The 72,089-nt window shown below is 46.2% G+C and overlaps 1 long non-coding RNA gene across 1 annotated transcript; it reads right to left on the reverse strand.

Annotated features, from left to right (window-relative positions):
• Positions 1-32,365: 32,365 nt before the first annotated feature.
• Positions 32,366-36,699, reverse strand: LOC115096965. The gene is made up of 3 exons (XR_003858178.1): positions 36,566-36,699; positions 35,897-36,002; positions 32,366-32,529 (listed from the first exon to the last, which is right to left on the reverse strand). It is a non-coding gene; the product is annotated as an uncharacterized LOC115096965 (long non-coding RNA).
• Positions 36,700-72,089: the final 35,390 nt, after the last annotated feature.

Below are 72,089 nucleotides of genomic sequence, written 5' to 3' on the forward strand. Positions count from 1 at the left end.
TTTTTCCCTTCCAGTCCTTCCAGCCTGTCTTATCTCCAGGCTGAGAAAGACAGGGAGGGCACTGGATATGATTCATTCCGATTACTGGGAGCTGCAGCACTACAGGAACTCTGGCAGCCGCATGCAGCAGCCAAGGTAACTTAAACCGAGCTGGCTGCCTGTGTCCTGCACTGTCTGTACAAGGGAACTGGACCATCGTGACAGGGTCGTGTATGTCTCCTCTCCCTTTGTTTTAAAATTTGAGAGGTTGGTGGGGCTTCCAGTGCTTCCCTGGCTCTTCTTTTGGCCACACGAGTCCCCTCCATGTCCATCCTGCCTGCTCCATGAAGGCTGGCATGCCACACATTTTTGTAAATGCAAGTGTGCCTTGGGCATGAAAAGGTTGGAAAACACTGCTGTGCTCCTGTTCATTTCCCTTCCGGTTCTGCACTGCACAGGCTTCCTCCTATGCTCTATCTTCTCCCCCAGCTAAGGGGGAGAAGATAGCCCTAGTCCAGGCTCTCTTCAGCTCTAATTACTGTTTTTACCACCACCTTTTTATGCGCCCAGGATGTGACATCACTCGGCATTTATGTAAAGAAAGGTGAACAAAAACAAGGAGAAAAAAAAGGGCCTGTGATATGAACTTCAAATCAAAAAAGTCAAATTAAACTTCTAAAGCTATTTCCAAAACATATATTTAAAGAGACAAGAAAACAAGCATTCCTTATGTGTAAAACAAGTGAAAAGTTATGTTCATAGGCGATTCGCTTCCCAAGGTTACAACAGGGTGCAAGTACAAATAACCTAATCATAACAGACCATAAAAACACGTATTAGATCAAACTCACACAATAAGTATTTTAAAATGATAGAAAACCACTAACCTGCTGTCCTTACATCGCTCAGCAGTTACCTATGCCCAATGGATGGTGTCAGATTAGGAAAGAAAAAAATGCACTGGAAACGTTTCAGTCTCTTCTCTCCGCAGCACCCTCCAAGCTGGCCTGGTCCCTGCCCACCTGCCTTGGTGCACCCAGCTTATTCTTCTGTACTCACACTGCATTTCTTCGTGCAGTGCTGGGAGGATTTGCAAGACAGAAAGCAGTAAACATCTGACAGAGGAATTACATGGAAACAGGAAACCAAGAAATGGCATGTCCATTCCACACTAATGGTGCTCCCACTGCTTGGTGGGGCTGCTACTGCTGTAGTAAGCGGCTTACTGTGACCTTAAGGACTGATAAGGCAGGATGCAAATGTGAGAATAGAATTTTACAGGCCTGTACAACAGGCAGATTTTCTTACTCTCTGGCTGCAGGACTGCATCACTCCATTCATCCTGTCGTCCGCAATACAGAACCTCACAGGCAGGTAGAATGTAATTTTCAAGTTACTGTGATTTGTTAAATTTCCATATCTAACCAAATATACAATGAAAGTTCCTGTTTGAAGCCCAAGGATTTATGGACTGGATTAAAGGTGCCACTCAAAATGAGGGCACAGCTGAAGCGGGGTGGGGGTGGCAGTGAAGTTGACTTGCCAGTTTCCAGGCCCACTAGCTCGCCAGAGAAAGGATCAGAGTGTCCGCTCCTCATAACATGCCACAGCAAAGTGGGACAAACCTCAAAGACAGACGTCGGCAGTTCCTCTAGAGTGCCAAATTGGTCAGTGCTCCCTACTTTTCACTGTTTGGGAGGGGTCATAAGGTTGTGCTTACCCTACATGAAAATTAACATGCATGTTTTTGGTTTTTTTAACCCATTTGTATGATGGTATTTTCTGTGTCTTCATTCCAAAGTTATTGCTTTGCAGTCTGCTTGTTAGAAAGAGGAATACCTGTCTCTTTGTTCCATTATGTCAGAACCTGGATACAGTCACAAGGGTTGTGCAAGAATTATTGTGGGGACAAGAATCCCATTTGTTATAGCCAAGGCCTGCTATAAAGAAGGAGCACCATGTTATAACTGATTTATAAGGTGGCATTGTTCTCGGAGCCACATTTGGTCCTAGAGATAAAAAAAAAAAAAAAAGATTATCTGCAGGTTATGTTTGGAGCCAACTTGAAAATTATGCAAAGATGCTGAATGTGGGCTTTCACGACTGCATGAGTCCATTCTTCATCCTTCTTTAGATATTTATACTTTCTTTCTGGGTTTTTTTGGGGGTTTGTTTTTTTTTGGCAATAAAGATCTCCCAATACACGATGTACCTAGAACCCAGCACAGTCACTGCAAGGACAGGCAAATTTCTATAGCATATATTGTGTGGCGTGTTATCGGTTCTCTGTTATTCACATTCCTGCTGTCATTAAGGAATGCCACCCCTCTATATCTGGCGAAAGTGAACAGACAAAACACTTCATCTTCTATATAACTTCCAATAAAAGATCATAAAAAGGAGAGAGGCTGCTTGGCAGGCTGACAAGGATGTTGTCCTTCATCTCTTGTCTCACAGGATAGCAGAATTATAAGTGTCAAATTTAAAATTACTACGGGTGGGGGGAGCGCAAGATGAACTCCATTTATACCCACTCTGACCTTACGTTTTCCTTTCATATAAATAAACATTCTTCTTGCTACCATTCCTGATGCTGAACCAGAGCAAGCCTGGCTTTCCCCAGCCGTGGATGTGTGGGGAGTCTGTGGCAGGACCCACGAATGCCATCATGATTTTAGGCGGCGGTGGGAGGGAGGGGGGAAGGGGGAGAACGGAGGAGAGAGCTCACCATGACATATGGAGGCCACTCCGGTACAGGAAGGTAGCGGATCCAGCGCCTGACTCACCAGATCCTGAGGCCTCGCCTCCTTCCAGAGTTCCACGTGCTGGGTCACCGGTCTCGTTTCCGGGGGAACTTGTGGGAGCTGGGATCTCTGCACCTGCAGTGTTATCCTGCTGGATTTTCAGCCTTTCGCTTTGCCTACTCTCGCCACAGTGGGGTTGGAGTCTGGGGGGGGGGGGGGGGGGGGGGGGGGCAGCTGGAGGGATTCCAGGTGTCAGAAAATCCTAAAGAGGGCAAGTCTGATAAGAATCGGATTCTTTACCCTCTTGGGTTTACGCAGATTTATGAAGTAGCTCAGAAAGTTGCTTAAAACCGTATTCATAGTAGCTCCAAGGTAATCAGTTTTAGATTTGTAAACTAAAATTGATTTCTGCGAGGTCCATATTGAGTTATGAGGGTAAAGTAACCTGGGATATTCAGAAGACGCGGGCAACTTTTGCACATGTACTTATCAACCAGATTTAACCAGGAATGAGCCTCTTTGTACCTGGGTAGATCTGGTGCTGGTAAAAGCAAGTTTGCTTACCATAAACGGTGTTTCCGTAGATAGCAGGATGAATTAGCCATGCTGTCATGGGATCTGTCAATCAGGTCCGGGAGGCGGAGCTTGTCAAAGCAGAGATCAGAGCTTTGCTCTCTGCGGCTGCGCGCGTGTTCCCGCGCAGGAAAGTAACGGAATCTCCTCAGTCTGTGATTAAGCCTTAGTGCAGTCGAAGACTTGGTGACTGCCAGGGAGGAGGGTGGGTCAGCATGGCTAATTCATCCTGCTATCTACGGAAACATCGTTTACGGTAAGCAAACTTGCTTTTTCCCGTCGATAGCAGGGTTGAATTAGCCATGCTGTCATGGGAGTCCCAAGTTCCCGATCACGTTATTTCTGATATATATGTTTGTAAGTGATCATTAACAGTGTGGCGGCACCTTGGACAGGAGGATAGAGATTGCAGGATTGCTTGTCCTATCTTCGCATCAGTGGCTACCTGTTGATCAAGGCAGTAGTGAGATGTGAATGTATGAAGCGATGACCATGTAGCTGCTTTGTAAATGTCTATGGGTTGCACATTCTTTAGGTGTGCCAATGAGGCTGCTACTGCTCTGACTTGGTGAGCTTTCGGCTCTGAATGTAGTTGTAGTTTCTGTTTTTCGTAACAGAATTTGATGCACTGCACTATCCAGCTGGAGATGGTGCGTTTAGCCACTGGTAATCCAGGTGCCTTTGGGTCAAAGGAGACAAAGAGTTGAGAAACACGGGAGTCCGATTTTGTCCTTTCTTTATAGTATGCTAATGCTCTTTTGCAATCTAGTGTGTACAGTAGTTTTTCCCCCTATCATTTGCATGAGGTTTAGGGAAAAAGGTGGGTAATTCCATGGTCTGATTGAGATGGAATTGAGAAACCACTTTTGGTAGGAAGGATGGGTGAGTTCGGAGAACCACTTTTTGATGATGAAACTGCAGAAATGGTGAATAATGGACCAAAGCCTGTAATTCACTCACTCTTCGTGCCGATGTTACTGCCACGAGGAATACCACTTTCCATGTGAGATATTTAATATGTGCTGAGTCCATGGGTTCGAACGGGAAAAGCATAAGCTGTTCCAGAACTATATTGAGGTTCCATGGAATCGGAGGCTTAGAGATCGGAGGACGAAGGTGCGTTAACCCCTTGATGAAACGGGATAGTAAGGGGTGATTGGATATAGAAATATTGTTAACTGGTCTATGATAGGCACCTATGGTGCTGAGATGAACTCTGATGGATGATGTTGCTAGACCAGCTACATATAGTGTATGTAGATAATCAATGAGCAATTCAGGTGAGCAGTCTAATGGTGGTACCCCTTTGGAATTGCACCAGGTAGAATAGCGTTTCCATTTATAGCTATAATTTTTCCTGGTTGAGAGTTTCCTGGATTCTAACAAAATTGAATTGTGCCGAAGTAGAAACTCTCTGTTCTGTTAAAAGGAGCCTCTCAATCTCCACGCTGTCAAGTGGAGAGATGAGTGTAACAGGTGTAGAAGCATCCCCTAATCTTGGCAGAGAAGATCTTGGCGATTCGGTAATCGAATTGGATCCATGATGGATAGTTGGAGAAGAAAACTGTACCACGGTTGCCTCGGCCAGGCCGAGGCAATGAGTATCAGTTGAACTTTGTCTGCTATGCACTTTTGAATTGTCCTTGTTATGAGTGGTATGGGAGGAAAGGCGTACAGGAGGCCTGTCGTCACGGAATGAGGAAGGCATCTTGGGCGATCCTGAATTGGCTTGGTCTTATCGAGCAGAATTTGGGAACTTGAGCATTGCTCTCCATTGCAAAGAGATCTATCGCAGGTGTCCCCCAGTGCATGAATATGTCTTGGGCTATTTCTGTATTGAGTGCCCATTCGTGAGGATGAAAGATGCGGCTTAGCCTGTCCGCTCTTGTGTTTGCTACTCCTGGTAAGTAAGTTGCTTGTAGATGTATGCAATTTTTGTGAGCATATTCGAATATTTGCAGGGTCTCCTTGCAAAGGGACCATGAACCAGAACCTCCTTGTTTGTTGATGTAAATATTGCTACTTGATTGTCCGTGTAGATCATGACCCTGCGGCCTTTCAGATGGTCTTGGAACACTTGTAAGGCCTTCCGAATTGCTCTGAGTTCTAATAAATTTATTTGCAGGTTCTGTTCCGAGATTGTCCATAACCCTTGTATCTCGTAAATCTCGAGGTGTGCTCCCCAGCCCTTGCGAGACGCATCTGTGGTTAAGACTGCGTTGTGGGGAGGGGAGCTGAACAATGCTCCTTTGGACAGGGTGGAGTCTAGGAACCACCATGTTATGTATTTCCTCATCTCGGAGATCAACGATACTTTCTGTGTCAATGGTTGAGAGTGTTGTTTCCATTGACGTTTCAAACCCCATTGCAGGCGTTTCATGTGTAACCTAGTGTTGGGAACCGGGAAAATAGCCGCTGCCATGTGGCCTAAGACTACTAGAACTTGTCTCGCTGAAGGTTTCTGAGTAAGGTTCAATTCGTATAGAAGGTGACGGAATTGTGATATTCTGTCGTTTGGTAGGAATGCCCGGTTGCAAGTGGTGTCCAGGCATGCTCCTATGAATTGTAGTTTTGTGGGCTGTAGGTGGGATTTCTGAAAATTAATCACCAATCCTAACTCTTGTAAGCATTGTATCACCCGATGGAGGTGATCGAGTAAGATATTTGGAGCTGGGGCGATTATGAGCCAATCGTCCAGATATGGGAAGATGGTTATACCTTGTTGTCTGAGATAAGCCACCACCAACACCATGCATTTGGTGAAAACCCTGGGTGCAGCCGATAGTCCAAAGGGAAGAACTTTGTACTGGTAGTGTTGATGCTTGTAGCGAAAGCATAGGTAACGCCACGAGGATGGATGGATTGGAATGTGTGTGTATGCATCCTTGAGATCGATGGAACACATCCAATCGTTGGTTTGAATCAGAGGTAGGCTCGATTTCAATGATACCATTTTGAATTTCTTTTTGGTGAGAAATTTGTTCAATTCCCTTACGTCTAGTATGGGATGAAGGCCACCCGATTTCTTGGGTATGAGGAAATATGGGGAATAAAATCCTACTGATTGGTTTCCCGGGAAAATTCGTCGAATTGCTTGTTGTTTGCGAACCAAAGCAATTTCCTCCTCCAATTGTGATTGGAAGTCGTGAGTCTTGAGAGTGAAGAGATGAGGTAATGTGGGTTTTGTGACAAACTGGAGTTGATAACCGTGTCATACTATCTCCAAAACCCACTGATCGGATGTTATCCTTTCCCAGGCTGCCAGGCAAGAATGAATTCTGCCAGGTGGTGCTTGATGCTGTGATGGTGGCTGGGTAATTAAAAAGATGGAGTCGATTTTACTGTAGTAGCCGGCTGTTGAGCCTGCTGTCTCTGGTTAGGTGTTTTACCCCTGCATTGGTTAGAGGTATTTTGTTGTGGAGCAGGATGCTGGTAAGAAGGGTATAACTGTGTGCGAAAGGACTGGTAAGATCTGTAAGGTCTCCTGGCATATGATTGCCGACGAATAGATCCCATATAACGACGTGTAGTCGAATAATGAGGTTGTGATGTTAATGATTGTACTGCTAAAACTTCCTCCTTCAGTTTACCTACTGTGTCCTGAAATCGTTCCCCAAACAGGTTATCTCCTGTACATGGGAGGTTTGTTAATTTCTCGTGCAAATCTTCACGTATCGAACTTGAGCGTAACCATGCTAGTCTTCGGGCTGCAATAGCTGTTGCAGACGCTCTGGAAGATGTTTCATATGCTTCATAGATTGACCTCAAAAGGTGTCTTGAGCATTCTTCCATGTCATGAAGCGGTGGTATCTGATCCACCGTCGAAGATAACGTTCCTTTTATAGCTTGTATGCACTCATATAGGTACTGTACCATGTAAAATTGATGGTGCATAATTCGGGCACTCAACATGGAGTTATGGTATATTTTTCTGCCAAACTCATCCAAATATTTGTTGTCTTTCGCTGGTGGGTATGAGGAATGCGACTTCGTTTTCTTAAATCTTTGCATCGCCGATTCTACCATAATTGAAGCATGGGGTAATTGTGGTATAGAATACGGTGATGTTTTCCTCATACGGAATTTTATGTCCGTCTTCCTGGATACCGCTGAGATTGCGTAAGGTGTTTCCCAGGACTTCTGTAAGACGGAGTGCAGGATTTCTTGTGGTGGAAGAGATGTTGGTTCTCCTGGAGTATGAAAAATATTTAGGAGACCAAGGGTTTCTGATCTAGGGTGTGTCTCTTTTTGGACCTCTAGATGCAGTATTGTACAATTTTTCCAGATATTTTGGGTATGTAAGGTCTTCCAGAGGGGAATATGGGTCCTGAGGTTGTTCCTGTAGATCCGATGGGAATCCCGTAGATGATGATGGGGATGTTTGCGGTGAAGGATAATCAAGAGATATATCCTGCTTATAAATCGGAGAAGTTGGTCAGTTGACTATAGGAGATGTAGGAGGCTCCACTGACGGTTCTCTGTCACTCTGTGTCTTATGTTCTGGAGAACTGACAGAGGCAAGATTAGACATTTTGAAAGATGACTGAAGTGTTTCATAAAATCCTGCCAAAGACTGTGATAATTGATAAAATGCCTCTTTTGTACGAGAGGGCATTATGGTCCGCCCATCTGGTTCTTGTGACTCACATGCCCATGTGACTCCAAACCATTGGCGTGGTTTGAGGTAAATTATTAGACACTTTATGGACTGTCCACAGATGGCGTGCATTGAATCCTCCGAAGCTGTAGAAGCGTTAGAGGAATCAACTTGTATGACTTCTCTGTGGGAGAAGGTGTTTGAAGTTGGTACATGAGATGATTTAGAAGTCGAAGGGCTTACTGCCCATGTTGCACTCCTTTTTTCAGACTTTCTGTGGTGGGAGTGCCGAGAGTGCTTATGATAATAGTGTGACGACGAGTCTGTATGATTTGTACGTGAAGACGGTGATTGCTTTCTACGTTTTATTGTATACTCTGTTGAAGTAGCTCTCGAAGAGAGGGAAGTACCTGAACGAGGTAGGGTTAGAGATGGAGAGGTGGAATAAGATCTTCTGGAATGTCCACGTCGTCGCTTTAACCCATGATCTGGTGATTTGCGCGCTGATTTGGGGTTGTGCACACAACTTTTGTGCGTATATCTTTTTTGTTCTATGCGCACAGGAGTGATCGGCGCCGATGTCTCCGGCGCCATGCGTGCAGACAGTTCCTGTGCAGTGCATGTAGATGTCGTCGGCGCCATGCGCGCAGGTGTTGCTGCGCGCACAGGCGTCTTCGGCGCCATGCGCACAGAAATATTTGGCGTCTTGCGCGCAAAAATCATCGGCGCCGTGCGCGCAGAAATCGTCGGCACCGTGCGCGAAGTTTTCTGCGCCGTGCATGCAGGGTCTTTCGGCGTCCGGCGCCGAAGTGTCTTCGGCACTGTGCGCACAGTCATCTTGTGCGCATAAGGCAGTTTAGGTACAGAAGTTTTAGGCGCTTGGATGTTTGGCGCCAATGTCTCCTGCGCCGGTGATTCTGGGTCTGTGGATTTTTTAAAATCCAATTGCCCTTGCTGGTTCGCCAAGTCCTTACCTCCAAATTTGAAGGATTGAGGATCCCACAACGATGCCCTCTTTTTTGAGGGAGCCTGTAAAGAAGCAGGGCCAGGTGACGAATGAGCCTCCGATGGCTTCGATGAGGCAAAAAGTTCCTGAAGTCTATAGGCCCGTTGTTTCAGGGCTCTCGGAGACATTCTTGAACAATACTCACAATCCTCACGATTGTGATCTGGCCCCAGGCATCGGTAACATCGGTCATGGCCATCCGTGACCAACATTACCTTACCGCAATTACAGGGTTTAAACCCCGATTTTGACATTTTTATTTTTAACACTGAGGAGAAGAACAGCTCTGCGTGCGATCCTGCTCGCGGAAAAAACAGACTGAGGAGATTCCGTTACTTTCCTGCGCGGGAACACCCGCGCAGCAGCAGAGAGCAAAACTCTAATCTCTGCTTTGACAAGCTCCGCCTCCCGGACCTGATTGACAGATCCCATGACAGCATGGCTAATTCAGCCCTGCTATGGACAGGAAACGAGCTGGCCAGACAAAATTTAGCTGGGGAGCAGGGGAAACTTCTCCAGTTTCGGGTTTTGTCCTGGTAACTCCAAAGATTACCTCAACAAATCCTCTGAATACTGACCTCTATGTTTCTATCATCCAGTCTTCGGATAAAAAAGTAGGAAATGGTGTTTCATAGACCTCTTCATCACCATTGGCAAACTCACATTAGCTAAGGGCAATGTGGCTTTAAGAAAAGAATATGAAATCATGGAGCTCTCACTTAGGAACAAAAAACTGAGAACATTCAGCTTTCCAAGGGTCCCATTGATATCTGGGACTGAGTTGTTTTAATGCTGGAACGTTTGAAGATCCACAGAGAGGACCTCCCGCCCTTATTGAGGACGCATTTTCTTCTTTTGAAAAAGTGCATGGGAGACCTTTAAGCTACAGAGGAACTATTAATGGAGATTTATCTCTGGTATTAGAATATGTGTTAAATCCCAGCATGCAAAAACCTGCTAGGCTGATCACCTTCACCCTGGACATTGATCAAGTCTGGGGATTAAAATAAAAATCTCTCTCCAGAAGCTACAGCTGGGGATATCCTGATGGGCCTTGTCCCACACAGGGGCACTGGAAGCAATTGCCTTTCAAACAAAAAATGCTGGATACTGGTGCTGACTTTGAGCTAAAATACCCTAAGTGTCATCTTCAATTCAGAAATGAGATTTCCTTATTTTGGAAACCAGATTAGCTCTTTACCTTTATTCAGGAAAATTCTGCTGGCCCTCCAGGCTGAATTTCTTTTAGTTTTAATGGATATAATATATTGTTCATTTTTTTTATTGTCATATTTTTGGGGGTGGGGCTTTCTATTTAGTTTAAAACTTTTGAACTTTTTCCTCCTGTTTTAGGGACTATTCTAGTCCATCTCTATGTAGAGAAGATTCAATATATTTAAAATATTTTCTGTGCTTTTCTCTGGTATCCCTCTCAGTCTCATCTCTGCATTTGGCTGGTAGTGATAAGGCTGTGTTCATATGATTTATAAAATATTCATTAAAAATAAAGAGATCAATTTAAAATGACCAGGCAGATGCTCAATCCTGACCCTTAGCCTACCTGGAAATTATTTGCAGCATTAAAACTATGCACCATCACAAGGGGCCAAAAGTTTCCATCTGCTGAACACAGTGCAATGACATTACTGAGTTATCACCAGGCCCAGCATGGATATTTCGGTTGCTCTAGGCACCTCCCTCCATCTCTGACCTGCAGCTTTCCTCCTTCAACCCTTCTCTCACCTTCCCTGTTGCCTCATTGCTGTTTGCAACGTAGCACATAGGGTGAGGCCTGGGGTGCCCGGTGGTGCCAACTAGGAGCAGGTGCAGTGATTGCCAGCCGCAGGGCCGGATTTAAGGTGACGGCACCTACAGGCAGAGGACTTGGGTAAAGGAGTCCCTCCCCCTCTCCCTGGAAATCAGAGATCAGCAGGGGGAATCCGAGTTTTTGGGCACGTTCAGAATTTGGCGCCCAAAGGCACGCGCCAATGTGACCTGTGCCCAGCCGGCAGTGGCTGCCTCTTTAGAAAGGGTGTACAGGCCTGTGGAAGAAGGGCCACTATAGGGTCTGTGAGTGGAAAACCCAACTCAGCAGCTTGGGGAGGGGCAGAAGGGCAGGGAGAAGGTCAGCTCTTGCTGCTTCTTCAATCGCTCCAGCTAATGGGTTGCAGCAGCCCTGGGCATCGCTCCCGCCTCCCTATCATGCAAGCAAGGGAGCTCTGAGACCTGCAAAGTTAATGCAGAAAAAAAGATCTTTCGATGATTCCGGTGTCAATGCAACGAAAGGCAGCACTGCACGGCCCGCGGAAAATCCTGGAGAACACCTCCGGCGAAAGGGACGTCGTGAAAAACCACCGGGACGTTACAGGGGCTTTCCGATTTCAGTGCCGGGGAGGGCGCGAGCCTTGAGCTCCTGCCTTTCGTCGGTGCAAGGTGGGACGGGGAGGGTGAAGAGCCCCCACTTTGGATCACTCCGCCAAGCAACACGGTGGGGGAGGGGGCAAAGCCCCTCGATTAATGTGCGCCAGAAATCTGTAACAAGTTGACAAATGGCTAATTTGAATGTAATCTCACCGTTTCCAGCTCTCTCTCTCTCTCGGGGGCCCCCCTTCCCCCGCCGCCATCCCGGCGGGGGCAGGAGCAGAGCCCAAATTGCCGGGGCTCGCAGTGCAAATTAAATGTAACCCCGGGGTGGCTGCGCTGCGGGGCCGCTGGCGGCCGAGCAGTAAATCACGGCGGAGTCTGACGAGCACTTCCCATCAGGATGACATTTAAACTGTTAATTAATTAGGAGAGAGCGAAATGAGGAGATTTGGAACGAGCCCCCTCTGGATAATTACTGGAGGACCCATTTGTTACCGTAATGAACACAGGCAGGACGGGACTTAAACAGTGCGCGCTCCCTTCGGGTTTATCTCCCCCCAACCCTTTGCAAATTGTTTTCAAGAAGCTTTAGGAGAAGAAATATCGTTCCCAGTTGCCAAAACTGCGTCGTGTAGGCAGCCTGCACGTGAACGAGAAATCCGTTTGCAAGGGATGCTGCTGCTGCGGCTGGGTTTAGCACAGGTAAGCTCTGAGCCTCATTGCAGCTGGAATTAGCACTCCCAGCTCAGGCCCAGGATTTCCTTTCCACTTACCCAGTTTTCTTGAATGAGACCCTAGGCCCCTTCTAGGCCTCGTAGTAAAGTGGAGAGAAGATCTTAGCTTCTGTCCCAAATATTCCCCTTTATTTCCTTTCCACTTACCCAGTTTTCTTGAATGAGACCCTAGGCCCCTTCTAGGCCTGGCAGTAAAGTGGAGAAGATCAGGGGGGTCATTTAAAGCTCCAACTAAACTCCCAATTGTTTACGGCATAATTTCACCCCTTCCTCCCTTTTCTGCCTTCCCTCCCCTTCTATCCTCTTTAAATCTTTCTGGACTTGATATCTTTTTCTCTGATATTGTTTAATAGTTCAAATGGTTATGTACTGCTACCCATCTGTTAAGTACTGTTCTTTCTAATGCTCTGTTACAAGATATTATACACTTTTGTAAACCGTTATGATGGCTCAACCGAATATCGGTATATAAAACTCATCAAATAAATAATTAATAAAGAAATTTATAACATACGCAGAAGGTGTCTGTAGTCAGCTCTCTGTCTATCCATACCTACCCACATGTGCAGAAAAGCTCCTTCAGGGAGAAAGGATGACATGTGTACGGTGATGCTAAAGATACGGAGAGTCATGGGCTGCAGGTACCTTTTACCCAGACTTCAGCCCAAATTGTTCAAAGCAGATTTAAACCTGCTTTAAAAACCTACAGATGTCCGTGAACCTAGCGCCAAGATACACCTGCTCAGGAGCTGTTTACCTTTCCATGAATAAGTTCAAAAATGAAAAGCATGCCCCCGATCCAACTCTTCCCCCTCCCCCCTGAATGCGCATTAAAGTACAGTCAAAATGATCTTTACACGCACATCCGTCCCCTCCCCCCCCCCCCCCCCCCACGGGCAATGCTGAAAAACCAATTTACGCGCAGAAAACCAGGCTTTAGCCGTGCAACTCCTTTGGAGAATTCACCACACGATGCTCAGTATTCGCTGTTGCGGCATTGGTGAGGCTGGGCAGACTGAAAGCTTTGCGCACCGGCCTTACGCAGAGGTCCCGAGAGGGCAGGTCTTGGGTGTGCATCCCGCAGACACCACTGGCTGTAGCGCAGCTGTTGCGACCGTCGTTGCCCGACATCTCCACTCCGCCCACCTTACCTCTTTTGCGTCTCCCTCTTTGGTTGATGGAAGTTTGGCTGCCGCGGCGTCATCTTGCCATTCTCCTCCGGCGTCCCCGGACCGGCTAGACACTGCCTTCCGCTATGTTCTCCTGAAGCCTAAGAGCGCGCGCTTGGCACAGCCCCGATTCAAGTACCAGCTGTGGTGCGAACCTCAGTGGCGTCCCCCTGAGATGACATCATCCTCACCGGATACTTAAGGTCTTTTGTTTTGCTAGCTATTTGAGTTAGCAAAGGTTAAGATTTCTTACGTTTACCTAGCTTCCTCCAGGTATCGCTGCGGATGGGATTCGCTCTCCGCATACCTTGCTACTCTGCCACCTTGGACTTTACCAGGGGTACCCGCTCCTTGGGGACCTCGCTCTCTTGCTTTTCAGGTGGCAGTCTGGAACCAGTACTCGTTCCTTGAGGGTCCACGTTCCCGGACCTGCTACCGAATACTACTTCTGCCAGGAAGTCACCGCTGCCTACAACACCAGTGAGTTACCATCTCTCTCTCAGACCTGTCCCTGGAACCAGGTACCCGCTCCTCGAGGGCCTACTTCATTCCAGCCTCTGGGCTGCTTCTAAGAGACTATTGTGTGAGTGTTACCATCAAGGTTCTGTTCCTGAACTCTGCATACCCTGCCTATTCACTATATTCAGTTTCTCTACAACTCAGCCATCCTGGGATCGCTGTTCCAGCACCTGAGGGACTACAGCCCAGCCGGGCTCTTCCAGCTCCCTACTGCCACCTCTGGTGGTTCAATATACAGTTTAATAAAAGATCTAGTGTGTGTCTGTCTCCCAACTCTGAGCCTGACTGGTGGCCCCTCTCGGGATCTTCCCCCGTAAGCGTGGTCATCTGCCACCAGCCCAAGGATCCACCCACAATTATCACAAATAATAACAGATTGCTAACTCCATGCATCCGGCACGGCTCAATGCCTTGCAGGCCATACCGGGCCTGGCCCTGCGCATTTCGGAGCAGCAAGATGCCTTGGAGAAACTTACTGCAGCATTTTATCAGCTACACACACAGAAGGTTCAAGGCACAGCTTCCAGCCATGAAGGTCAGTGACAGGAGATAACTTTAAAGACTGCTGTACCACTGGCGGCTCCAATTCGTTTTTCCAGAGAAATCCAGAGGACCCGGGGCTTTTTAAACCAGTGCTGCATGCATTTTACCTTACAGCCATCTTTATTCCCTACGGCTCTCTCCAAGACTACCTACATCCTTTCATACCTGGATGGTAGGGCCTTGTCTTGGGCATCTACCGTGTGGGAACACAAGGACCCCATTTTGCAGGACATAGAAGGTTTTATGGACTTATTTAAATCTGTTTTCCATGACCCTGCTCGAACTTCTGTCGCTGGTTCTGTTTTGGTTGAATTGAAGCAAGGCAACAGATCATTGTCTGAATTTGCCATAGAGTTTAAAACTCTTGCGGTGGAACTCTGCTGGGACCCCAAATGTCTCAAGACTCTCTTTTTCAGAGGCCTGGATAACCTTTTAAAGGACGAGCTGGCTGCTCGTGAAACACCTGATTCGCTGGACAAATTAGTAGCCTTGGCTACTTGGATTGATCACTGGCTCAGGCTCAAGGTGAAGGAACTCCGGCCTAAGGTGTTACCTGGGTTGAAACAGGCTAGTGCTATACCTGCACCTCGGATGGTTCCAGTAATCCCTGCTGCTGATAAAGATGATATGATGCAACTTGGTCATGGACGTTTGACTTCCAAAGAGAGAAGACTTCGGAAGAGGCGCGGCCTTTGCATGTACTGTGGTCAGCCCAGCCACGATGTCTCTACATGCTCCATTCGTCCGGAAAACGGACGGGCCTAAGTCCTGCAGGAGGACTGTTCTTAGGCCTCACTACGCCCTCCTCCGCTCTCTTTCCCAGTCTCCTTGACCTATGGACCAGTCACGATTCAGACTCCTTCCCTGGTGGATTCAGGGGCAGGAGGCAACTTCATTCTCAGACGTCTAGTGGAATACTTGAGGATTCCCCTCATCAAGTTGAAAGATCCACTACTGTTATCCTCCATTCATGGAGAGCCCTTACCGGGCGACGTGACTTGCCAAACCGTACCAGTTACTCTTCGCACCGGAGCTCTCCATACGGAATTGCTCTCCTTCTTTGTACTGGAAAGGGCCATGCACCCTATCGTCCTGGGGTTACCCTGGTTGCAAGTGCACCAACCCTATTTGACTGGGCATCCTTGGATCTCTCCCGCTGAGGCCCAGAATGTAACGGGAAGTGCCTTAAGGAAATCTCGCCTATCATTTGCAGGCCTACGACTCCAGTGATACCAGGACTGCCGCCCCAATATGCATCCTTCGGGGATGTATTTTCCAAAGAAGCGGCTGATATTCTTCCTCCACATAGGCCCTATGACTGTGCCATAAGACTGAAGCCCAATGCTGAGCCACCGAAAGGACGGGTGTATCCTTTCTCAGCCACTGAGAATAAAGCAATCTCAGAATACATTGAAGAAAATCTCCAGAAGGGCTTTATCAGACCATCAAAGTCGCCAGCCGGCTTTGTGGGGAAGAAGGACGGTACCCTATGTCCATGTATAGATTACCGAGGTCTAAACGAAATCACGATCAAAGACAGTTACCCCTTGCTGTTAATCTCAGAGCTGTTTGACCGGCTGCAAGGGGCCAGGATATTTTCAAAGCTCGACCTGAAGGGGGCCTACAACCTCATTCGCATTTGGAGCGGCGATGAATGGAAAATGGCCTTCAACACGCGAGACGGCCACTTCGAGTATCTAGTAATGCCGTTTGGGTTGTGCAATGCACCCGTCATTTTCCCAAATATGATGAACGACATCTTGCAGGATCTGCTGTACAAGAATGTTGTGGTCTACCTGGACGACTTATTAATTTTCTCCCAGGATTTGGACACCCACATTGCAGATGTCAAGCAAGTACTTCACCATCTTCACAAACACCGGCTGTACGCCAAACTCTCTAAGTGTGAATTTCACAAAGACTCAGTGCCTTTTCTAGGCTACATAGTGTCGAAAGAAGGCTTCCAAATGGACCCTCACAAACTTGAAAGTATCAAGAATTGGTCCCAATCTACTAGCCTGAAGGCTTTAAGGAGATTCCTGGGGTTCACCAACTATTATCGAAGCTTTATAAAGAACTATTCTTTAACCGTACCCTTGACTGCAATGACTCGCAAGGGTGCCAACGCTTCAAAATGGTCAGCGGAGGCCATTTCCGCGTTCGAGAAATTGAAGACTGCCTTCTCCACAGAACAGTGCTTGCGGCATCCAGACCTCAACAAGCCCTTTATCGTCGAAGTTGATGCTTCAGATGTGGGTGTAGGGGCTGTGTTGAGCCAAACAGGAGACTTGAAAGCCTTACGTCCCTGTTCCTTCTTCTCACAAAGATTTTCTCCAGCTGAGAAAATCTATAGGATCGGCGATAAAGAGCTCTTGGCAATAAAGCTTGCATTCGAGGAATGGCGGCCTTGGCTCGAAGGCGCTCAACATCAAATAACCGTATTCACGGATCATAAAAATCTAGAGTATCTCTGCCACACACAACATCTGAATTACAGACAGGCCAGATGGTCCTTATTTTTTAATTGTTTCGATTTTGTGCTGAAGTTCCGCCCTGGAGATAGAAACACCAGAGCAGACGCTCTGTCACGCTTTTTTCATTCGGAGGATGTGCCTGATGAGCCACAGCACATAATTGACCCGAAGAAGATCCTCTTGGCATCCACCTAGTCTGTACCTTCTGGTAAAACAATTGTTCCTAAAAGACTCAGGAAGAAAGTGCTCTTTTGGACGCACGATTCCAAGCTGGCTGGCCATCCTGGCCAACGCCATACCCTGCTCAAGATACAGAAGCTGTATTGGTGGCCTACTATCAAAAAGGATACCTATTCCTATGTGGCATCCTGCACCAATTGTGCCAAGAACAAACCTGCTTCTGGACAACCGTGGGGTCAGATGCAACCACTGCCAGTTCCGGAACGGCCCTGGTCGCACATCACTACTGACTTTGTAGTCGATTTACCCACTTCCGAAGGAATGAATACCATTTGGGTGACAGTGAATCAATTCAGCAAGATGGCACACTTCGTGGCGCTCCCTGGCATACCTTCAGCCTTGGAGCTTGCAAAGCTCTTCATAATGCACATATTCCGCCTCCACGGACTACCTTCTCACATCGTATCCGACCGTGGGTCCCAATTCATGGCACGATTCTGGAGGGCCTTGTGCAAGTTGTTCGACATCTCTCTAGACTACACCTCAGCCTATCATCTGCAGTCGAATGGCCAGATGGAACGGATGAATCGAACAATGAAGCAGTTTATTCGAGCCTATGTCACGTCCCGACAGAATAACTGGGCCGAATTGCTTCCATGGGCTGAATTCGCCATCATCTCTCATCCAGCAACATCTACTGGATTGTCACCTTTTGAAGTGGTTTTTGGACGTTCCCCAACACCGCCACTTCCACTGAAGCTCTCAGTGACGTCCCCAGCAGCTCAATCCACTGCTGATGATATCAATAATCTGTGGGTTCAGACAAAGGACATGCTAATCAAAGCAAGTGACCGTGCTAAGAAGTACTATGATGCGCACCATTCGCAAGCTCCAGTCTTCAAGCCAGGAGACAAGGTCTGGTTGTCAACCAAGCACCTCAGACTTAAACTACCCTCCTCTCGGTTTGCTCCTCACTACTTGGGACCATTCCCAGTCCTTCAACGTATTGGCAAAGTCACCTACCGTCTGAAGCTACCACCTGGTCTCAACATCCATAATGCTTTCCACGTTTCACTTCTGAAACCGCTCATACTCAGCAAATTTTCTTCCAAATCTCAGGATCCACCTGCCATCAGTGCAGAAGACGACTTAGAGTTCAAAGTCAAAGAGATTCTGGATGTTCGAAAAAGAGGCAATACTTTTGAATATCTTCTCTCCTGGGAAGGTTTCGGCCCCGTAGAAAACTCTTGGGAGCCTCGACCAATATCCTTGACAAAGAGATGCTTCGTCAGTTCCACATCGCGCATCCTTCCAAACCCAAGCCTGGTACCCGAAGAGGAGATCACCCTTTGAAGGGGGGTACTGTTGCGACTGTCGCTGCCTGACGACTCCACTCCGCCCATCTTACCTCTTTTGCGACTCCCTCTTTGGTTGATGGAAGTTTGGCTGCCGCGGCGTCATCTTGCCGTTCTTCGGCATCCCCGGACCGGCTAGACGTTGCCTTCTGCCATGTTCTCCTGAAGCCTAAGGGTGCACGCGTGCAGCGCAGCCCCGACTCAGGTACCAGCCGTGGCGCGAACCTCAGGGGCGTCCCCCTGAGATGACATCATCCTCACCGGATACTTAAGGTCTTTCGTTTTGTTAGCTATTCAAGTTAGCAAAAGTTAAGGTTTACCTAGCTTCCTCCAGGTATCGCTGCGGATGGGATTCGCTCTCCACATACCTTGCTACTCTGCCTCCTCGGACTTTACCAGGGATACCCGCTCCTCGGAGGCCTCGCTCTCTCTCTTGCTTTTCAGGTCGCAGTCTGGAACCGGTACTCGCTCCTCGAGGGTCCACGTTCCCGGATCTGCTACCGAATACTACTTCTGCCAGGAAGTCACTGCTGCCTACAACACCAGTGAGTTACCATCTCTCTCTCAGAGCTTTCCCTGGAACCAGGTACTCATTCCTCGAGGGCCTACTTCATTCCAGCTCCTGGGCTGCTTCAAGAGACTATTGTGTGAGTGTTACCATCAAGGTTCTGTTCCTGAACTCTGCATACTCTGCCTACTCACTATATTCAGTTTCTCTACAGCTCAGCCATCCTGGGATCGCTGTTCCAGTGTCTGAGGGACTACAGCCCAGCCGGGCTCTTCCAGCTCACTACTGCCACCTCTGGTGGTTCACTATACAGTTTAATAAAAGATCTAGTGTGTGTCTGTCTCCCAACTCTGAGCCTGACCGGTGGTCCCTCTCGGGATCTTCCCCCATGGGCATGGTCATCTGCCACCGGCCCAAGAATCCACCCACAAGTATCATAAATAATAACAGCAGCATAGAAGTGGCAAAGTTAGCATTGAATGCCGACTAGAGAACAACCCGGATCCGACCCTTGTTACTCACTCTAAGAAAAGAGGGCAGCTTACCCTTCTGATTGTCTTCTTTTTTTAAAATCTCCCAACAAATGCTAGAAAAATGTATATTATGAGAGCAGATAAAGACAGCAGGGCTCATTCAGGCTTTTCCACTTCCTTCTGTAGTTGCTCAAAACCTGCTTGGCCATTGACTTTAAACTCCATTTCTCACAGTCCAGCGTCGATCTGGCTTTCTTGAATTTCATCACTGTTTTTGCCTCCTCTGCCTCCATTATGCATTCACCACCCTTTCCATGAAGAAATGATTTTTCACATTACTCCGTAGTCAGCCCCTCTCCAGCCTCAGGTTATGCCTCCTTGTTCTAGAACATTAGAAAATAAGAACATGCCATACTGGGTCAGACCGAGGGTCCATCAAGCCCAGCATCCTGTTTCCAACAGTGGCCAATCCAGGTTACAAGTGCCTGGCAAGTACCCAAACATTAATTAGATTCCATGCTACTAATGCCTTTAATAAGCAGTGGCTATTCTCTAAGTCAACTTGACTAATAGCAATTTATGGACTTCTCCTCCAGGAGCTTCTCCAATCCTTTTTTAAACCCAACTACAATAAGTGCCTTAACCACATACTTTGGCAATGAATTCCAGAACTTAATTGTGCATTGAGTGAAAAATAATTTTCTCCAGTCCTTGTCTTATCTGAAAGCGTAAACAACCATTTGCATTTACCCATTTCTAGTCCTCTGATTGTATAGTTCTCTGTTATATCCCCCCTCAGCCGTCTCTTCTCCAAGATGAATAGTCCTAACCTCTTTAGTCTTTCCTCATAGGGGAGCTGTTCCATCCCCTTTATTATTTTTGTCACCCTTCTCTGTACCTTCTACAGTGCAACTATATCTTTTTTGAGATGTGGTGACCAGAATTGCACACAGTATTCGAGGTGCAGTCTCACCATGGTGTGATATAGGGGCATTAAGATATCCTCTGTTTTATTCACCATTCTTAATAATTCCTAATTCTATTTGCTTTTTTTGACCACTACAGCACACTGAGCCAACAGTTTCAATGTAATACAAACTATGACATCCAGATCTTTTCCTGGATGGTAACTCCTAATATGGAACCTAACATCATATAACTACAGCATGGATTATTTTTCCCTATATGCATCACCTTGCACTTGTCCACATTAAATTTCTTCTAAGAACATAAGAACATGCCATACTGGGTCAGACCAAGGGTCCATCAAGCCCAGCATCCTGTTTCCAACAGTGGCCAATCCAGGCCATAAGAACCTGGCAAGTACCCAAAAACTAAGTCTATTCCATGTTACCATTGCTAGTAATAGCGGTGGTTATTATCTAAGTCAACTTAATTAATAGCAGGTAATGGACTTCTCCTCCAAGAACTTATCCAATCCTTTTATAAACACAGCTATACTAACTGCACTAACCACATCTTCTGGCAACAAATTCCAGAGTTTAATTGTGCGTTGAGTGAAAAAGAACTTTCTCCGATTAGTTTTAAATGTGCCACATGCTAACTTCATGGAGTGCCCCCTAGTCTATTATCTGAAAGAATAAAAAACTGATTCACATCTACCTGTTCTAGACCTCTCATGATTTTAAACACCTCTATCATATCCCCCCTCAGCCGTCTCTTCTCCAAGCTGAAAAGTCCTAACCTCTTTAGTCTTTCCTCATAGGGGAGCTGTTCCATTCCCTTTATCATTTGAATGCCCAATCTTCCAGACTGAGAAGGGCATCCTGCAATTTATCACAATCCGCTTGTGATTTAACTGCTCTGAATAATTTTCTGTCATCTGCAAATCTGATCACCTCACTTGTAGTTCCCCTTTCCAGATCATTTATAAATATATTAAAAAGCACCGATCCAAGTAGAGATCCCTGAGGCACTTCACTGTTTTCCTCTCCCCACTGTGAAAACTATGTAATCATTTTCTCTGTTTCCTGTCTTAACCAATTTGCAGTCCACAAAAGGACATCACTCACCTCCTATCCTAGTTTGTCAAGCTAGTCTACTACATCTTCCAGGTTCACAGTGATTTGGTTCAGTTCATCTGAATCATCACCCTTGAAAACCATCTCTAGAATGGGTATCTCCCCAACATCCATATTAGTAAACACTGAAGCAAAGAATTAATTTACTCTTTCCACTATAGCCTTATCTTGCCTTAATGCCCTTTTAACTCCTCAGTTATCTAAAGGTCCAACCAATGCCCTCACAGGCTTCCTGCTTTGGATATATTTTAAAAAGCTTTTATTGTGAGTTTTTGCCTCTATGGCCAACTTCTTTTCAAATTCTCTCTTAGTCTGTCTTACCAGTGTTTTACATTTATCTTGCCAATCCTTATGCTTTTCTTATTTTCTTCAGATGGATCCTTCCAATTTTTGAAGGAAGATCTTTTGGTTAAAATAGCCTCTTTCACCTCACCTTTTAACCATACCAGTAATGGTCGGGCCTTCCTTCCACTTTTTTTAATTTGTGGAATACATCTGGGCTGCGCTTCTAAGATGGTATTTTTAAACAATGTCCACGCCTGTTGGATGTGCTTAACCTTTGTAACTACACCTTTCAGTTTTTTTTTATTTTCTTCATTTTATCAGTGTCCTTTTTGAAAATTTAGTGCTAGAGTTGTAGATTTACTTATTGTCCCCCTTCCAGTCATTAATTCAAATCTGATCATGTTGTGATCACTATTGCCAAGTGGCCCCACCACTGTTACCTCTCTTACCAAATCCGGCGCGCGCATGTTATAATATTTGATGGCCACACACACGTGCACCGGATTTTAAAATCCGCGTGCACTTGGCGCACGCAGGGGGGGGGGTGGCGAATTTTTTATTAATACGCATGGCAATGCAATCGGGCCTCCCCCAGTTCCCTCCCAGTCCACTCCAATTAAGGAGCGGACTGGGAAGGAATTTCCCAACCCCTCTAGCTAACCTTCTTCCCTCGACCACTATCCCCTTCCTATCTACTTACTTTTTTTTGTTTCATTACTTGCTGCTCTTGTAGAGAAGAAGTAATCTGTGTGCCGTCCTGCTGCCGGCACACGCTTCCCCAGGACAGCATAGAATGGCACTGTCCCGGCCCCGCCCCTCCTGCCCAGACCCTGCCCCCCCCCTGCCCCTTTGGAGAGGCCCGGCACTTGTGCGCACACTGGGGTTTACGCGCGTGGCTGGGCCCGTTTTAAAATGCGGTGGTGCGTGCAAGGCCCAGCCACACTTGTAAACCCCGCTTTTTATGTGCACGGGCCTTTGAAAATCAACCCAAAATATTCTACTGTGCATTTAGTCTGTTGCAGGATCCTTGTCCTGATGGAATCTATGCCATCCCGGACATAAAGCGCCACCACCCCCACCAAGTTGCTCCTCCCTATCATTGCAATATAATTTGTACCCTAATATAGCACTGTCCCATTGGTTATCCTCCTTCCACTCTGTCTCTGAGATGCCAATTATGTCAGTCTCATCATTCACTGCTATACACTCTAACTCTCCCATCTTACTTCTTAGACTTCTGGCACTGGCATACAGACATTTCAAAGTGTGGTTTTTGTTTGTTATTAACAACCTGCTTTTCAGTTGATAGGGATAATTTGGAATCCTTTAGCTCGGGTGATTCTTAACTTATAGACACATAGACTACTTTTGCTTTTATTAGAACCTCTCTGTTGGGATGCCCTAACTCTAATGCTTCATTAGTATCCTTTGGAGATACCTCCCTCTGAACCATGCATTGCTGAACAACTATCAGCTTCCCCCTTGTTCTAGTTTAAAAGCTGCTCTATCTCCTTTGTAAATGTTAGCACAAGCAGGCTGGTTCCACTCTGGTAAAGGTGAAGCCCAACCTTTCGGAAAAGACTCCCCCCTTCCCCCAAAGGTAGCCCAGTTCCTTACAAAACTTCCTTGCACCATCGTCTCATCCACGCATTGAGACTCCGGAGCTCTGCCTGCCTCTGGGGACCTGCGCGTGGAACAGGGAGCATTTCAGAGAATGAAATGCTTGTCTGTTGTACATATTTTGGCTTCTGAGTTATTTGATTGTCTCTTATCTCCTCCCCTCTCTTTTCTCTCTTCTAGGTATAAGGGTGTCACCGGAATGTCCCTTTTGCCAAGGACATCAGAGTCTCTGCAGATGCTGGGAGTATGAGGTCAGAGAGTGTAATGCTCCCTGACACTCCCCAGTGGGAGGTATCTTGTCAAGGAGTATTGTTTCACAAATATCATGAGCCCCCTCTGGCTCGTCTTCTTCCACCCGTTCTTCCTTCTTGGGAATGTGGCTGAGGCTCCCCAGGAGGAGGGAGATTTCTTGGAGAGTAATATTCAGCTGCTGAGTGGCTTGGTTAGTTAGCCAGATAATCATATCCGGCTGACTAGCAGGGTATATTCAGTGGCGCGGTTGCTGTCTTGACTTTTAGATAACTTCATGTATAACCAGGTAATTTTAGGATAGCCCTATGGCCTGACCGGAGTTAGCCACATAAATTAGCCAGATAGCTCTGAATATAAGAGTTAGACGGGTAAGTTTTGCAGCTAACTCTGCTCCGCCCTGGAACGCCTCCTGCCTGCCCTCAGGACACCCCTAACTTAATCCGGCTTGATTCTTAACTAGTCACCCGGCTAGAATTTAGCTGGATAAGCACTCGGAATACCCGGGAAAGCCATTTAGATGGATAACGATTACGTTTTCCGTCTAAGTGGCGTTTGTATCTGGACCTCTTGGTGTCCATGGAGAAACCTGATACCGAGAGAAGCAAGCAGTGAAAGGGAAGTTAGCCACATAGTCTCTGCTTTGCACTGAAGGTTTGCCTTATGGTTTGCAGAGTGGCTGTCTGGTTTGGAGTCAGAGGAAGGACTGCCAGGCTGGGAGACCTGCTTTCAATGTTGCTGCTTAGGAAGGATCTGCGGAAGCTCTCATCGGTGCAGGAGTTTGTTCCAGTGTAGGTACTGGACTACCAAGATCTACACACCGGAGAACAAGCACTAAAAGGAGAAGAGCCCAGGGAGGGTCACATCTCCAAGGAGTGCCTCGTAGCCAGTGCTCAGTGGAGGAAGAAACCCCTAGACGTGTGAAGGCTGTGATTTGATTTTTGGATTTCTGGACTTTATTTTCAGGATGGACGCTACCAGGTCCAAGTATATTCGATGCCATCACAATTTGCCTACGCCGAAACAAACTAAGCCTAAACCCCAAAAAGGACGGTGATGCTCTGGATTGGGAAACATGAACCCAGCCACCCCCACCCAAAAATGACCCTCCATGGAACAGCTCTGACCCTTTAGTTCCCATTCATCTTGGACTCCCAAATTATCACCAAACCCCAGCTCCAAGCAGTGACCAAAGCAGTCTTCTTCTATCTCTGCCCTCTCCTGGAGGGCAGAGATAGAAGAAGTGGGACTTGATAATATTCATCACTGTACTAGCTTGTTTGCAATACTGAAGCGTGCATGAGCCTGAGAGAAGAAGAGCCTGTGTGTGTGTGAGAGCCTGAGAAAGGGAGAGCTTGTGTGTGTGTATATGTGGGAGCCTGAAAGCATAAAAGCCTATGGGGTCGATTTTAAAACCCCTATGAACACGTCCATGGTTCCTGGCACGCGCACATGGACGCACCGATTTTATAACTTGCGCACCGATGTGTGCACGTTATAAAATCTGATGGCCACATGCACATGAGCGCTGGATTTTAAAATCCACTCCCGCATGCGCGGGAGCCCTGTGACTCGCACACACGGTTGGGGGGGGGAATGTTCAAATTACGCGCTGCGTCGCAATCGGCTCAGTCCACCCCTTAACCCCCTCCCTAACCTTCCTCCCCTTTTCCCTCTCCATCCGGACCCCTAACCTCTACCTACCTAACCCTATTTTTTTTTTTTTTGTTCTGTATTTTACCTGCTCTGATGAGCAGAAATAAGTTACAGCTTCCCCGGGACAGCGTCGAATGACGCTGTCCCGGCCCGCCCCCACCCCGCGGTCCACCCCTTTGGAGAAGCCCGGCACTTCGGCGTGTAACTTCGGCGGTGCGCACAAGGTCCAGCCACACACATAACCCCCGTTATTTACGCGTGTGGTACTTTTAAAATCGGGCTCTGTGTGTGTGTAGGAGCCTGAAAGAGTGAGAACCCGTATGTGTTTTTGTTGGGAGGGAGCCTGAGATACAGGGCTTTGCAGACAGAGCATGTTGTCTTTGCACAGTGCACCTTTCCTGTTCAGGGTGCCACCTGGTGGTCACAAACAGACATGACAGTGTGATCGACACAAGCCTTTTATATACAATATATTTAGATTGCCTATAATGGGAGCCGTGGTAAATAACACACATTAACACTCATCACAGGTTAGTAAATAGACCCCACATTCAGTAAACCAGTGGTGATGGAGCTGTCAGAATAGTGACCAGTTTGGTATTCTCTAAACGCGATTAATTTTGAGTATACAGTTAAGTTAGGTGGTCTGGCATCCTGCATCACCCAGCTTTGCCTCTCAAAGATCATGTTTCCATGCTAGTATATTAAAAGAAAGTCTTGAACCAAGCCTCTGGATTAATTCTGCTTTCTCAGCCAGAAAATGTATGAAAGCATTTGATTTTCACTAGACAAATTTCTGCCTCTGCCTCTGTGGGGTCCTTGATGAGTGGTTTCCTCTCAGGTTGCTATTATCATCTGGATAGCCGTTAGCAATTTTGGAAGAGCTTTTAAGATCACTGCCTGGATTATTGTCCTGGTTGGTATGAATTTTGGGATATGGAAAAATATTGCTAGTGCCTTCTTTATTTTTTAGGGGAGGAGAGAGGAAGAAGTGAGTAAGTTGGTCACTGCATTTATGGTTGCTATGGCAGGGACTTGATAGCACCAAAGTGAGGCAAAGTCTGAAAAGCCCAGATATGAAGCAGAGTCAGTTGGCTTGTTTTGGCAGTACTATGCACCAAGATGAAAGCTGCATCTACGGCATGATCACTCAATCCCATTGCCCTGCAGCTTCATCCAAAGTAATGCAAAAGCTACAGTGAATGCAGTGGCCGTTGTTCCCTTGCTTCATTGAATAGTTTCCCATTTGGTTTTATAGCAAAAAAAACAAAAACCTCCCCAAAATAATTGAAGCACGCATTTTCCACAAGGTTTTCTGCAAGATCACGAAGGCTTGGCTCCGCTGTCCATATTCTCACACGCAGCTTGCCCACCATGACACAAGGGACTTGCATTGGTTGTGTCCACTTACGAGGGGGTGGTCAGGAGTCAAGAAGCACACACACCAGTGTTGTGTTGGCCTGTATGCAGTGGGCACAGGGGGGGATTGCATAAGGGCACAGTGGTGTGTTGATTTTCAGGACTGGCTGATCCACTCCTGGATTTATCCCACTGCATGCTGGGACTTGTTGCCCTGACTTCCCTATTGCAGTCCCTTAGAGAAAGCAAGAGTATACGTCCTTGCATGGAGTGGGGTAAAACCAGGACCAGATCAGCCGGTCCTGAGAATCTGGAGCCAGTTGGCAACCCTAGGTGTGTTAAATTATGGCTGTAGATATGGAAACGCCTGAAAACATCTTGCTAGTTTGTTTCCATGGTTGACCTTGAAGTCTTCAACTTGCGTATGCCTTTTGATAAAAACAAAATACGTATTTCCAATATTTTTTTCACTGTGGCTTGAAACTTTTGATTGGTTTTTCCTGTGCTGGTATCATAATCAGACTAAAGAATTAAATGTAATATTTTGACTAGTTTTTCTTAAAGGTTTGACATTCTTTAGGAAATGCCAAAGAGTAAAACTGGAAGCATTACTGCCCGAGCTGAAGCTTTGAGTTCAGTTCTCTTTAGAAGCATTGACAGGACCCTGAGAGGGAAGCAATTTGTATCTTCTACCAGGTATTAGGAACATAAGGTGAGAAAGTGATCGGTGGGCATTTGATCAAAAACAGGAGGGAAAGTAACAAAAAGCAATCTGAGGCGTTCTCCCATCCTCTGAAAAATTTCTCAAACACCCATTTGTATCCTGATGAAACTGAAAGCTTTTCCTGGTGTGATAAAAGGTGTTTCATGCGACAGCTGTGCTAGGCAATAACGGGAGCATGAGTTTTGGACAGCACCCCTTTATCTGAAGAAGATCCCAGTGTAACAAAAATAATTATAATGCTTCAGAAACATGCATGCAGCCACCTCGGGGACGGAATGAATGTCTAGCAACTTTAAGGGCCCCATTTAGGGGGGACAGTAACTTTCAAACAAGCTGCGCGGGCGCACATGCACACGGGTATGCCGGCTCGCGCCCAGAGACGTGGCCATTTTATAACATGCACGCATATACATAAAATCGGCTGTACGCGCATACATGTACGCACAAGGGGGCATTTTAAAAACCGCACGCTGACGCAATAGCCCTTTTTTCCCAGTTCGCGCAGTTATCGGATCAGAATCCCTAAACCCCCCTGTCTCGCTTTTACCCTTTTAACCCCGACCCTTAAAACCCCACTGACTTGACTAGTTGTTTTGGTTTTTTTTTTAACACTTACAAGCCATCCCTAGCAGAAGTAAAGTTACGCGGTGGGGGACTCCCGGCCCATGCTTGTGTGTGTAAATACTAAAGAACGCCCATGTCCCGCCCAATGCTCCAACCAGACCCAGCCCACTCCCCGGCCTTTTTTAAAACTTTTTTGATTTGTGTGCGTACTGGGAGCTGTGCGCGTACTCGCGCGCTTTTTTAGAATCCGCGTAACGTGCCAGCCCGGGACACGCGCATATCTCCAGGTTTTGGTATGCGTTGGGGCTTTTAAAATCGACCTCTCAGCATTTTTCCCCATAGGCACAGGACGGGAGAAAAGCCTTAGGAAATCCGGGCCCTTAGTTTGTGAGACTGGGCAAGACGATGACCGAAAGGAAAACCTTAAAACGTATTTGCTGCGCCACAGGATAAGAGACGCCCCGGCAGTCCCTGCCCTCTTTAAGAAGGGATGGAATATAGTCACTTACATTATTGTCATCACATTTTGTACTTGATGAAATAGACACCTTCACATCTTGTGGCTCCGCCCGGCACAGGCCTGACTGGGAAATGAACAGCAAGCAAGGCAGGGTATCTGGAGTGTGCGTGCCGCAACAGTCCTGGATTAGTCAGTGCTGGAGGGGGTGCACACATGAGGCTGTGATTTCAGTTTGTGGTGGGACCTCAGGGGAGGAGGCTCATAGACAGAGGATACAAGCTGGAAGGAGCAGTTCAATAGAAGTTTGGAATTCATGTCATTAGGCATCTCTGCGTTGGTGTGCAGGACATTGCTTTGGGTGATGTTATTGAAATTTGGAAAGCAATTAAATACTTTTAAATAAATAAATTTTTTTCTGCAGGCACAGAATGGGAATAAATCCATATACACACAGATGCAGATTCCTCTCAATAAATAAACACACACAGATTCTTTTTCTCTGTAGTTAATGCAGAAGACTGACTGTTTTTTTTCTGTTATTCCACTATAGCTGGATTTCATTTGTTGGGGATAGTTTTTAATCATGATTTTTGCAGTCTGTTATTGTTTTAATTTATTGTTTTTGTGTCTGTTTGAATGTTTCTTGTGCTATTGCTTCATGCCTTTTCATATTGTAATCTGCCTAAGACTGATTTGGATTGACAGAATATAAATTTAAAAAAAGAAATCTACACACACACACACATATATATATATATATATACATACACATACACACACAGTATATGTGCATGTAGTATGTATGTACACATATATAGTATGTATATATATATATATATATATCCTACATATGCAATAATAGATATATAGATAATGTAGGATTTAGCCAGCACTATCTGCAAAAGAGCAAGTTCAGGAGAAAATCCACTCATTTCTAAAGAAATTTCCCAGATTAGATTTGTAAATCAAAAACCAATATATAACATGCAAGAATTGATCTGTTTTATATTCCTCAGTTACATTTTTGTGAAGCACATTTAGAAGATTTAGGACGTATTTGCGCCCGCTGGTTGAGCCATTATATGCTTGAGTTCATACATCTATTTGTGAGGCTATAAAACAGGCATCGAATACCCATGTAAATTGTGCTCTCCACAATAAATTATATGCATACTTGCAAAAATACATAACTGCTGTTGGTTGGCTTATGTCGCCGGAATACTAATGATGTTTAAAGTTACATTGTGCCTCTTCTGTGGCTTAATTTAGCCTCTACATCAAAAATTATGTAGGAAAAAACCACTTTATCCTCTCACAGAGAAATAAAATGGCAGTTTCAGGCACCTTCATATCTCTTGCTTTTATGAAAGAGCAGCATTGGCAGAGCTCTTTTTGCCTGCTCTGGGTTCATGGAACAGTCTTTTCCGTGCGGTGCCTATAAAAGACCGAAGTGCATAAAAAAAAACCCACCCAGTGAGATTCTGGTTCAAAACACCTTTTTTTTTTTTTTTTTGTTTCCTCCTGAAGTTCAGGCTTAACCTTCTCAGCAGCGTTGGGGCTTTTTCACCTTGCATCTCAAGTCTTGCTTTTCATTGTGTTCCTGCAGAGGTTGGGGAAAACTTGACGGGAATTAATTTCAGACTCTAATCAGGCAGCGCACAATGAGGTGTGCGTCCCCTGCAGAATTAAAAGAGCTGTTTGATTAAACTTTTTCTTCTTTTAATTATTTGTTTTTAAACTTTTTTTTTCCAGGCCCCTCCTAACCCTCTGCCCATGGAAATAACTCTTTAAAAAAAAAAAAAAAAGTCCATCATGTGCTAAACCACTGAAGAGCAGTGCTGTGTGGGATTCAGAAAAACAAGGTAAAGCCAAGCAGGATGGCAGCTTTTGGACTCACTTATAACCAAAATAAAAATGTCTGATTCTATGAAAGCTAATCAAAGACGCGCGTTAGTCATTGTGTTAGAGATGACAGGGAATTTGGATTAACAGGCCCAGACATCCCCTAATATCCCAAGAAAAATCATACCATTCGTTTCATTTCTATGCAGTGGCAGTCTATTGTCAGTTGAATTCAAGATGGCAGTGTTTTACTCCAAAAACCCTCCAGAAAACAAAGGCTTGATTTTCGAAAACATTTGCATGCTTAAAACTGGGATTTACATATGTAAAATGCATTTTACCTGTGTAAGTGGACTTTTGAAAATTGCTACAATATGGGCTAGATTTTAAAAGCCCTGCGCGCGTAAATCCTGCTGGATTTACGCGCGCAGGGCACTTGCGCACCGGCGCGCCTATTTTGCTTAGGCCGCCGGCGCGGGCAAAGCCCCGGGACGCGCATAAGTCCCGGGGTTTCATAAAAGGGGCAGGAGGGGGTGTGTCTGGGGGGCGTGTTGGCAGGCTGGGGTGTGTCCGGGGGCGTGTCTGGGGGGCAGGGGGCAGTATGGGGCGGGTCCGGGGGTGTGACGACGGTTCGGGGGCGGGCCAGGAGGGCGGTCCCGAGTCCCCCGGTACTGCGGCCTGTGCCGGGTGATGCCAAGGCGGCGCGCGCAAGTTACGCCTGCTTCAAGCAGGCGTAACTTGCACAACAAAGGTAGGGGGGGGGATTTAGGTAGGGCTGGGGGGTGGGTTAGGGAGGGGAAGGTGGGGGGACACGGAGCGGCCTTGGAGGGAACGGAGGCAGGCTGCGCGGCTCAGCGCGCGCAGGCTGCCGATTTTAAGCAGCCTTGCGTGCGCCGACGCCGGATTTTATAAGATATGCGCGGCTACACGCGTATCTTATAAAATCCGGCGTACTTATTTAAGATCTACCTCTATATGCCATTGTGGGTAGGGTTTGAAAATTGTTAGGATAGTGTGTTACATTTGTATGCGATATTAGGCATTTTAAATCGTAACATGCTAATTATCAGCAGAGGAGGACTCCCTTGGCCTACCTGCTCTCCACATTAGTCCCCTTTCTGCTGTGTCACTGCAGCCTCTACTTGATCTCCACTCATGGTCCTCTCCTCGCTCGTCCTTACCACCATCCTCTCTATCTGTCCCAAGCATCCTTGAATTCCAACCACAAGTTTTGGTGACTGCCACCTCTGAAGCATGAGAATCCTTCTTTCTTTGAACACATGGGATGTTTTGACCTCTACAAATTAAACTTTATCTTAACCTACTCTGTCTGATAACCGTTCAAGGTTCTCAAAGACAAGTTAGTTCTGAGGATGCCATCAGGGTTTGATTCATCCAGCATTAGACACATTTCTGGCAGCAACTTATTTATCCACCTCAATGAACAGACATAATCACAACCTTTGTTTTGCTTTGAGGGGCGGAGTTGGGCTCATCTGGCACATTTGCAACCACCCAGGGATTTTCTCTGTTTTATATCCCCTCCCAATTTATTTTAGCCGGCAGACCTCAGACTGGGGGGGGGGGGGGGGGGGAGGATGACAGGCACCAGGACACCATCTGTAATCCTGCAAATATGGGTCCTAAATCTGACCTCTAGGTGTCACCATTGCGGAATGACTAGGAGCCCCCTCCCCCCACCCTTCTTTCCACCCCTGCAGGGGCTGTGAGTGCTGCCTTCTCTGCATCCCCCAGCCCTGGCCAAGTTTTGGGAGTGGAGGACCTGAGCAATAGACAGGCCCCATCACAATCTGATTTTAAAAATGTCATTCAGAGAACTTGCATATTGCCCACCCCAAACAATCCCCCTCTGCGCTGGATTGAGAGCGGCCCTCGCTCTGAATCACACAATCCACTATTGGCGTCATTAAACTATGTTCCGAATATTTCTTTTTCAGGCTGTGACAAATCTTTCCTGTTATGAGCGATAGCTCCCAAATATCTGCTTACAACAGAGCTGCCATTTGGGTTCACTCTGTTATTTGCCTTCCAGGGGAGCCAAAAACATTTTAGGTGCATCGAGCACAAAAAAAAAAAGATTAGTAAAAGCCCAATAGACCAAGTATTGCTGAGGAACTTCCCTGCCTCCAAAAGCTTACGGTAATAACTGGTTAGAAAGGGTGACATAGGCTACAAGAGATGCTGTGATGGGATGTTGAAAGACCTCTGATAAATCCTTAGAAAGGAGCCTTAAGGTAACTGGTTTTATGTTATATTGTGGGTTTTCTTTTCTGACGAGTTAGGATAACCTAAGCAGTTATTCCCAACAAAATTAATGATTATAAGCAGAATCCATTAACTTCTCGCAGAAAATAAAGACTCTTACTCACACTCCATATAAATGGTCACTAGTGCTACTCGATACCACCATCTGCCATTCCACTAGACTTGTCTGTTGTGTATGAAATTGATTTGACTTCCTCTGCGTTGTTTCTTTCTTCATGCAGTTTCTGAGAGGATAAAAATTAATACATTTACAGTCATTTAAGAAAAGAAAAATTTTCTGGCAGATTCAAGCTTGCCTGATCCTTACAGAGATGTTAGTTTGTGTTCAGCTAACCACGTTCCCAAAATCATTGCTGCTTTCCTCTTTTTTTTTCTTGTGATATTAGATGTTAGGGACCACTCGTAACTTGCATTTTTCCAATAAGACACAAAATGGGAAGGAAAAAAAACAAAAACCTTTATTATCTCTGGGCATAAATGCTATTGTGTCTCCAAGCTTCTGTTCCTTCTTGCTGGCTTTGATCCAGCAGAGAATTTTGTGTTCTTTCACAGATCCTAATCCATCTGGAGGATATTGAGGAAATAGCACCTTGAATTTACCTTACAAGGAACAGAAGCAGTGGTGCAGAGACTTAAAGGAGAGGAGGAGGAGAGGGAGTATGATACACCTAAAGGTAAGCATGCATGCTAAAGCCGATAAGTGTGCATTGAAATAGTGGGCTATGCCCTAAGGCCACTAACAGGGTCATAGAATGTTACTGTGTGCCTGCATGTAAATGAGGGAATGTCATATGCAAATTAGGCTGTAGTGGATGCACAGTAAATAGTGCTCTCCTCCAGCAGCTATTTACCATGTGCTGGTAAAGCCTAAATGTTAACTCCTGTCTTGGACTAGGTGTTAACATTTTAGCAAGAATGCTATGTCTTGAAATCTCCACGCCTACTGGCCCAAAGTGAAAGACTTCATCCTCTCATTCTCCCCCCCCCCCCCCCCCCCCCCCCCGATCAGAACATTTCCCACCCCACCCCTCCCTCCCTCCAAACGAAGCCCCTCTGATCAAGACATCCCTCCCTAAACAAACAGGACCCCCAATCAAAGGACTCAACCCACATCAAGACTCCCTCCCCCTATCATCTAATCAAAGCCAGACCCACCTATCAACGACAACCCCCATCAAGTTTGTCAGAACTTCTGTCGCTAAGGTCTCTAGAAGACTTGTGAGTAACTCTAGAAAACAGAGCTCATTAACCCAACTATGAAGCAAAACTGATCATATTCCTATCCAGTCCCCTAGGAAAGTGAGAGGATCCTTAACAGACCATTACCTAGCACTGGCCCACTTTATCCAAAATAAATTCTTTCTAAAATAAAATGGAAAATATTTCCAACAGGCACATGCCAGGACAATCTATTTCAATCTTTTGCCTCACATTGGGGGGGGGGGGGGGGGGGGTTTATGCGCATCATGTGAATGTCACAGAAGTCAGCGTTGAGAGACCCGGAAATCTCTAGTTGCTGTACAGATTCTCCACTACTGATCGACACCTGATCTTTAACATAATTTTCTTATTAAAAAACATATTGCATCAAGCATATGTAAACCACCAGCATATGCACATTCTCTACAAGAGCACCCAGGACTTTCCAAAACATGGAAGCCTCAATCCAATAAAATTGCAAATTTCACAATATCCTAAATAAACATGAACAGCATTGCATTTCTCTCCCTGGCATCAAATATTAATCTGTCCATGGTCGGAAATGGGCTTTCCATCTTGTGTGTGCTCACATTGAGTAAACACTTGGGGGATTGATATTCCAAACCTTTCATTCTCTCCTGGAGTCAAGAGCATGACAAATTCTTCTGCTAATTACACCTGCCACTGTTTGCCTTCTAATACTGTAAATCCTCCATCACATGATGGCTCCCCCCGCCCCCCCCCCCCATCCCCACACCCCTCAAGCTCCTCATTCCAGATTAGATTGTCTTGCCGTCCTACAAAGGCTTCCAGATGCAGGATGTATTTAGCAGCGCACATTATCGAGTCTCTGGTTTTGGAGCTTGCTAACCAGCTGAGGAGAGCTCAGGGAGGCCCAGCTTTTGCCCTGCTTTCTTGGCCTGATCTGGAACTCTTCCTGCTCCCATTGGCCATTTTTTAACTGGTCGGGTGCCTTTTCAACGCGTATAAAAATGCATAGGCTACACAAAATGATTTGGCATTTGCAAACAACCAATGACAGATTTTCTTTGTAGCTACTCTGCTGGACACAGTGGTAAGGAAACGGTGCCATTCGTGGATTTGGACCACACTGTATCACTTTAAGCCATTGTTATTGGAATTATTTAACCGATTTCTTTCTCCATCTGTAAGAACACCTGTGAGTAGTAAGAGTCTCATGGATTTTCTCACGTGCGCATGGGTTCTGATTGGTCCGAACCCACCATCATGTGATAATTAACAGCCATCCCCCACACACTCTCATTCTCACTCTCTGTATGAAGCAATCAGGGATTCTTCTATTTGTCATTTGTGACTCTCTTTCTAACATTGTGGCTCCCAGGGAAAGCAAAGGACATTCCTGGGAATTCATTTCAAAACATTTTTAACCTGCCCAATTGGATTTTTTCCCCACCAACAAGGAATGCATGTAACGTTGTTTGGAAACTGGTTTCAAATGCGTGTGCAAGAGCGTTGATGGAGGCACGCACGACTGTGCACGTTTCTTTGCTAGCGCGGATGCAATTTTCTGTTGATGTGGAGAAGGCTAACACTAGATGTGATCCATCCCAAGGAATACACCCTGCATTCAGACCCTCTCAAAAGTGACATAAAAGAGGGAGGGGGAGGTGGTAGGTTGTACACAAATCTTACAGTTACAATTCCCCATGACAGAGAGAAAAAAAAACGTAGTTACTGTATATACAAAAAGATTTTCTTTTATCATTCATTCAAGAGTTCTATATTTTCATTTGCAAGGCAAGTCACCAGGTCTTTCATGGACCTCTGCGTCCTTCTGCAAAGCCCCTTCCCTCCCATGGCAGATACGCCAAAACAGGAACGCTCAGCTTTTATACAAAGTAGCTGCTTCATAGTGAATATCTTACGTAAGGGCACGGTGGCCTCAGTTCTTTGCTTTGCTTAAAGCTAGAGCAACATGAACACAACTGTGGCCCTCCTCATCCTGAGAGGAACTGCCTACAAACCAGCTTTAAGTAACCTTGGAATTAATCGCCTAAAACATTGGGAAACAAAGAAAACAGACCCTAACCAAGGTAGAAAAGAAAAAGAAATAAGACAGGGGGGGGCGGTTTCTGGTGTGACCCCCCCTCCTCCCCCACCCCAAGACGGGTGGAAGGCCGAATGTTTCACTTCTGGAACAGACCTGTCGGGCCTGCCCACTGCCCAGGCCTGGACAGTCCGTCCTTTGCGTTTGACCAGTGACATCCCGTCTCCCCGCGGAGGAGCAGAAGCAGCAGCCAGACAAGAAACCTGATCAGCCTAAGGCGGGTTCTTCCATAGGGAACCAGAGCAAGGTGTGAAGCTGAATCTCGCTCCGAGCGAAGGAAAAGAACAACCGATGAGACTTACAACTTGTGTTCAATCGTGATACAACTTGAAAACCTCACATGACGGTAACTGTGGAAAGGAAGAATCTTCTTCTCTGTCTGTGGTTTTCTTTGCATATTTGCTGTCCCTACAAGAGAGGGCAGATAACATTCAAATGCAAAAAAAAAACAAAACAAAACATGTGAGCACTAAACACCTGTACAGCCATTTGGTTTTAAGAAAAAAAAAAATCATCTCGTTGGCATAGAAAAGGAGAAAACAGATTACTGCGAATAGCGACTGTATCCATCCGTGTATACGACAGACCCACGCAGGTACGAGGGTGGGAAGATCATTTCATTTTACTTTCTTGGATGAGCGCGGCAGGGTCAGGGGCGAAACAGAAAGAGGAGATGCGTCCCTCCAAGCCTGGAAAAAGGGTCGGGGGGTGGAGGGGTGGCCTCACTCCGCAGACGTCTGTTCAACAGCAGCTAATCAACACCTAGGAAATGTGGGCTTCTCACCCTGAGAGTCTGGTCCACAGCTCTCACACAGCACACATCTCTGCAGACGGGAGGGGTGCAACCCCTTCTTTGACCCCCTAAAATGCAACGCAGACCCCTGAGCAACAAATAAAATGATTTCAATCTTTTAACTTATTGTTTTCTTGCGTAGGACATGATTTATTTTTTTTTTAATCATTCGTCTTACATGTCAGCAGAAACCAGAAATCCAGAGTTGCAACAGAGAAAAAAGCTGGATTGGCTCAGGCTGGAAGCTGCTTTCATTCTCCGGTGTATGTCAGTCCAGTTTCCACCATGGGACAAGCAAAACTTGCCTGAAGCCTTCAGACCTCATTGGGTTGTCCTATGGGCACTTTTAAGTGCAAGGTGACCAGAGCGCTCCGTATCATGGGAGGTGTTGGAGGGGAGGGGGAAACAGGCTGAGCCAGTCACTGGGGGCGGGATGCATGGAGTAGTGCAGGCAGAGGCCAACCACATCTGCTTGTGCTGTCAGCTTGGCCTTGTTTACCAGTACTCTAAGAGAATGCTAAGTAGCCAGTCTTGATTCACAAGTTACTCAGTAACCCCTCAGTATGTGGTTAAGATCGCTTCTGTGTGTCCACATTCCAGTACAGCCCCTTTTGGAAATCCCAGCCATCTAGTGTGCTTGTTTAAGGGAAACTAGGGAAGGCGCTCTGTCGCAGGCCAGGTTCTTTGGAAGTCAATGCCTGAGCAGCTACGAACAAACTGTGGGCAGGCCCCAGTATTTTAAAAAGGCTTCAAAATCTTGGCTTTTTAAGCAAGCTTGTGGCATCAACATGCCGTGTGCACTTCTCTCGTGAAGGCTGGGCTCAGTAAGATCATTTTTCACTTATTTATTTTGCATGCTCAGGTCTGTACTGCTGTTGTCATTGTTATGCAGAGATTTTAATGTTGTCTTGTTTTATTTTTCTGCATTTTTCAATTTTTTGTTTTGTAATAGCTAACCGCGATCTGTTGGAGCAAGTGGTTGCCAAATAATTTTAAAATAAATAAATAAACCAAATGCCAGAGGACGCCACCTCTAGCTTCTCTGTCGGAGGGCGGGATGGGCTGGAATGAACTTATCCAGTGTAAGACGGAGGCTAGCACACCAGAGAAATAGAGAGGGAAAACCTAAGCAGAACAGCCTTTCACGGTCTCAGTAGCACTAGCAATGCAGCAGAGGTGCATCCTACAGTAGAAACCCAGTTTCCTTTCCACCCGATTGAAATGCTGTTACTAGGGATGTGAATCGTTTTAGGACGATTAAAATTATCGTCCGATAATTTTAATATCGTCTTAAACCGTTATGGAACACAATACAATAGAGATTCTAACGATTTATCGTTATAAATCGTTAGAATCGTGAGCCGGCACACTAAAACCCCCTAAAACCCACCCCCGACCCTTTAAATTAAATCCCCCACCCTCCCGAACCCCCCCCAAATGAGTTAAATAACCTGCGGGTCCAGCGGCGGTCCGGAACGGGCTCCTGCTCCTGAATCTTGTTGTCTTCAGCCGGCGCCATTTTCCAAAATGGCGCCGAAAAATGGCGGCGGCCATAGACGAACACGATTGGACGGCAGGAGGTCCTTCCGGACCCCCGCTGGACTTTTGGCAAGTCTCGTGGGGGTCAGGAGGCCCCCCACAAGCTGGCCAAAAGTTCCTGGAGGTCCAGCGGGGGTCAGGGAGCGATTTCCCGCCGCGAATCGTTTTCGTACGGAAAATGGCGCCGGCAGGAGATCGACTGCAGGAGGTCGTTCAGCGAGGCGCCGGAACCCTCGCTGAACGACCTCCTGCAGTCGATCTCCTGCCGGCGCCATTTTCCGTACGAAAACGATTCGTGGCGGGAAATCGCTCCCTGACCCCCGCTGGACCTCCAGGAACTTTTGGCCAGCTTGTGGGGGGCCTCCTGACCCCCACGAGACTTGCCAAAAGTCCAGCGGGGGTCCGGAAGGACCTCCTGCCGTCCAATCGTGTTCGTCTATGGCCGCCGCCATTTTTCGGCGCCATTTTGGAAAATGGCGCCGGCTGAAGACAACAAGATTCAGGAGCAGGAGCCCGTTCCGGACCGCTGCCGTTCCGGACCGCCGCTGGACCCGCAGGTTATTTAACTCATTTGGGGGGGTTCGGGAGGGTGGGGGATTTAATTTAAAGGGTCGGGGGTGGGTTTTAGGGGGTTTTAATGTGCCGGTTTTGCGATTTTTAGATTTTTAGATTTTTCACGATTTTTCACGATATTTTACCCCCCCAAACGGCAACAATACGATTCCCTCCCCCTCCCAGCCGAAATCGATCGTTAAGACGATCGAGGACACGATTCACATCCCTAGCTGTTACCAAATCCTGAGTTCATAGGAAGACATCTTTACAAATACCTATTAAATCTATGGCCTGTATTCCTCTGTTAGGAGCCTAGACTCGAAAACTCGCACTAAAAACACTTTGTAGCATGCACATCGCCAAAAATGTAACGCGGGTGATAAAAAGAGACTTAGCAGGCTATGCACTAAATTTTAGCATGTAAACATTAAAAAGTTAACCTCAATAGCATGAGCATGTTAACCACTAAAGCTGTAGCTTTGATGATCTCATAGTGTCTTGAAACGAAATAGTATGTACACATGCTAAGTTGAGCAAGCTTAGGCCTCTTCTCCTCATGGCTCAGCCCCTTTGCTGCAAACCTGTGTAAAAGTAAATTTGGCACGTGGGGATCACATTTGCTTAGGACAGAAGCAGAAGAGCCTCTGAATTCCAGGCGAGGACCTGTAAAAAAGAGAGAAGAAACTTCCAGGACAGGAAAAACCAGGCCAAGAGCACCCATCTCAAATGTCTGCCAGAGAAAAGGACTGACGTCCGTCCTATTGATGTCAGGGCAGGAAATCTTGATTAAGAAGGACACTGGTGTGCCACCGCGTTCCCATTACAAGCACCCTGCATTCCTGGGGCAGCAATCAACACCTAGTTCTTTCTTTGGACAGATTCACCAGAGTGATGATGGCAGTGCCAAAGCCATACACCGGAAAAAGCAAGTTTGTATGACTGACACCACCACCACCACCCACCCTCCCTCCAAAGCTACTTCCCCATCCACTTTCCACAACATCAGTTTCATCCACACCATGCAGGAGCAGCTGTCTCAGAGGGGCCCAGACCAGAGAAGTAAAGGATGGCTAGGAGCATCCCATCTTGGGTGAGAAGACGCTGCTTCTCCCTAGATGGTTTCTAGGAGGGGCTTAGCCCTCCCCTGCTTTCTTGTGACATCTGCCTTGCAGACCCTGGGAACCATTCGAACCCATGCAGGACACAGAACCCCTGCAGGGACATGTTTGTGCACGATCATGGCAATGGCAAAGAACTTGCGGGCCGGCCCTTCGTTTTGATTTCCATTCTCGATAGCGTGGAGCTGTGCACATTTTGAAGTGTACAGCAAACAGTTGCCCTCTGTGAAAATGTTGCTTAGAAAATCATTTGCATGGGAGAATTATTCTGAACTGCTCGTGTGTGTTAGTGTCTCTCCTCTGTCGCTTCCTCCTCTATCTCTATGGGCCTTTCCCTCTCCTCCTCTTCTGCAGGGTAAATATTTTCCTTTTTTTTTCCTTTTGGGGAGAAGTGGGATTGTTTGGGATTTGGTTCATTTAATGTTTATTTTTGTTTGGTTCATTTGTCAAATCAAAATAAACATTAAGGGGCAGGTCTTAAATGTTACACGCGTGGGGTACATTTGTGCGTGCTACCCGGCTCGCACAAATGTACACCCGATTTTATAGCATGCACGCGCTGCCGCACGCATGTTATAAAATCCAGGGTCAGCGTGCGCAAGGGGGCGCACGCTGGAGGGAACTTTTTTTTCAATCCCCCCCACATTTCCCTCCCTTCCCCTATCTAACCCACCCCCCAACTCTAACTAAATCCCCCTCCTAACTTGCGCACGCTGGCTGGCTGCCGGTGCGCTGTGCCGGAGCTCTCGGGACCGCCCCCGGACCGCCCATTTTGGAAAGCCCCTAAATGTAAAAAAATGTTTAAAAGCTCCTCCCCAAGCACCCTTGCCCCTTCCATGGCTCTCCAAAGGTGAAAGGGACAGGAGTGATTCCCAGTCGCTCTTGCCCTGCAGCCTATGGTTTAAAAATGGCACTGGTTTCAAGGCCAGCCGATATCAAGTTGCTTTATAGCCATAAAATAATATTCACATTTCTTGACTAATAGCGCACAATATTTGCCAAAATGTTTTGCATTTTTCAAGGCACTGGGGATTTGTTTCACTTGAAATGAACTGAACCAAAAATAAGTTTTTTTTGGTTTGGATTGCACATTCTTTTCAAATAAATGCACATCCCTATCGTCCATCTTTAATCCTCGGTGCATCCTGTTAGCTGAGTCCTTTCAATAGCATGTTTGCCAAAATGAATACCTGATTTGAGGCAAGTGTTAAAAATTAGGTTTTAGCAAGTGCATGCCAAATAGTGCATGGAGGAGCATGTACCATGCTACTGAGTATGCACCTACTAATACCTCATTTGCATATGAAGTTGCTTCATTTATATGTACATACACATGCTAACACCCTTTTGAATCAGCTTAGTGTACATGCTAGGGCCTTAGGGCTGAATTTTCAAATGGCCGTGCACATAAAAATCAGGGCTGACGTGCGTGGCCGGGCCTTGCTCGCATCACGCATATTTTCAAAAGGGCTCAGCCACATGCATAAGTCCTGATACTCGTACAAGTGCCAGGCCCTGAAAAAGGGGCAGGCCAGGGGCGTGATCTGGGTGGGGAGGGACAGCTACCAGAGCGCACAAACTATTTCTGCTTGGGAGGAGCAGTAAGTCAAAAAATAAAAAGTGTTTGGGTAGGTAGGCAGGGGTTAAGGATCAGGGTGGAGAGGTGGAGAGGTGAAAGGGAAGGAAGGTTAGGCAGGGGGGTAGGGAGGTTCCTTCCCAGTCCGCTCCTTAATTGGCGCAGACTGGGAGGAAACTGGGGAAGGCCCGATTGTGTCGCCATGCATAATTTACTAAAAGTCACCTCCCCTGCACATGCTGCCCGCACATGTGCACACGGATTTAAAATCCGGCATATGTGCATGCGGCCAACGGATTTTATAACATGTGCGTGCAGGCATGTGCATGTTATAAAATCGTGTCCATTTGTGTGCGCCGGAAACCATACGCGCACATGGGCGTGCGTGTGCTCCTTTTAAAATCTACCCCTTGGTGCATTGTGCACTATTTTTAATGCATGCTAACCTTGAAAGGGTAAATTTTTAAAGACTTATGCAGGGTTGTGCATGTAAAATCAGTATATATGTGTATAAGTAGCCTCAGTACACAGTAAATGAATTTTCAGAAGAGCGAGAGAAACCGTGTACTGTTACGGCCGCACGGAAAAGTCTGCATGTACAAAGAGGGTATTCTGGGGCAGGGTTTGGAAACACATGTACATTTACATAATTTATAAACTGAGTACATGTATTTGTCATCAAACATGCATGCATATACTTTTACACCTGCTAATCATGCGGTGGATATTAAATCTGACTTTTCTTTGGTCTGCAGTTTTTGTTTGATGGATCTGGAGCAAGTAGTAGAGGGTGTAGGTAAAGGTCTCAGTGCACAAATAAGCAAGATACACACATCCATCAGCTAACTTTTACAATTGCAATTTTTACAATTATTTAATCCGTAAACTATATACATCTACTTTTATTATATATTTACAAACACTACACACCTCTCCATTACAAACTTGTGCAAATATTGCCACACTCGGGCACTCTCGTGGTGGAGATACGCAGTCCGTTATGAACTGTGCGGCTCCCGCATCACAGTTTATAACGCGCAAGCATAAGTTTAGGGGCTCCGATTTATGCCTGCACGTGCTGACTTTTGGGCGCACGGCTGAAAACTGTCCTCTTCGTGCAAAAAGCCCCTTAATGTTTTTAAGGTACGTGTCTAGATGCGAAAGCTAATAAGCCCGGGGAGATGTATACTCTGAAACCGCAGGTGGAAATGGAAAAAGCATGGCTTTAGGCATGTTCCAGTCTGCAACAAAGGGGGGGAAAGGAAACAGCCTTACGGTGCTCCCAACACCATTATCAGCCTTGGAAGTGAGATCCGAGCTGGCAGGGCTCTGGCCAGCCTACTGGGGGCTTAATCACAGTCAGGAATGATTTACAGTGATTGGCTGGCGTGGTCACGCTCTGTGATTGCGACCTGATTGTGACCCCGGTAGATATCAAGCCCAGGTTGCCAACATAACACAAACAAAAGGTTAAGCGCTCGATTTCTCCGCGTAGGTGCAGCCAATCAGTTTCTAAGGGACCGTTTGTCTTCTTTCCTACTTTTTCTTTTGTTTCTTTTCAAGTCGTTTCTTTTCTTTATGCTGGATTTTTCCATGGGCCGTGGCTCAGTCTGTGTAGGTTTCGTGAAGGAAAATCGTGTCGCTTGGTGGGGAGGGTAAACTCTAAGCCTGGCCGGTGGAGTCGGGGGGGCAGAGAACATAATAATATTATTGCAGAAACTCCATGCTGAGTTTTACTGGGTGTCGGGAGAAAACCGGACCTTTTGAGGGTTGTGATAATTTATCAAGATGTGACTCTTCTTCAGTGACTCACTGAAACCTATCATTACCGACAAAGTTTCCTCGTCACTGGGAGGTTGCATGTCCGTTCGCAACCCGAATTTACAGTATCGCCCGCTTCGCCATGCTTGTAATGAACAATTCTTGGCATTTTATAAATTATTTTGGCATTGACAAGGTGGCCCCTAGCAGGGCGCTGTAGCACAAATTATCCAGTGCCATTGCAACTCCCTTTCCTAAAGAGCTTACCATCTTTGTGCTCATCGTGTGAGCCTCACACCAAGCGGCCTATGTAATAAAGCTTATGCAAAAAAAAAAATATATATATATTAGTGTGTAATTTGGTAAAAGTGTAACATGCTATGAACAACAAATAGCACATAGGTGCCAAATAATTGCCTCAAGAGCATGTCCATGCTCATGGCATGGACGTTAACCCAAAAATGTATAACATGGTTGCCACCTGCCTCTAGAAATCTCTTTTACTAACCATCCCAAAATGAAAGAGCTAGTTAGCCTGGGGGATTTCCACTCCCCCCTACCTGCTGATGACAATCTGCCTCCAAAACTCCCATCTGATCTCCATCCACCCCACCCCAGAGAGCCATCAGACATCCATCACCCAGCCTGCAAGAAAGATTGCTCCCCCCAACATGATGTCCCCCCCTGCATGAAGGCCCCAGCCCTCTCCCACTCTTCCAGAAATTAAATAAAGGGATTCCCATCTTCACAAGGAGGATGACCATGAGAGTCCTGCCCACTGCTGCAGGCAGTGAAGCACTGTCTAGAGGTGTCATTCATCAACTGCAACAAAGCAGGCATGAGGACTTATACATTCCTCCTATCCATGAAGATGGAGCATCTTCTGGAATGGTAAGCCCTCATTCTAGAGAGGTGGAAGACGGACTGAGGGGGGGGGGGGGGCAGTGGGCTTCATGAGGAGAAAAGAGGGTGTTTCATGCTGGAGAGAATCTTCCTGAGGGGGTTTGTATCTGATAGCTACTGGTGCATGGTGCTCATGGGGAGGTGTTGAGGAAACAGATTGTCACTGTGGGAGAGATTCAGAGAGGAAATCCTCCACCCTAAATGATTTTGTCACCTTTTCACTTCAGCATAGTTTCTCAAGACAGCTTTAGGCCTTAATATGCAAAATAAGATGGTAACTTTCAAACTGGCGAGCGAGCGCACATGTGCTTGTCTACGTCAGCTCATGTCCAGAGATGTGGACATCTGCGGGTATGCGTGCATGTTATAAAATAGCCTGGCCACGTGCACAAGTGCGCCCAATTTTTTTTTTCAAGAATTTTCAAATAATCACAAGAATACATCTTGTAAAGTAATGTCGGTACAATAACGTGGAAAAAAAATTTCAGACAATAATAATATACAATTACAATGAAGTATACTTGCACCATACATAGAAGGAATGGGGGGGCGCTCAATATTAAGAGTGATATTCAATCAGGAAAACAAATACAAAATCAAAATAAGGGCGTCGAGTAAGCTCACAACATATTATTTTATACCGAACCAATTGTGGGTACTAATTGGGTGTGCTTATCCAAAAATGCTCTTGAGTTGGGTGAGCTCAAAAAAACATAGTTCACATTTTGATACCTGATGCAACACTTACATGGATATCGAAGTATAAATTGTGCGCCCAATTGAAGTACCTGCGCGCGCATAGAAATAACGTTTTTTTCTACAAGTCTGAGTAGACGTGGTCACATCAGGGTAAATCCAAAACTTGTGTCCATAAAATAAGGACTACCTATTACGAAAGAAGAGCCTCAGCACGTTGTTTCGGTCCATCAAAAAAAAGCAAATGAGACCAATAACTCAGTTTCTTGAGATAATTCCAGTATTTCTGAAACATCCGATGATGGTAATTGTCTTGATACATTTTCACCACTCGGTGCTACTTGAAGGTAATATGCTTTTGTTATCACTGGCATTGCAGATTCTGGAATTTTTAGCACCTGGAGAATATATTTTTTAAAAATGTCGAGTGGAGAGATTAAATTTATTACTGGAAAATTCATTACTCTTAGGTTATGAGATCTCAAGATATTTTCTATATTTTCCAGTTTTCTATTATTAATTATCTCAGACTGAACCAAATTTTGTTGTATCTTTTCTGTAGCGGATATCCGCTGTTCCATATCTTCTACCTTGAGGTTAAAAGATGAGATAATATTTGCATTTACTAATACTTGGTTTTTAGTATCCAGAGTAACTTGAGACAGAGAAACTATAGATGACTCAATAGATTTTAGAACTGTCCATATTCCTTCCAAAGTCATAACTGCTGGACGTTGCAATTTAAGACTGGACTCCAGAGCATTTGGCTGAGCCCCACCTAAGCCCACAATAGTGCCTGCATTCAGATCTGTACCTTGCAATGATGGCAAAACTTCCAAGGGGCCCACGGCTTCAGGGAGAACTCGGTCCACACCTCCCTCTCCTCTCCCAGACATCATCCCGTCAGCTGCTTGGATCCCCAGAATCTCCTCCAAGGTCACTGCCCATCATTCTGCCTCCGAATCTCCCCGACTCATCTCAGTGGGGATTGTCGCAGTCGTCGGGCCAGCCAAGTTTGCATAGTGAGGAGGGAAAGACTTGTTCAGTGAGACGGGGCTCAGCGTGATGTCAGGGGGGACGGTGTTGGCTCTTTCACTGTCCCCTGCAGTGACCATACCTTCTGGCATTAATGTCGGATTATCTGCAAGGAAACCCTCGATGAGAAGTTGGGAGGGATCCAGGGAGGGTGAGCTCAATGTCACTCCTCTCGGTCTCGCCTTTCTTTTCGTATGAGGCATTTTTTTATGAAGAATCTTCAAAATAGGGAAAAATGCAGCAGGAGCTCTCTTGCAGCGTTGCTTACTCGGCGGCCATCTTGGAGTCCCGAGTGTGCCCAATTTTAAGTGGATGTGTGCTTGTGTGCACAAAAGCCACGTCAACCATGTAAGTGGGGAGATTTTAAAAGGGGTGCGTGCCGACGCTATTGCTTGTTTTACCAGTTCCCAGTTCACCCAGTTACCAGCTAGATCCTCCAAACCCCCCTAGTTTGATAGTCTGTACACTCCCCCAGTTACCCCAGACCCTTTAAACCCCTCCAAAATGTCTCAATTTTTTTTTTTTGGACTTGCACACCACCCATAGCGGAAGTAAAGTTATGTGGCGGGGGCCTTGGCACACGCCGGATCGCGTAAGCATTTACATGTAAATTTCTAGTGAAAGTCCCGAAACAGTGTTTGCAGCTAGTCTGAGCCAGAGACACAGTTTGGTGGCACAGTGAAATCAGTCTTTCGAAAGCTTGGGAAATGCAAAAGCAGCAACGCTGCCTCTGCAATTAGAAAGTCTTGGGACTGAAATAGAATGACTGGAGTTGGAGGGAGAGTATGCGGCCAGGAGCAGGTTGCCCAATCACTTGGTGAGTCTTTCCATAAAATGTTCATTAGAGCCCATGACCCAGGGTCAGCACTAAATGTAACAGCAACCTCCAGCTTCAAAAACTGCAGGGCCTGATGATTTTGGTCTCCCCCTCCATGTGTGCACTACTTGAGTGGAACGCAGTCACAAAGCCCCTAAGCATGGGAGATACAAACACCGGATCAAAGCCTTCTTCAAGCAGACCCACAGCATTTTCAAAATTGTGTCGTTTTAGAATTTTACCATCATAACAAACCCCTCACATTACCTGAGATCATATTTTGGGTTTAGTATACGCGATAATGAACATATTTAGGCTCTGATTTTCAGAGTGCGTGCATTGTTGGGGGAGAGTGCCGGGATAGAGCGGCTTACGGTCAAGAGCGCGCACGAAGTATAGAAATTCTTGTGTGGTGTTCATGTCACTAATGACGGGCATTGTCCTCTCACATGGTCTTTCAGTCCAGTCCACCCTTTCCTTATGCCTCCCATGCACACAGCCATTGCCAGAATTTGGGTGATAAGGCAGGGCAGTGATGCCGGAGGCGCGATCCCATTCAAGGCGCCTTCATATGCTCCTCTCCTGAGCTGGGGCTCCCTTTTTGATTGGAGTCTCTTCTTTCCCATTCCTCCTCTCAGTTTCCCGGACTCTTAACTGTTGCCATCTAAGAGCCTGGATTCACTAAGGTTTTCCTCCCATGCTGTGTCTATGGGGAAAATGCTTCGTAAAAGAGGCCCTACGGTCAACAAATGCACCCCCGGGGAAAATCCAGGAGGGGATTGGGCAGTTGGAAATGTTTGGCCCACCTGTGCTTTGGAAGTCAGGGTTTCTAAAATGTATAAAATAACCGTAAGGCTTGATTTCAGAATAGGCAGAATAACTTGCATGCAGTAGGTGGAGTTTCTATCGGTCCCATTGATTTTTTCCTGTTGCTTTGCCAACTAGCTGCATTTCTTTTAATGAGGTCAGTCCGGTCCTGGTTTGACGTCCCCTCAGCCCCGCCCCCGTTGCATGCCTGGACCGTACTTCCAAGTTCCCCTACAGAAAGTAGGACTGTAAGTCCTGGAGTGCAGTGGGGTAAGATCAAGACTACATTAGCCTGACCTGGGCCCTGGTGTGCTTCCTGCTCTGATGTGTTAGCTGGAATCATTTCTTTTCACACAGGGAGCAGTACCAGTGCCAGTCGGTTTTCCTGTATAATAGAATAAAATGAGATGGCAGGAACAGATTCTCTTGCACGCGATGTAACAATATTCTTTTGCTGTTCTGAGCTAAATAAGCTGAAGCTGTCTATAAAATGGTTTGCCTTAATTTTAATTTTGGGGCCTGGGTTTCATTGTGATTATTAAAGCTAGAGTTCCACTTACTTTTAAAACCGATGTTTATATCCGCCCAAAACCATTAATGATTTTCCTTATTGAGATCTATAATTTTGCATTATTTATTATAATATTGTAATTTTTATTGGTTTTGCTGCTTATTGTATGATGTCCTTGGAATGTCGATCTCCTGCTGTATTTTTTTCTTTTCTTTTTTCTTTTGGAGTTATGAGCATTGTAGACATGGCTACACGGATCACCTTGAGCTTTAGGTTAGGGAATTAACAAAATTTAAACCACAAAATTAAAAAGAACTAGCAGTGGCCTGCTCTGCACTGCCCTGCAGGAGCTGAGTTGAATCCCAGATCCGGCTCCCGTTCCTCGAGCCGGCATTGACTTGGGTGTTGGGGGGGGGGGGGGGGGCGAGAGAGAGAGCACTACCTAGTGGCTGGTTTCAGAGTGTGATGGGCTCCTGTGACTCAGAGCACTGCAACTGCAATGGCCGGGGTAGGTGGGCAGGGGGATGGGAGATGATAAAATATGCAAGCAGCTGTAAAGAAATGGAGGCGGGAATCGGCAGACCTATATGGGAACAGGTTAGTGTGGAGCGGGAAGGCCAAATGAGCCAAAAGGCAGTTACTGTCCACAAAAGAAAACTCTTCCTCTAAATGGTTGGCATTTGGGTATCAATTTAATAACTAAAAGCAAGATAGAAATGCTTCTATGTAGAGACAGATAGAGAGAGAGCGATGTGGGGGTTTTTTTGGCCCAGTAGTTCCTCCTTCCAGCTCAATCAGAACCATGTCTGGGATTTTGGTGCCATGAGCTTCATTTTCAACTACCCAGGAATATTCTCCCTGTCTTAAGAGTCCCTCCCTCCCTCTCTCCTCCCCACTGTTCCTAGCCTGGTCATTGCAGCAATGTTCCTGAGGTCCCAGAGCCCCTTCCAGACCCCTGTATCAGATCCTCTAAACACAGCCACCAGGTGTGGTCCTTAACAAGGACCCTGACTCCCTCCATGTGCCTCTGCAGCATTCCCAGCCTACCCAAGAAGCGAAACTCCTGCTTTGGGAACCAAGCCCAGGGTCCATCTGCACGGTTGACTGCGCTGCTGCTGAGCCATTGGACCAGCCTGAAAAATACGTATATTGAAATGCCCTTCTTAAGAAACTTTCCCTCCATGCGGAGGAAAAAATCCATCCTTAGATTTTATCACAGCTGGAAATATTGCAGTGCCTGAACCAGTTGACATGTCCCATCTCGCACTCCACAGTCAAACAGTGGCGGAGGGACCTTAAAAGCTTCTTTGCGTCACTCTGGTCACCCAGGCTTGTTCTTGCTTTGTAATGTGGAATAAAACTGCATGCTGCTATGTAGCTATAACCTTACAACCCAGGTAAAAGTGTGCAAAATGCCGCTTATTAGTTTTCTGAGAAGCGAGAAGGACTTGCTGGTTTTTTTTCTACCCTCATTCTATTTCTGAGCGGTTGCCACAATGCCTGCAGTCTTTTCTTGGTAGGATACGGCAGAGGGTTTGTCACCGCCTTCCTCCCCCCATGGCATCCTATTTTCCCGGTGGCTCCCTATTCAGATATTAACTGGTGGCTTTCCAAGACGTAACACATTTGGGCTCTCCCAGTCCAGTGCTCTTGGGTGAGAAGGAGTACATTTCACTAACACACTATTCCTTAATGCTTCTTGAAAACTGAGCAAGTACGGTAATTTGTGATGTGGATTTTTTTTTAAGAAGTGCATGGATGTGCTGCGTGCATTTGTGAACGGGGAGGGGGAACGACGGTGTTTCCAATAACGTCTACAAAAAGTAAGCAAAAACATTTTTTTTTTTTGTGCTCAAAACCAAAGCCTTGAAAAGCTGTCAGCTGTCTGCAAAACCCACATTTAACTGAAAGCTTTATAAAACCTCCTTTTAGCACAGTCACCTGCTAATCACCATCACCATTTCGCATTGCGAGCCAGCGGGCTGTTTTCAGGAGGTTTTGGTTATACAGCCTAAATTAGATCTGCAAAGATAGATACTGCACCTTTGTGCTAGGGAAAAAAAAAAATAAGTGCTGTTATTCATGTCAGATAATTGGTTGTTTCAGCTATCACTAGAATACATTACAACACTCATATAATGGTCTTTCATCCAATCATTTTTCTACTTTAGGCCTAGACTTGAAATGAGCTTTGTTGAAAACATAATTTCAGGGATTATTGACCACAGCAGAACCCTATAGCAGTCGCTCGTTGTGCACACGGAAAGTACCTGACTTAAAAAATACCAAAAGTAAACCCTCGGCATCTTGACAGTGGACTCCAGCTCTTTAGGCGTCAGCCCGTGGGATTGGAAGGGGACTAATTCGCTTTGCTGGGTAGTGCTTGCCTCCCCCCGCCACACGGAGAACAGCAACTATGGGATGCAGGGAAACAAAACAAAAAACTGCAGTGCTGGCTGGCATCCATTGACCCTGTATTACAGGTACATGCATGGCAGCCAAAAAAAAGGTTATCTGCAACCTGAAGGAGAACTAAATGTAATAGCAATAATGTATTGCCATTGGTGGCACCCCTAGTGAACAAAATATTGTTACGCTCGCCGGCCGCGGGGCTTCACTCACCCCTTGCTGCCCGCTCGCGGCAGCCCTCGGTTTCCTGGCAGTGGCGTGGAGCCGCTGCTGACGCACATCGTCCCGGCCCGGGTCCTCCGAAGCTCCCGCTCACGTGGCAGCCGAGACGCTGCCGACCTCCTGTCACGATTGGGCCCTCCCTAGGCTTGCACGCCTGCCGCTCCGGCACATTTAAAGGGCCAGTGGAGGGAAAAGGGTGCTTGGCCCCCCACTGATGACGTCGGTCCCTCCGGCCTATTTAAAGGCCGCCTCTGGCTCCAGCAAACCAACTTGGCAACGTTTCCCTTGTTCCTGTCTCAGAGGTCCTGTCACAGCATTCTTGCTCCAGCACTCTGATCCCGGCTCTCCAGTCCTAGTGCCTCCGCTCTGGTTCCAGTATTTGCCCCCTTCAGGCCCATCTCTGGCTTCGGACCGGACCTGACCACCACCTACTGCTGCCTGTCTCTGACCTCGGACCTGACCTACTGCTGCCTGCCTCTGACCCCGGACCAGTTCTGACCATGCCTCCTTCTGCCTACCTCCAGCCTCTCCTAATCCGTGCCGGTCCAGCCTCCGGTCCCTGCTCCAGTCCCTACGGACCAGGTTTGGCCTGCCTCTCACCTACCTCAGGCTCATGGCCCCCGAAACATCTGTCTCTTCTGGCCACTCTCCCGGGACCAGCCGCGCAGAGGCCCACCTAAGACCAGCCAGCCACGGCACCCAAGGGCTCAACCTGCGGGGAACGAGGGCTGGTAGTGGCAAAGCTCCTGTTGGCCTCTGCTTCCCGTTCGGCCTCACCTCCCGACGGTGGGGACCTGTGGGGTCCGTCCCCACAGGTAGCACCAACACCACCTCGGGCCAAGGGTCCACAATCCCTAACAAATATCTCTCCTTATACCTGTTGGGTTGTGTAATTAAATATAAAAGTAACAGCAATAATTAGAATTCCATTGCATATCTAGACAACTGTTGCTGCCAAATCACTGACTTTCTTATGATCTTCCCCTGTAACTTTATTAGCCAAAGCAAAGAAAAATTCTTCATCGCTTTTTCAGGTCTCAGGAGCTAAGACTCAGCCAGAGCGCTGACTTTATCCACTCCATCACCGGCAAGCCTTCCAGTCCCTTTTCTCGCTCTACATGAGATCACATCGGAGATAGGGTCCAGCTGTCCAGTCATCCAGAAGACTAATTAACCCAATTAATTAAGAAGCTGACCCATGTTTCCTAGTGTCACTTCGGGCTCGGAGGGAGAGGTCACACAGAGAACTCATTGTGTATTGTGGTAAATAGATCTTGGAGTAATTAAGTCATGATACAAATTGCTTTTTGCCTATGGAAGCACTTATCAGGCTTATGAGACTGAACTTCTCTAGACTCCCAGTGATGTTAAAGGGTACAGGAAGGACAAACATTAAAAATCTGTCTGCATGTGTGCCACTGATGCATGGTTACAGAGCCCTCACTTTGCATTCAACCCGTGGTTAGATCTGTTATAGGGAGGGGGATTTTCAGCCGCCTGCCTAGGGCTAAAGCTTGCATGTACAAAAGTACGTGGGAGACCTTTAGGCTGAATTTCAAAGCACACATAAGTGATAAAATTGGTGGGTGTGGGTAGAACCAGTGTCAGCATTACCCAAGCACAATCGCAGTTGCCCCCAAGCCCTGCCAAGCAGGTGTAAAAGTGTATGCATAGATTTGCACATATACTTCCCAAAATCGCTGCCGGAACCGCCTCTTTGTGGTGCACGTAAAGGGACAGAGGAAATCGACTCATGCAAACACATTTTACGTGCCCTGGGCCCTGACTGACTTTTAAAACGCCGCCTGCACACATAAACCGGAGCTTTCTGCACATGATTCGCTTTGAAAATCAAGCCCACAGAGGATGGATGATTTTACAGCAGCCCAAATTGTCAAAGCTGATTTATGGGCATTAAAGTCCACTCTGAAAATGTGTTTCTTGTCCCCGCCCTGTCATTCACGCAGGAAGTTACCCCCCTACTCTCAGGCGGGCGTAACTTTCCAGGTTTTACATTTAGGCACCTCGTTTCAAAATTCAGTATTCATTCTCTCCCTTGACTCCATTTCCCTTCTCTGTCCCCGAATGCCTCTTCCTAGTGCGGGCAAAAGTAGAGGCAAAATGGGCTTTCGCACGTCCTTCCACACGTACAAGGCCCTGATTAATTTCCAACGTGCCACTTCAGTGCGTAAAGCAGGGTTATGCATGTAAATTGCTTTGAAAATAAAGCCTGTAAAACCCATATTTTCATGAAGAGAGGGTTCCTTATTGAATATGGTGCTAAAACAATCCAGTCCTCAGGCCACACCCAGCCAGTCAGGTTTTCAGGACATCCACAATGAATATGCATGAGACAGATTTTTTTTTCATACAGTGGAAGCAGTGCATGCAAATCTCTCTCATGCATATTCATTGTGGAGAGTCTGAAAGTGTTGCAAGTGTGTGTGTGTGTGGACATGCTTAGGATACATCATTACCACAGTAAGGCATTTTCGGCCCGATTTTAAAATGCGCACGCACGTAAAAAAAATCGGGGGTTATGGGCGTGGCCACACACGCGCATTTTCGGAAAGGCCCGGCCACGCACGTAACCCCTGTTACGCGCCAAAATGCCGGACCTCTAGAAAGGGCCGGGGGGGGGGGGGGGGGTCTGGGCAGGGAGGGGCAGGGCAGCGCCATTCGACATTGTCCCGGGCAAGCGCGCACCAATAGCCGGCCGGTGCGCGGAGATTACTTCTGCTCCAGAGGAGCAGTAAATAGCAAAATAAAAAGTTTGGGGATAGCTACGGTAGATTTAGGGGCGGGGAGGAGAGGAGAGGGGAAGAGGGAGTAAAGATAGAGTTAGGGGTAGGAAGGTTCCCTTCCAGTCCGCTCTTTAATTGGAGCGGACTGGAAGGGAACTGGGGGAGGCCCGATTGTGTCGCCGAGCGTATTTTCCTATAATTCCACCCCCCACCCCCTCCCCCCCGTGCACGGAGCAGGCCACCCGCTCGCACATGCACGCGCGGACATGAAAATCCGGTGCGCAAGTGCGAGGGGACCCGTATTTTATAACATGCGTGCGTTATAAAATCATCGCATCCATGTACGCGCGCGGGTCTTAAAATCGACCTCTTTATGTAATAAAAAAAATCAAAGACTAAAGTCGGAAATCCAAAAAAAGAGAAGCAAAGGGGGCCGAGATTCTTCCTGCACTCTTTCCCATTTTTTTTAACCCACTGAACGCCAGTTTTGTTAAGTCCCCTCTGACATCCCCTTCTCAGAGGTGCCACGTCTTCTCCAGGGAGAAAATGGCTCGGGGTGATATTGCTTCGGGGGGAGGGGAACGTATCTGTATTTATATTTTTCTTATGACCTGAGTGAGGAGTGCAGACTGCAGAAATTCAAAGAGCCAGTGCTGGTCAGAGCTTGTCCCCCGGACCTGCTCCAAGATGGTTCTCTATTCCTCCCAATGATTAATGCCCAGCAGCCTGCCCCTTCCTAAGCGCTGCAGCAGTGGCATCGTATGCCGCCTGGACGGTTCTTGTCTAGCGAGGAGGCTCTTTATGTTACAAAGATGGGGGCAATGTTTTCACGAAGGGTCCGATTCTTCTTTGCGGATCCGAAATAGGCAAGGCATGGGGGGGGGGTGTCACTCATTCACACGTTACTGAAGTGCATGTCTCCGTGCTCCCTGAAGCAGAACAAGACGAGCCCTCGAAAGGCAGGTACAGCGCCTGCTACCTTGGCACGGTTACCAAAGCCAACTCGTATTTACATAATGGCACGGCACTGCCTCAGCAGCAGATTAATAAACAAAGAAAGCTATACCGGGCGCCTACTGCACTGAGTTTTTCCTGATCACACAGCCCCTTTCCTCGTTACCCCACTGGGAAGCCCCATCCAGTCACTTTTCACAGTGTCTGTCCCCCACCCCAGGCTACGGATTAACCGGGGAGCGATACAATAGGCACATATGCTCCTGTGTCCAGTCCTGTCTATTCAGATGTGTGTTACTTAGCCTAATAAGGATTAGATTTAATGAATTGGAAGGAGTTAACAATACAAAGAGGCAATAGAGAAAAAAAAGCCGTAAGTACTGGTAATTCCATTTCACGTAGCTCTGGTGTTGCTTTGCTTTCAGCGAATAGGTGTAATCCTCTTTGAAATCAAAGGTGGTACAAAGTATGAATTTAAATTTGACATTTACAGCTTCTGTAAGATTAAGTCTTCCAGAAAGGTTTGTTCTTAAAAAGCCATCTGCTCTTGCCAGGACCGGCCCCAAACGGTAATGCTGAAAACTAGATTTGTGTTAACAGGGTAAATAATGCATAGAAAATACTTTTCCCTCTATTTTCTTCTTTTACAAGAAGTCCAAGTGTTTTGAATAAATTTAATTGTGTGCTATATGGAATATTAAACCCAATAATTAACTTTAAAAACCAAAAAAAGGTTGATTCACAAACTGGCCAGGTTAGGAGTGGAATTAGAAGTGCTGTGCATGCCGTATTGTTATGAGCAGGAAGGCCCAACAAGGCCCATGTGAACTTGTATCATGAGCTGACACAGGGCTTGCTAGCTGGCCGCAAACCAGATTCTGGTAATTAGCAAAGCACTGAGACGCACCCTAACAAAAACATTTTTTTTTTTCAGTTTTAGAAATGACAAGGAGTGAGGAAGGAGGTGGTTATAAATGGTGAACTGCAGTGTTGGATTTCCTTGGCCGAGTGCTTGTTTGATACATTTTTCAGACTCTGCCTTTCCAGTGTCTCTGTTGCGCGTCTCTAGGCTAGGCGACGAACAGGAGCCAGACCTTGTGTCATGCCAGTTTGTAAATGAGGCTCATGTCCAGTCATTTTGGAAGGGCAGACAGCAAAACTACACTGCTCTTAATAGGGCCATCTGTGTGTTTATCAAGGGCACTGACATTGAAATCTAAGGAATCCAATGAGGTAATGACGAGGGTGAAGGAGTCACCTTGGAGATGAGGTGCGCTGGAAGGTCAGAGTGAAGCCATTGCTTTCATGAACTAATGAAGGGCAGGAGCCCATCTCAGCGGGCACTGCCGTGACCATATGGCCCTCTGTGTGATTCCTTTCATTCGTGGCTACTGAGGAGCAAAGACCTGTGGTTTTCTAGGGTTGATCGGCTTATTCTTCTCCAGCAGCCAGAAGAGCCAATGTGAACTGATGGAGCTAATAAGGGGAGAGTGCCATTTACCTGTCACTGCGGATCTATCCTAAAATATCTATCTTTCTTCTTATTTGCTGGCACGTGTTACTTGAGAACTGCTCACTGTGGCATGGATCATGGTGGCGTTTTCAAATTGCTGTAGCAAAGTATCAACGGCTGCTCTGTTAGTCCACTTGGAATTGTAGAATAAAGGGCCAAAAAAAACATGTTGTAGGTGAGACCCTTCTATTGGACTAAGCCAATACATCTGTGATCAGCTTTTCAGGGTTATCCTCCCTGATTAAGGGAACAGCGCTCTGGAAAGCCAGTCACGGATGGATTGAGAGTTCAAGCAATGAAAGGGTCTCTCCTGCCACTTGACTGTTGGCTCTTACAATTTCCACATCGAGTGGCAACATGCAACCATGCCTCACTGCTCAAAGCAGCTCAGAGTATCAACTTGACCATTTCTTGACTTTCTCTTCTGGTCTTATTCCCTTTTCCTAACACATTTTTCAACATTTTTATGGTGCTATTTTTGGGACTAAGAGGCATGCAGTTTGGGGGCTACGTTTTCTAATGGCTATTGTTGCGGGTGTTGGCCCTCTAAAGTCTGCACTTCTTACGACCGCCGACTTGCGTTAAAACATCTAATGCATTCTCAAACAGCCCCCCAGTTCTGTGCCTGCGTATTTACACGTAAGGTGAGGCAGTCATCTTCATGGGTAGTCTGGGGGGGGGGGGGGATTTCACTTTAGACATCCGAGTGTAATTTTCAAAACATTATGGGGGTTAATTTCCAAATCCGCTTGCATAGGCGTAAGGTACCGCTAAAAGCGGCTGTGTACACTGCACCCGCTCTTGCGTGCGAGAGGAGGGAGAACAGCGCGCTTATTCTGTGGGAAATGCTACGTCTGCGCCCTGTTTTCCTTCCATGACCTAAACGTGTTCCAGGGAAAGCCTCCTTGCCGTCGGGCCAAAAGTGCCTGCGCCGTGGCAAAGTGCGCACCTCTGCTCTTTCACCCGGGTCATGGCTTCAAACGTTTTTCTCCTCACGAGTAAGTGTAATGGGGCTGCTTGTGCGGCAAATCCTACTACAAGTATTAAGCCTATCAAGCTGGAGGATGTTTTCGTGCTTCCTGTAACTTTTTATCCCCTAAAATGGGGATGCATCAGTGCAAACGTGTAGCGCCAGTCGTCAAGGATCCGGTCCCGGCTTGCTCTCCCTCACGCATCTTTCATACACATTGGTAAATATTTTATCAAAAGTGAGCAGGGCCGGATCTAGGCTAACCAGCACTCTGCGCGAAGCCTGAAACTGGTGCCTGCTCCTTCTCTTCAAGAATGCCAGCTCTGGTAACAGGCTTTGGTTCTGGGGGTGGCTCTGGCACACTATCCTCCTATCTCTTTCTCTGCCACCCTCTGCCCAGCGCCGTTATCCTCCCCGATCCCCACCTCTCTCTCTTTCTTTCCCCCTGCCCACATGATATGGAAGGGCTTGGGGCTACCCCCCCTTGTGCTTGGCGCCCTGGTGCAGCCACACAAGTCACACGCCCCAAAAGCCAGCCCTGAAAGCGAGAGTACATCTTACATTTATTTCTTGACTTTCCTAAAATACCTCAAGATAAGGCATCAAAATGTAAACACGGAGCCAAATTGGGTAAATGTTTTGTGAAAGCTGCCCGCTAAAGGATCTGGATGCACATGTTCACTCAAGTATCCGATGTCCAGGAAACCTCGAGCATCTGAACGGAGCACCTCAGAGCACAAGTGTCGGCTGCCTGGTGACCTTACAAAGTTCATTCCACTTTTCAGGTACTTTATTATGGCCTGTCCCCGGTTTTTCAAAATATGTGTGTGTATGTGATCCAGAATCATTTTAAAACAAGAAACTCTTCCCTTGCTCAGAGAATGAAGCAATAGGAAGGCAAAAGTTATCAGCAGTCAAACGTGCTGCCTGCCCACCCCTCCATAATCCGAGCCCAGAGGACTTCTGGTGGATGTAGATTCTGCTCTGACTTCTCACTCATACACACGGCCAGCAGGCAAGTAACAACCAATACAGACCCCAGAGAAAATAGATCCAGATATTTATTTATTTAGACATTTTATGTACCGTTGTTCCATACAAGGATCACAACAGTAACATTCATCACTAAAATCAGCACGTAGTGTAGGATTACAGAGGTAGTATTCATAAACAGGCATTCACAACTATCAAGTGAAATGTTCTAATATTTGTTAACGAACTAGGATCTAGGACATATGGCATGAAGTAAGAAGATAAAATTAAACATAACACATATTGAGTTTTACAATCTTTCGTTAATTTTGTTCCTTATGCATCAATTAGTTTCTCTTGTCCTTCTTATTATGGTAGATCTCTACTTTCTGATGTTTAAGTTAGGTTAGGTTGTATGCGCTTTTGAACAGCCAAGTTTTTAGCTCACTTTTAAATCTCTTTCTGTCTGGTATCAAATGCAGCATGTCGGGTAGGGAGTTCCAAAGTTTTGGTCCTGCTGTGGAAATCACATGATCTCTTACATGTGTGTTCCATATTGTGGGGACAATCGGTAGTCCTTTATTTTGAGAAATTATTGTTCGCTGCGGTATGTATGGTTGTAATGTCACTCCTATCATATCGGTGTTCCTGAATGTATGAATTTGAATATGAATGTTAATACTTTAAAATGGATTCAGGATTGTATTGGCAGCCCGTGCAGTGAAATCAGCGAAGGTGTAATGTGGTCAAATTTCCTAGTTCCCAACAAAAGTCTTGCTGAAGCATTTTGTAGTACTTGTAATGGTTTTAGGAGGCATGCGGGCAGACTGAGAAATAATGAGTTACAGTAATCTAGGTCTTGAGAAAATTAAGGTTTGCAATACAGTTCGGAAGTCTTCAAAAGTTATTAAAGGTCAGAAGTGAAATGCTTTTCATAGCATTCACTCCATCCCTGGACCCAGGGCTGGCTTCAACACCAGTAGCCCCCTAGGAGAAGTGCTAGGTGAGAGAGGGTAGATGTCCCCCAGGAACGCTGTAGCTGGCAGCGCCCTGTTCACCCTGGCCAGGGGAGGGGAGAGTCTCCCAGGAGCACTCTGGACCATAGTGTCCTGATCTCCATGGCCAGGGGAGTTTCTAGCGGCGCCCCTTCAAAGCAACCACCCTGTCTGGATGCTACGCTACCGTATCTCATGCTGGATTCCTGCAATCGTGAATCTGTTTGGCGCCCTGCAGGGTCAAGTTAGTGGTGATCTATTGATCTCCATCCCAGCCCATGGCACTACCGGACACCCTTTTGACTGTTCACCAAGAGATGCCTAGGAAAACAGAATTCCCCCTAGGGATGGTCCCTGTGAAAACCAATTAGAAAGACATCGGCAGGATAATATTGGCCCAAGCTGCTGCAGTTGTGTGAGGAAAGAAACGGAGAGCTTGCTGGCAGTCCCTGGTGCATTTCACAAACCGTGCCTTTGGCAGGGAAAAAAAAAAAAAAAGACTCGATAAGGAATATAAAGTGGCGGTCCCAACTGATGGCGGTGCGCTCCTAATCTCTTTGGAAATCTCTGGGATTTCTCCATGCCTGTGCAAAGGGCAGGCTAGTCATGCTTCTCCTTTCCACAGACAACATCCAGACAGCATCGCTTCCCAGAGGCTGGAAATGAGAAAGATTGGGGGGGGGGGGGGGTGTTTAAAGTGCTGGAAATGAGGAGGATAGATTGAGGGGAAGGGTTGCAGGACTGTCCCCTCCCCCAGTTCCTGCTAGCCCAGTGGTATATGTCAAACCTATTTTCAGATATTTCTTTTCCACCCCTCGTTTCCTTTTTTTTTAACTTTCTGAAGGCAGACGGGCTCCACATGGAGGTGTCATTTGCTGCCTGTCCCCAATGTCATTGATTTTCCAGGTCGTTAATTAACGGTAGATGTCAGCTGAGAAGATGAATTCTGGCCCTGCTCGCCCTTCCCTTTTGTTTTTAGATTGTAAATGGTGTAGATCTCCCATGATGGAAGGGCCGAGGGTCAGGGGGCACGAGAGCATCTCTGAATATGGGATTGTGCCGCACGCGGGCCCTCGCGGACCCGCACTTCTGCATCGCTCAGCCACACGCCGCCGCCGCTCATGAAATTCCCTCTTTGCTTCTTGAGCAGCTTCAGATAAAGATGTGTCAAGTGGTTTGAAAGTTATTTGAATATCTGTGAACTCGGGGTGGGGGGAGAAGGGAGGACATTCTCACAGATTGTTTACCTGGCAAACACGCTCACCGACCGCCGATCCCCGCTGCTGGCCCATCCTGCAGGGGAAGGCCCTTAAGGTCGTGCGGCCTAAGGGCTCCTGCATACTGGGCCCGGAGATCTCGGGCAGAGGCTTTGCTGACGGTCGAGCCGCTGCAGGCCGACTCGAGCCAACTATGCACACCTTGGGGGTGGGGAGGTGATTAAACAAATTTAAAGGGCCGGCACTAGCCAAAGCATCTCTGAGGCAGTACAGTCATTAACCAGGACCCATAGAACATGGTTTTTCTTTTTTTTCTTTCGGATTTAATTTTAGTTGCTACATAGAAACAGGTGATCGAAAGCGCACTTTCCTCCCACCCACCGTGGAACGCAGGATGGTGCTGTGGTGCTGATCGTCATCTGAAACTATCGCCCTGCCCTAATATATTGTCCGATTACTGAATACATGCCTCAGAGGTATCCCTGGGGCACAGGAACATGAGGAATGGCTGTAATCAAAAGGGAGGGAAAGCCAGTTTCATAGTTTAAAAACATTCCAGCATGAAAAGCAGTGCCTTCTGTGGAGGGTCTCTGGTTCTCTGCAATAGGGAACTGGGTCTGCAGTCATATGGCGGCTGCAGAATTCACTGAATTCAACAAAACAATCCGGCTCATAGAAAGCCAGTACTTATACACCACTGAATGCATGAAACCGAGCTGCAGACACAGGATAGAATTAAGTGGATGGAAAGCCTCTGGCCTTGTTGTTTGTCTCCCATGTGACACTGTGTGTGTGGAGGGGTGTAGGGGGGGGGGGCAGGGCCGGTGCTAGCTTTTTTGCTGCCCTTTGTGAACAATTATTGTGCCCCCCACCACCACACTTTATTCATTCTCTGTCTTGGGCCTGCCAAAAAAAGGCCCAGCACCTTCCAGCAACCTAAACTTTAAAAACTGTCACCCTCTACCCTCTGGGTCTTCACCCCCTCCCCCGGAGCCCATTGCTGGTGCAAGAGTATTAGGTGCCCCTGGCAAATCCTATAACCTTGCACCCCCACCTTCTGCTCTCTTCACATACATGGTTAAAAGTTATGCATTTATAATAGATTTTGCATGAAAAAGAATATTCTTAGGACAGACTTCTGAGGTAAAAAAAAATATCATAAGTATTTGCATGCACTTCTTTGCTGCCAACCAGAAAATCCTACAAAAACCCCCCACTTGGAACCCATATGGCATTAGGGCTACTGTACTACATGTTAGGTGTGGGTTTGACCCTCAGAAAGCCATGAGTAAATTACAATTACACCAAAACAGCACTCACTGCCAGCACTTAAAGTAACAACCCTACACCAGGCCCTAAAACACCAATACACCTCCTTTTAGGAAAATAGAAGAAACCAAGCTGCTATAGATTCCTACACGCTAGCAGAATACTCCTCCACATCACACATGCAGAGCACAGGCAGACCCTCACCAAATACAGGAAAAAGAAACCATAAAATATGAATAGAAACATACAGCCAAAAACTGAATAGGAAAACCATAAGAAGTCAGACTCTATGCAATGCAACAATGGAAAAACAGAAATCACCAATCCTTAGCCATTAAACATTAAAATCAAGAAATATAATAAATACATTAATCATAATAGTATAAACATACTAATAGAATATTTCAAAACAGCTGGTGAATGGAAGATCCAATAATTTAAAAACTCAATTTGTTTTAAATTTCTCAAACACCAATAAAATAAGAGCAGACACATTAAACAGCATTAAAAAATTAAAACTAATAAGGATAAAATAATTCTATTCCTGGAAACCTTTGATTTCTAGTCACTCAGATTGTCGTGGATTAGTGAAAGAGAGATGCATAAACTTTCTCCTCTCTCTCTCTCTCTCATAGATATGGTATATCTATACATACACATACATTCATATGCTCTCTCCCTCATACATGCACCTGCTCCCTCCTACATATACATGCTCACACACTCACACACATGTTCCCTCTTACATACACATAAGATCCCTCTCTTTCTCACATATACATGCTCAGACACACACACGCTCACAAATGAACACATGCTCAGACACACACAAAAGGAATAACCTATGCTTCAGTATCTCAACCTTTCTTGATATAAACTGAAGAGTTTACTGCTCAAAAAGAACTTACTACTATTTAGACTTCTTATTCCATCATCCCTAGAGCTTGCATCTATCTTAGTGCTCTCTCTCTAACACATACACACATACTCCCTCTTTTACACACATGCCTCCTCTCACATGCACATGCTCAGACACTCACATACAGTCTGCTTCTGCCTAGACACCCACACACACTCCACTTATGCTCAGACACACACAGACACATATACATGCTCAGACACCCACATACATTGCACTTATGCTCAGGCACACACACACACACACACACACACACATACATGCTCAGACACCCACACATTCCACTTATACTCAGACACACACAGACACCCACACACACATACATGCTCAGACACCCACATACATTGCACTTATGCTCAGGCACCCTCTCCCACACACACACACATACATGCTCAGACACCCACACACACTCCACTTATGCTGACACACACACACACTCCACTATTGCTCAGACACACACACACACACACATACATGCTCAGACACATACAGGTTTCCTCCTGCTCATACAGACGCTGTAGAACTAAGGTTTCTCCCAGCAGCCCTGGCCCTCCACTTCTTCAGTGGGGCAGGTTGGGAGCTGCCCGGTGGCTTGATTTTTCCTTCTGGCCGCCTAGCATGTGGTCCTGCAGCTCTTCCTGACCTTGCAGCTCTGCAACTCTTCGCCGTGCGGCAGGTTTTTGAATTGCCATGCAGCCCTATGGGTCCTGCTCTTCCTCGCTGCGCGGCCCTCAGCTTCCTCCTCTTCTTCGCCGCACGGCAGATTGGGAACCGCCGCCCGGCCCTAGGGCTCCTCTTTTTCACTGCGCGGTGCTATGACTCCTTCTCTGCTTCGCCTCACGGCCCTAGGGTTCTTCTTTACTGCGCGGTGAAGAAGAGGAGCCCTAGCACCGCACAGTCCTCCGCTGCGTCTTCTCTGCGTGGCAGGTTGGGAATTGCCTCGGGGTCCTGCATTTTCTTCCTCTTCGCTGCTGCAGTTCCTTCTTTTCTTTGCGAGGCAGCGGCGCCAGCTGCTGACCCAACTAGGTCGTGGCACTGAGGCCACCGCCCCATCCAGGCTGCCGCCTTGTGCAAGTGCACGGCTTGCACAGTGGGTTGTGCCAGCCCTGTGGGAGGGGGGGGGGGGGGAGGAAAGAAAACAGGAAAGGGAGGATTTGCATTGTTACTCCACTAGTAGTGGAGTGGAGCATTGTTGCTGCGTGGGAAGGACTTTCAGGGCCAGTGCAAGCATATTTTGCACCCTAGGCGAACCTTTGGTCATTCACCCCCTCCTCCAACTTAACTACAGCAGTGGCTCCAGCACAGCGCTCTTTTGTTTGACGGTATTGGCTCTGGCTCAGCACCCCTCTAGACCTCACACTGGCAGGAATTTGCTGTCCCCAAAATCTTGGTGCTCTAGTTTGCCTAATGGAAGCACAGGCCCTGAGTACTTTAGGTTACGCTAATGTATATCAGTGAAATATAAAAGTGACAAAACTCTCAGACTAGCCTCCCCCTCAAGCCACACGCACACACACACACTCACACAGATGCATATAATAATGTGGTCATAATATCTTTATGGACCCTATTGTCCTGCCCAGAAAACAATATAGCAGGTGACGTCACACACTGTCCTTTGAGACCCTAGGGGAGGCGAGACTGACGCGCACGTTGCTTATCTTGCTTTACTGTGGAGATTCTGAAGGTGGGTGCAGCTTTTCCTCTCTGAAGCATCATCACAGTCTATCAGACCACATATCACCCGAGCCATAATGGAAGTCCAGGGCTGTACAGTGTAGCACTGCACAGTGCCACATGGAAGAGGAATAATCCACGGCTGGGAATTTTAACAGCAAGGCCTGATTTATAAATGCCCCCTCTCCCCAACACCTCAAAGGTACAAGTTTGGAGATTATAAAGTTTGCAAAGAGGCCTTGAACTTTACTTCATGGGTGAAAGTTTCTACAGTTTGCATCTGCAGTAGGAAAAAGCAAATTGAAACCGTAAAATTACCTGCATGAACAAGCTGTGAAGTCAGTCATTTTTACCCATAATCTTTCTTTTTCAGCTCTGTAGCTTTCTCCACCTCTTATGACCTTCTAGGTCAACCAAACCAGCTCCTAGTGGGGTTGCATTGCCATGGGCTTCCATTCACAGCAACCCGGTGTTTTGCCTTGTAGATTAACACTTTCGCTTCCCATCTTGCCCAGCCATCCCATCAATGATCCTTGGCTAGAAGTCACAAACCACGAGCCTCCCCTTCTGGAACACGGCACACACTGGCACCCTGAGCCTGCTGTTCTGCCACTGCTGAGACCCTGTTCCATCCCAGGTCCTGGGAAGATTTCCTCTACAGCACTCTCAGGCCCAGTTGGCCCAAGGAACAGAAGCCAGTCTGAAGGATGAGGCCCATGCCTTCTGCATGCGAGTTATTGCATATTGTAGCAGGATTTATGCAGCTAGGATATCATGGCCATGGCCATTTTGATATCCTAGCTGCATAAATCCTGCTACAATAAGCACATTTGCACTGCCTGGGTACCGGTAATATAACCTGGTTTAAAAATTGAAAAAGTGAAAAAGAAAAAAATTCTCAAAAAATTCCTGTTGCAGAGAAACCAATGATTAAAAATTCTGTGACGGTCCAAGTACTGCCGGTGACTGCACAATTATACAATTGGCAATAGAGGCTAATCAAGCAAAGCCCGCCATTTATTTATGAGGTTTTCTCTGCTTTATAACATACAAGACTACATGGTATCAGCTATACTCTATTGGTACTAAATATGATGTTGTTTTGAATTCAACATATGTATTCACTGACATGAATGCTGGCATATCATTGGAATATTTTGGCCTATGCGCTAGTACGTAGGTAGGGAACTAATGACCAGATGTATTAACTTTCCTTATAGACATAAAAGGCCTGATTTTCAAAAAGATCAAAATGCTTAAAACTGGTTTTTGCTTGTGTAAATGCACTTTACTCGCCTTAAGTGGCTTTTGAAAATTGCTACAATATAAGCCATTGAATTGTCAATAGGTTTTATCCACATTAAGTGCATTTAACGTGGGTAAATGGCTTTTGAAAATTGCTACGATAGTATGCTGCATTTACATGCCTTTGAAAATTCACCTGATCGTGAGAAAAACCCTTTAGTACAGCTGGCCCTAAATTTTCAACTGCAGATCATGATTCTGAACAACCAAGCTATCAAAAGGTAGTCCAATACTCCACCTCAGACTGGCACTTTATTCCTGTGTTTCATGACAGTTTAGGTGATTCAGTATTTATTTTCTAGCGTGAATTCCAAACTTCATCTTCCTTTAATTGCTCTGGGATTTTCTCAGGCTCCTCCATGGGACTGGCTAAGAGCAAACCACAGATATTTAGTGGCTTGTTTGCTTAACCGAGTTATTTGTAGGAGCATGGCTCACCTCAGATATTTCTGAGAGCCCAGTTGTAAGCAACATGGCCTCAGTTTTCCAACGCTTAGCCAAGACAGGCACAATACGATAAGGGAGCAACACTCGTATAAAGTGGCTGTGGGTGCACAATTTGGATTTTCAACGGCCTTAAAATGCATGTGTAATTTAAGTTGCAGTATGCTATTTATTTATTTAATTAAAAAGTTTATATACTGCATCATCAGCAAAGTGATCAAGGCAGTTCGCAGTAGAAAAACATCCATAAATACATCGAAAAAAAGGCACAGACATAAACACCCTTTTTATTGAAACACCCAATACGCTAAACATCTCCCCATGTACACAGTCCAGCAACCTCTCAGATATCTGGAAGCAAGAACACCTTGACCTGTTTACAGAACTTTTGATAATTCATTTTGGTAACACTGCAAGCGGGAGCATATTCCAAAGTTGCGGAGCTATGCTGGCAAAAGCTCCCTTCTCAAAAAGCCGCAATTAAATTCATAACTAGCAGAAGGTGGCAATAAATGCCCCTGTGAAGACTGCAGAGGCTGCCCCGGAACATAGCACTCTAATTTATCAAACAGGTACTTGGGACCATTACTCTGCAAACAACGATAAACCGCTGTTATAACTTTAAACTGTATTCTCTCAACCATTGGCAACCAGCGAGGACGAGAAAGTAATGGAGCAGCACTCTCATATCTGCTCGTTCCATAAACTAACCTCGCAGCACTATTCTGAATGGAGCTTCCTAATCAAAGCATTCGGCATCCCTACCAGCAAAACATTACAATAATCCATTGCCAGTGTATTAAAAAAATAAACTAAACTATTTAAATTTGCATGCTCAGAAAAGGGGTACCCGGCGGGGGGGGGGGGGGGGGGGGGGGAGAGGGGAGATATGCTTATGACTTGCACATGTAACAGAAGTTTAAAACATGCTATCAATCACACAGCATGCTGTTTCCACGTTACTTTGCACCCCACGCTGAAAAAGTTAATGTTAAACATGTGTATGTTAGATGCCTATCGACCCAATTTTCAAAGTCAAATGTGTGCATTTATCGTGTTTGAAAATTGATGAGGGGGGGGGGGGGGCGCGTTCCTTTGTGCTTGCTTGAAAGTTCACCAGTACCCCTGATACTTCTGAAACGTTAGGCCTGTGCATTCACTCAGACCTGCCATACGCAAGTTTACGTCTGATCTACTTCTTTTGCATGTTATAAAAACCTGATCTGTATGAGGTTCTAGAGGAACAGTTGCTCACCTATATCATCTCTCTTTTGTAGAAATATAGGAAACTAAAAATATGGTGGAGTGAAAGCTTCCTTTTACATGTTCTCATCAGAGGGGATGGTATCTCTTTAGGCAAAAGCCTCTACAGTCACCAGTATGGTTTCTCTCCTGCCTGGGAAGCAGATCCTGCAATGTTCATGTTAATCCACTGTCCTCTTGTCATACTGTAAATCAATCAAGGGGTCATCTGCAAAGTGTTTTCTTACATCGAGGTTAAGATCCATCCTTAGACTTAGTGACTTCAGGTCATCACAGTGGTGCATCGGGAAGGCTGATACTATCACTGGTATTTTTTTTTTACTGGGTTTTCATTAAGTAGTTGAAGGAATCTCTCTCACTGTCCAGAGAGACTTTGATGTGTCGTGCAATTAATCATTAATTACATTAGCATTTTTCAAGAGCTTCAGAATTACCCTGTGGCACAAGCAAATAATGCTTCTATGTGTAGGCTCCCACCCCTATGGCCATTAGAATAGTAACAGATTGGCTTTGATTCTCTTTGGCCATTCTCATCATGGGACTTTTCTATTAATCTGAGATTTGTGGCTCTAACTTATTTTTTTAATATTCTGTGGAAAATGTTAAAGCATGTTTATTGAAGTTAAAGCCTGGCATATTATCTTTAGCTATTTATGATTATTGTAAAATATTGAATGATGCAAAAAGCTGTGAAAAAGGTATGACAGAAAAAAATAAATTGCACGCTGCTCTCCTTTAGCAGAGAAGCAAAGGCTTACAGACAAGTGTTTTGCTGCTTATCATTTAAGAAAAAACGTTATCTTAGGGTAACGACAGTAATTCCACATCAGAAGTGGAGCACGTGTTGGATCAAATCATTCATTCAGTTTGCTTCCTTTATGACAGTACTTGCTTTTAAATTAAAATACTTAACATGATATTAAATTGGTGATTTTTAATAAGTTAGACCTAGATTTATCAAAATGCTTTAAATATAGTGGTATAGCACCAGTGATAAAAAAAAAAAAAAAAAGGGGTGTGTGGTTAGGCCAATTACCCTGCTCCTGCATTGGTAATGTATACAAGGTGCGATACATATTATTTGTTTCATGTGCTGATTAATACACCACAGGGTGCATTACTGAGGAAAAGGTTTTGAGAGAGAGAAAGAGAGAGACTCTGTAGAGAACAATATGTCACTCTACTATTTATACCACTGTAAGAGGGGGCACTCTTAACTCGGAGTGGGGTTTGGGGGGGGGGGGGGTTACCTACACAGTAGGAGGGTACGTACCTCCTACTGTGTAGGTAACTCCCTCCAAACCTACCCCACCCCCCAAACCCCACTCCGAGTTAGAAGTGCCCCCTCTTACAGTGGTATAAATAGTAGAGGGACATGGTGCTCTCTATAGAGGCTCAAAGGTTTCCATGCACAGGAGGTCAGCCTTTTTCAATGGAAAGGAGAAGGAGGGGTCATGAGATGAAGGTAAAAGGGGGTAAACTCAGGAGTAATCTTAGGAAATATTTGTTTACAGAGAGGATGGTGCATGCATGGAATGGCCTCCCAGTGGAGGCAGTGGAGAGAAGGACAGTATCTGAATTGAAGAAAGCATGGGACAAGCACCAGGGGATCTCTGAGGGAGTGCCAAGTGGTAGGGATTGTAGAGCTGAATTAGTTGGGCAGACTGGACAGGCCATAAGGTCTTTTTCTGCTGTCACGTTTCTATGAGGGCAATTTGCATAAACATTTCTGCAGGTGAACAGTAAATTCTGCACGTAAATCGGCCGCCCGGGGAAGCGCCTTCCCTCGGTGCGGTGCAAAGTCTGCACATTGTTCCACCTCACGCACTCGTTTAGCAGCATTTAGAGGAGGCGCTTGGCGGGGGAAGGGGGAAATAATGCACACAGCTTGCACTTTCAACTCTCCATGCATTGTTATTCCTGGAAAAGGAGCCTAAAAAAAAAACCCAACAAATCAGGTGCAAATACGCCCACAGCAAGATTCAAAGAAAAACTGGGCACAAAGCTTGCCGCTAACAAAGGAGCCCAAAACTTTGCCCCAGTATGGAGATTTTGAAAATTGCTCATTTTAAGGTCGATTTTAAAAGCGTAGCTCGCGTGAAAACGCAGGGGGAGCAGAAAATGGGCAGGGCTAACACTTACGCGCGTAAATCTCCATATTTTAAAACCGAAAACCACAGCGCGTGTAGGTTAGATATCCGCATAACTTTACTGCCGCTCCTGATGAGGAGCAAATCTGCAGATCTCGCCTTTTAGGGCTTTCAGGACAGGGTGAGGGGTCCGGGTTACCTGGGGGGGGGGGGAGGCAGCGTGCGGGATGGAGAACCACAGGGGTCCGAAAGCCTTCGATATTGACTGGACAAACTGGTGGACTAATTGGAAAAACCGGGACTGTGCCTCAAGCGAGCATGTTTTAAAATCCGCTGACATCCACGCGTTAGAGCCGGCGAAAGTTCTGTGGAAGAGACGCGCTTTAGCTGTGCTTGAGTAACCTCTTAAAACCAGGAGCATACTTACGCCCGGTTGGTGTATTTTAAAACAGGCACATGCAAGCGCGCTCCCGATTTAAAGTTCCGGCATAGCTTCCCTCACGTGCCAATATACGCGCGTGTAGACGCAAGCGCGCTCGTCTTAAAACGAGCGTCTTTAAGTCTAACATCGTCTTTATTCTTTAAAGCCCGGTGTCATCCCCTAAATCTTTCTGCTCACCTGGCACATCCTGTAATGACCTTTTTACTGTCTACTGGAAGACAATGTGATTCCCTTTCTCCCTTCCCCACCCCCACAAGCCCCTCCGCCTACGTTTTGATGGCTGGTGCTCCTTTTTCTGAATAGCTCACTTAATGTCTGGGGGGGGCACCCGTAGTTGGAAAAATGGCTTGAGAAATGATTTCGCTGAGCCAATGAAAATCAGATTTACCTGCGTCGTCAGGCTGGCCCACTCTTCCTGGCCTCTGGGGACAGAAAACCGAGCTTTCATTCAGTGCCTGTGCCACGCCACACCTGGAGCAGCCACTGTGCACACTACAAGGCCCAAGGAGAATGAACCATCTGAAGATGGACGAAAGGACTTCCACAAGGTCAGGCAGAGGGCATGGGAGATGGGATTTGAACCTTGGTGACACAGTCCTGTGCTCCAAGTCATACCAGGCTCCATTGCCACCAGGCAAGTAAACCAGCAGCTGCTACTCATCTTTTACCATGTCAAGCTGAATCATTTTAACCTTTCATTCCTTTTCTTCTTTTAATAATCATGCTTTTATTTTTTTCAATTCCAGTAACAAAGGAGTTCTGGAGCTACAGTTCCGTGTGACCATTTTGTGCCCATGGTGTACGAGACAGGTAATAGATCAGTCAGATGGCTGGAATTAAGATGTCACCTGAACAATAGCTTCTACTCCATGCTGAAGATAATTAAGACCTGGATGAAAGGCTTAGATCAAGAAATTATCATGGCATAATAAGAACCTGACGTTATGTCATCCCTGGGACGACAGTACTGAAGTGTCACGAAAATAGGAGTAGAGACCCGGGATCTCTTATGAAGGTTAAGAAGTGGGTCTGTAGCATGTTATAGCAGAGGATTATACCAAATTATTACTTCTAATAACCCTGATGTGGGGGTTGATTGACAGTGATGGGGTAATAAGGGTCATTGGCCCCTCACTGGCCGCTAACCACCCATCCGAGGCTAGGGGAGAGTGCTGTGGACCCTCGGGCAATGCCCTGTTCTGAAAATAGTCCTCCCCTGCTCTGATGTCCATGTCCCTTTATTGACTTCTAGGCTGGGGAGCAGCAAAGCTGTCAGGTTCTTGCTGAAGGTCACAGCTGTCCCTGTGGGCATGCCCTTTTTAGCAGGCATGCTGCTATTCAAGGCGTGGAGCGCTGGGTTGTGGGGGTTCAGTGGGTCCCTTAGTTTAACTTATTTATTTATCTAATTGAAACCCCATGAACTGAAAAATGAAATTGCAGTACTCCTACTGGAAATCTGTAACCCATCATTTCAAATCTGCCTCTATTCCTGGGGACAGGAGGGTGGCAAATATAAAGCCAGATTACCCAAGTAACTACAGACCGGTGAGGCCACTGTGGACCGGTGAGGCCACTGTGGACAATACATTGAAATCCTCAGCTCAGTGTGCAGCGACTTTCATAAATGCAAATAGAATGTTAGGAATTATTTGGAAAGGAACGGAGAATAAGATGCAGAATATCATAATGACACCCCTTGAGTACTGTGTGCAGTTCTGGGTTGCCCTATCTCAAGAAAGATACAGTGGAACAAGAAAAAGTAAAGAGAAGAGTAACAAAAATGATAAAAGGGCATGGAACGGCTCCCTTATGGAGAAAGTCTAAAGAGGTTAGGGCTCTCCAGCTTGGAGAAGAAATGACCACGAGAGGATATGATAGAGGTTTATGAAATCATGAGTGAGGTGAACAGGTAGATATGGGATCAGTTATTTACAATTTCAAATAGTACAAGGACTAGTGGACATTCCATAAAACAAACAATAAACGGATTTCAAACAGGTCCTAAAAAGTACTTTTTCACTCACTGCACTATCAAGCTGTTGTTGGAGGAGGTGATCAAGGCAACCGGCATAGCAGGGTTTAAAGAAGTTTGGACAAGTTCAACTAATATTATTAAACACGCAGACCAGAGAAAGCCATTGCGATCCCCAGGAGTGAGTAACAAGAAATATATTTACCTTTTGGGATCTGCAAGGTAATTCCTTGGGTTCTGGATTGACCAGTGTGACACTTCTTATGCTCTAATGTTGGCCCATCCAACCCTCATCTCAGTTAGGGACTAAATGCGAGAGATTGACCTTTGCTGATCATCATTGCTCACCTGCAGCTGGCTACTCTTGGAGTAAGTAACAGAAGTGAGTGTTTTAGGCTCATCATATTAAAAGATTTGGTGAACTGGCAAAATGCATGAGAAGAAATGGCAGCTGAGACTGCAAGGGCCTGACTTACTGAAGAGAAATTTGTTTCTGAATAAAGCCCTTCAGGGTTAAGCACACTGGCTGCAGCCTGGGCTCTTCCGGCTGATGACCAAATGCAGTCTTCTTGATTTATTGCCAACATATAAAGACCAACTAAATATATTCTGCATGTGTTCATAATTTTTATTTGGTACTGCTTGACGGTAACGTCTTTCTTCAGGCTTGCACTGCTGCCCAGGTTCATGGGAAACGTCCTTTAACATTTATTTAATTTATCAAAATTTTATATTCCATAATCTTCAGAATTGTGTTACACACGGGTTACGTCAAATCTGATATACAAACATAAAGCATATATCATTAAAATCAACATAAAATGTAGCAGAGTAGAAAACATAGTTATGCTAATGACTGCATAAATAATAATGTTTTCACCTTTTTTCTGAATACCAAGTAATTTGGGTACTTAAGTCGTCCAGTTAAAGACGTCCTTATTGCAGGTTGCTGGACCAAGAACACAGACTGTCATTGGTTGCCTTTATTACTTTTCCTATAGTCGATT

Source organism: Rhinatrema bivittatum, chromosome 8 (assembly GCF_901001135.1).
Source record: "Rhinatrema bivittatum chromosome 8, aRhiBiv1.1, whole genome shotgun sequence".
Lineage (NCBI taxonomy): Eukaryota > Metazoa > Chordata > Amphibia > Gymnophiona > Rhinatrematidae > Rhinatrema > Rhinatrema bivittatum.